Below are 72089 nucleotides of genomic sequence, written 5' to 3'. Positions count from 1 at the left end.
GCGCACCAAGAAGAAGGAACCAATTGTTCAAAACGAAAATAACTCTCTTTCCAAGACTGTGAAGTTCATCCTACCAATAGAGGGACAGAGCAGTACAGAACAGAACAGTGCAGTACAGAGCAATGCAGTGCCACAGAGAGTTACAGAGACAGTCCTAGAAACAGGACTAGAGGCCCAGGAGATAGATGATACTGAAGCACCTCCAGAAACAGAGGAAGTGTCGATGCTGCAATTACTAGAAGAAAAAGGAAAGATGAAAATGGGTGTAGCCCCATTCCCCAGCTGGCTGGAGAAGCCTGTGGATCCTATCAAAGATTATGACTTGGTCAATGACCTAGACACTTTTAAACCAAACCTAACATTCCGACAGTCGTGGATTAAGGATCGCTCCTTTAACAGCGACCAAGACTAATAAGGCCCCGGAACCTGTAAAGGAAGTAGATGTGGCTAATGCCTTCCTAGATCCTGGAACCCCAGAGATTAGTGTATGGATAGAATGATGCTTTATTTCAGATGCATTGATTGATGGAGGCTCATCAGTAAACATAATGACAGATGTGACAATGAAGGACTTAGGGTTGCAAGGAATTCAACCTACATAGTGGCTTATCAGATTGGCAGACCAAAGCAGAATTAAACCGTTGGGCATCCTCCCATACGTCAAAACAACTCTTGTAGGAAGAGATTATTGGCTGACATACCTGGTGGTCAAACCAAATTCTTATGAGACCTCATACCCTTTGTTGTTGGGAAGACCTTGGCTTTTTGAAGCGAGAGCCAAGACAGACTGGTTCAAAGGAACCCTAACCCTAGGCAGAGGACCCAACAAAGTGGTGTTGAAGCTGAATGGATTGCAAAAAGGCAATGGATCCACATCCATCGAAGTCATAACTGACTCATCCAACGAGGTAATAGATGGTACAACAAGAGACGAAGAGGCTGTGAAGCAGATATTTCCTAAGAAAACAGAGGCACGGTCCCTAACAGTGGGCACTGTAAGCCAACTGCCAAGGGAAGCAAAATCCTTGTCCATGGGAGAATATCTCCTACCTCAGCTAGAATTAACTTCTAAAATCACCTCTGATCGTGAAATAGAAGCATGGATGTACTGTTCTCCCTGTTACATGACAGTCGCAGAGACAGAACAGATACAGAGTAGTAACAAATATAGAGACAGAGCAAAGGCAGAATGAGACAGAGCGGATACAGAGACAGTAATAGACATAGAGCCAGAGACAAAGGCAAAAGCAAAGTCAGAAGCTGTGACAGAAGCAGAAGTAGATACAGAGGAAGAAGATCTATTCTTCTCGTATAGAGCCTCTACAGAAGTAGAGATAGAGCCTCCAGAGGAAGAGGATGAAAATGATGAGGAAGAAAATGAAGCAGGTTATGCAAGTACAGATGAAAAGTTTCCTCTGATAGTGGATAATCTTGTTGATGTCCCTACAGACACCTCAGAGGCCGAAGATCTCAGGATGCTGGATGGAATGACCATAGTTCCATTTGGATTGATCAATGGATCACAAAGTATGCAGAATCTGTATAAGCAATGGATTAGAAGCATAACAATTAAGTTCACTAGTGGCTCCAGTCGCCCTGACCGTTCAGCCCAGAGAAAAGATGATGATGATGCCCCCTGCCAACAGAAGCTAGAGCCATCAAAGCCTCGGCTTCTAGAAGGTCCGTGCTATGTGACATTCCTAGAGCATCCTCTGAAGATGAATCCCTAAGTCCAAAATAATTTACCACTCACACAGAAGCAAACAAAGCTCTGATACCCTTCCAGCAACCTCAACAGACAAATGAGTCATCTGTTTAGAAGGAGGACACTGGTTCTAGTGGAACATCAGACGAGGATACTACTCTCTTGAAAGAGTCGCGGACTTTTATCCAGAAGCCATCTGTGGGACATTTATCTGCGAAGTGAAAGGTGAAAGGCAAGTAACGTTCCTGGATACTGAAGGTACTAAACATCACCTAAAAGTGGGTCTCAATCTTCCAGAAGAAGAACTAGTGGCTTGCGAGATCTACTAAAGGAGAACTTAGATGTGTTTGCTTGGTCATATAAAAACCTAAAGGGGATTGATCCCACAGTATGCCAACATCACATTGACCTAGAGCCGGATGCTAAACCTGTAAGATAAAGACAAAGGCGAATGAATCCTAATTACTCTACTCTGGTAAAGGCTGAGAAACTTCTTGAAGCGGAGTTCATTTATCCCGTGGCTAATAGTGAATGGGTTTCGCCCATTGTGGTAGTACCCAAGAAGAATGGGAAACTTCGAATATGTGTCGACTTTCGAAAGCTCAATTCGAAGACAAAGAAGGATCATTTCCCTATCCCCTTTACAGACCGACTGTTGGACACAGTGGTGGCAGGCCATGAGCTATATTCCCTCTTGGATGGATTTAGCGGATGTAACCAAGTCCAAATCGCAGAAGAGGACCAATCTAAAATAACCTTCACCACCAAATGGGGGACCTATGCCTATAGAGTGATGCCATTCGGGCTCTGTAATGCTCTTGCCACCTTCCAACGAGTAATGATGGCTGCGTTCCTGAATAATCTTCATGATTTCATCGAGGTGTATCTTGATGACTTCTGTATCTATAGTTTGATCCGAGAGCACTAGGGACACCTAGAGCAATGTTTTGACAGATGCCGAGAGTATGGAATTTCTCTCAACCCCGACAAATGCGTCTTTGGCATCTCATCAGGAGTTCTTTTAGGCCATATTGTCTCCACACAAGGGATTGCAACAGACCTGGCGAAGATTGAAAAGATTGCCGCCTTGATAGCACCAACAAACCTCAAGAAATTGAGAGGATTTCTTGGCCATGTGGGCTACTATAGAAGATTTATTGCACATTTTACAACCAAGGCAGCCCCTCTACACAAGCTGCTAAGGAAAGATGCAGATTTCCTTTGGACTGATGATTGTGAAGAAGCCTTTAATACCCTAAAACAGTGCCTTATCCAAGCATCTATCTTACAGCCTCTTGACTGGACGAAGGAGTTCCATGTGCACACAGATGCATTAGTTGAAGGGCTAGGTGCTGTCCTATGTCAAAAGGGCCCCTCTAAATTAGATCAACCAATATATTATGCAAGCCGAAAGGTCACTGATAGGGAACAGGACTACACAGTGACAGAGCTTGAATGCTTGGCAATGGTGTTTGCAATGGAGAAGTTTCGACACTATTTATTGTCAATGCATTTCAAGTTCTATGTGGATCATGAAGCCCTGTCCTTCCTGATGAACAAAGCAGATGTTAAAGGACGACTGATGAGATGGTTGCTCCTCTTCCAAGAGTTCGATTTTGAAGTGGTCACTAAGCCTAGCCATTCCCATGTCCTAGCTGATCATCTGTCACGGATCCCTCAAACAGAAGAAGAGGAACAAGATGATCCTGACCTTCCTGATGCTTCCTTGTTTCTAGTTGAAACAATCACTCCTTGGTATGCAGACATAGTCAACCTCCTGGCAACTCAACAGTATCCTCCTGACATCTCAAGCCATGAGAAGAAGAAGCTTCTGTTAGAATCAGCCCCCTACACCTTGCTAGGCGGTGCATTGTACAAGAGAGGCAAAGATGAAGTATTACGAAGATGTGTTGCAAGGGATGAAATCGGCATAGTATTGAAAGCATGCCATGACAAACCATATGGTGGAAACTTCGCATGAGAAGCGACAACTAGGAAGGCTTTGTTAGCAGGATGCTGGTGGTGGCCAACCCTCCACAAGGATGCATATAATTACTGCAAGAGATGTGATGCTTGTCAGCGAATGGGGAAACCCACCAAAACAAGTGTCATGCCACTGCAACCCATTCTTCCCCTAAAGCCATTCGAGAAGTGGGGGATTGATTTTGTGGGTCCCATTGATCCACCCACCAGACGGAAGCAAAACAAATACATCTTAGTATGTACGGATTATGTCACAAAGTGGTGTGAAGCTAAAGCCCTGAAGCGAGATGATGGTAACAGCATAGCCCTATTCATGTATGAGAATATTATCACCCGTTTTGGTAGTCCTCTCGAGCTTGTAAGTGATAGAGGTACTCATTTCCTTAACAAAATCATGGAGGAGCTAACGGAACTGTATAAGATCCGCCATCGCAAGTCCACTCCTTACTACCCCAAAGGCAATGGCCAAGTTGAAGTTACCAATCGCATCCTCTGCTCGATTCTGACACGAACGATTGCCACACATCGTCGCGATTGGGACGATCGACATGCAGAGGCCCTTTGGGCATACAGAACCTCTCATAAGGCAGCTACAAGACAGACCCCTTTCCAGCTAGTGTATGGTACAGAAGCCATCTTCCCTGTTGAACTGGAATTTTCCTCTTTGCGAGTGGTAGTTAAAGAATGCTTGGGAGATGATGAGTCACTGCAACGTCGTCTCCTGCACTTGGAATGCTTGGATGAGATACAGCGGATGGCCCTATAGTGCATGGAAACTACTCAAGCACGACACAAGGCCTATCATGACAGTTTCATCAAGCACAAGGAGTTCAAAGAAGGTGATCTTGTCCTAGCCTATGATTCGAGATTTGGCAAGTTTCCTGGAAAGCTTCAACAATGGTGGATGGGCCCATATAAGGTACTTGCTATCAATCCTAACAGCTCTGTTCAGGTGCAGACCGTTGATACCTCTGATGATCCCTTCTTAATCAATGGCTATCGCCTAAAGAAGTACTTCCCTCCCTGGGAATCTTGACAATCATAGTCGACCTACCCTTCCCCTTTTGGATGTCGCACTGTCCTTCTCGTTGTGATTCTGATAGCCCTTATGATTCTCCTCATGAGGCAGTCTCGTTCTACTAATCCCTTGAAATATCTCAACCCGACATTGTTCTCTTCTCGTCTAATCCAACAACGGTGGCAAGGTTAGTCCTGACACATGGTATTTCTACCATTTTCTTTATTACGAAAAAAAAAAGAAACAAAACTGTTATGGGAGAAAATGAAGAAATTTCCTGTCATAACAAGCCTTGTTCCAAGAAAAGGTGGCAACACCCTTGGGCGAGAAGCTGATTGTGGAAAAGGTGGTAACACCCCGCAGTTCAGGATAGCTGACTCACAGCAGAACCTTTTCAAAAGGTAATTTGAAGCCACCTCCCTTGGTGCACTGCCTCTGTAATATCAGTCCGGCTGCCCTTCTTAACAGATGACTTTTCTTACAAATCATTGAAGTATGAGATTTGTAGGCTGCCTCCCTGGGTACGCCTCCTCCTCAAGATCCTGATGACAACAATAGCCGACATGATCTTCCTCACTAACCCCTTGAGTGATGCAAGCTTTCATCCTAATAGGATAGGGATGTGCGTATGGGCTGCCCTCTGTATCTATCAGAGCGTGAGACAGAGGGTGGGATGAGTGACTAGTTTTTCCCTTTAAATCAAATGAGAGGTGAGATGTGTGAACGGAGTGTTGCACGCACGGGATGGGCCTCTCAATGCACAATGCATGATCAGTTTCTGTGCACTGTACCATAAGGCTCCCTAGCCTTCCTTCTTGCACTGTATGCCGGCACATGGTGGGATGCACAGTTGCACCATCAATTGTGCACAAGGCATACAACCTCTACACAAGTGACAGTGAGGATTACATCAATGGGTTTCAGGAATGGGCTGCCCTCTGTATCTTTCAACAGAGCGTGAGACAGAGGGTGGGCTGAGTGTGACAGGCATTTCTTTAATCAATTATCGAGAGGTGAGGATTGAGGGACATTGCAACCATTGGAGTTAGGTACGTTTCTGTTCCCCTATTATGCACCCACGGGCTGGGTCTCTGCCATAAGCATATGACACGTCATTTTGTTCTGTATACTGCACTATAAGGCTCCCTGGCCTTTCTCCTTGCACTTATGCCAGATGGGGTTGGACGCACTGATGCACCATCAATCGTGCACCCTGGCATACTCTTTCTGCACCATTCCCTTGTCGATTCTAAACCGGGTGTGAGCTCTGGGTTTTCATCATTATTTCCTCGAATGATATTAGTAATGGGATGAGTGACTGCTCTTTCATTCCATTTGAGTGCACGTGAGTTGAGTGCAATATCCCTCGTCATCGATGAATTTCCTGCGATTCCTTCCACCAGCTACCTCCTTGGGTGCTGCCGTGTGGTCCCTGCCACGAAGGACGTTGTAGGAGTGATGTGTAGACATTTTGTTACTTTCTGCAGCAACAGAGCTGACAACGATACAAGGCGCAATCCTGATAGTCGGCATTCCTCCTCGAAAATATGGGCCAAGTGGTACTCGGTCCTTGATGTTAGGTTTACCCTTCCTGCTAAGGTTCTAATTGTGGGGACGCGTCCCTGCATGTCTATGATGCATATCCCTATGCATATACCCTGTTATGCTCATACATCTATGTCATGACTTCATTTTAACCTGTTGGGATCTCTTCCCCACTCTTTTGTTCTATTTCAACCTGTCCCCGAGGTTGTTCCTTGACCGTTTTTCTTTATCCTTTGTTTTGTGATTGTTTCATGTGAACGCACCCTACATTCACCAGAATCCCAATCCAACCTTACAACCATGTTCGTCCCTTCGAACTACCTATTTTTCCTTTTTACCAACCCATGTTCCGATAGACAGTTCTAAAGTTATTAGTTTTTGCAGCAATTCTCGTAAATTGGATGGTTTTCCATGTGAATGCATCTTTATTGCTTTGGAACCCTGCTCTACTGTGTCATCCCTGTCCTACCCCTTCCCCCTGACATTTTTCCTTTTTACTCCGCGTCATTTTGATGCACGGTTCATCCGTTATTAATTTTTGCGGGTTTTCGGACCCTTTTCGTGCCTATTTTTCACATTTTTCCATGTGAACCTGCTCTTTTTTCACCAGAATTCCAGTTTAATTTGATAGCCGTGTCCTGCCAGCCTTTCCCCCACTTTTTCCTTTTTCCTCCACTCTCTTCCGACTGTCAGATTTTCAGTTATTAATTTTTCCCAATGTTTTTTGGTGTATTTTTTGTGTTTTTCCCATGTGAACCCCTCCTAAATTTCCCCAAACTGAGTTTTGATGCACCAACCCTGTGAACCCCTTTCCCTCGGACATTTTTCCTTTTTACTGTCCTCTATTTCGGTGCACGGTTCTTCCCGTATTAATTTTCGAGTCTATTTTAGGGCCCGTTTTTGGGATTTTCCCATGTGAATGCATCCTATCTCGATCGGAACTGTGTTTTGCCATGATAAGGTTGTTGGACACATTGTTCTGCACAATTTTTCTTCTTTTCGCATTTCGTTCCGATACGCGGATTTTCCGATATTAATACACGTAAGTATTTTTGGGCTTGTTTTTTGTGATTTTTCCATGTGAACACCCTGATTTTCCCCCGGAACCTGTGTTGCATGTTTCCATCTTGTTCTCCTCGTCTCCGCACATTTTTCCTTTTTACGATTTTTTGATCCGATGAACAGTTTGGATTTTATTAATTTTTCTTCCTTTTTGCCATGTGACCGTGTTTCTCGTGTCGTGCGTGAACGCGCCTATTTCTGATTTTACGCGCCTCGGGATGCCCTCGTGATGTTTGTGGTTTGTGCATTGCCGTCCCTACCCCGTTTGATTCCGTCACTGCAAATTTTTTTACTCCCGCCCCGCGCATGCGCGTGGGACAAGGGGTGCGTTCTTTTCCACACCCATATTCAATTTCTTTTTATTAAAAAAAACACAAACAAACACACAAACAATAAAATCAAAAACACAACAAATCAAATATATACGATAAAAATAAATAAATAATAATAATAATAAATAATACTCATAACAAAAGAAAAAATAACACATATTATATATATATATATATATATATATATATATATATATATATATATATATATATATAACATTTAAAACATTTAAAACACCAAAACACACAACATATGAACAACAACACAAAAGAAAAAAAAGAAAAAAAAAGAGAAAACATAAAAAAGAGAGAGAGAAAAAAAGAAAAACGTACCTGCTTGTCATTTGGCGTCTCCAACTTCCCTCTCTCCTCCTCCAATCACAGGGCTTCCTTCCCTTGCCTCCCCACGATCAGACTCTCCGAAAACCTCCTCCCCCGCCTTCTTCACCAACACCTCCTCCCCCGCATTCTTCTCCATCAACACATCCTCCCCTCTCCTCCCTTCGGTCTCTCCCCCCGCGCCTGCCGCCCACCACCGTCCCCCTCGCCGTCACCGCGCCTGCCGCCCGCCACCGTCCCCCTCGCCCTGGTCGTGCCGCCGCCGCCGATCTCGCTGCCGTTGCCCCCCGACGCTGGCCCCGCCTCCTCGCCCTCTTCTCCAACTCGTCCGCCACCCTCCTCCGCCTCCTTCTTCTTCTTCTTCTTCTTCTTCTTCTCTGTGCGATGGCCAACCCCCCTCTCTCCACCCTAACCACCCTGGTTAGTTACACTAACCTTAGTTACCCTCACTAACCATAGTTACACTAACTAACCATGGTTCCATTAACTAACCCCTAGTTAATTTAACTAACCCCTAATTAAATTAACTAACCCTAGTTAGACTTAACTAACCTTACTTAAACTGACTAACCATAGCTTAGCTAACTAACATTACTTAAATAGATTAAACTAACTAACATTACTTAACCTGATTAACATTACTTACAGTACTTAACCAGACTGACCTAACTAACCTAACTTAACAAACTAAACTCACCTAACTAACCTAATTGATTTAACACACTAACCTAGCTTAATTGACTTTCTCAGACTCAGCTAACCTAATTAACTTCACCTACTCAATCACCTAATTCACTTAGGTTACCCCCTTACAGCCCCCGTTTCTGTCCTTTCTCCTCCGTTGTCTTCCTGCTGTGTGCAGGTGTGCTAGCAGGCGTTCACGTGCGAGGACGCGCTTCCGACTTGTCCGTGTGGTGGAGTGTTGCAATCAGTTGTTCACATGCAATCATCCTCCGCTGTTCACACGCAGCTCAAGTACCGCCTTTTATTTTTCAACCCGCAAAATACATAAAAACACATAAAAAATAAACATAAAACACCTAAAAATTTCAAAAATTTATTTAAAATTCAAAAAATTGCAAAAAAAATCCTAAAAATTTTCCAATATTACTGAAATAATTTGTAATATTTTTTAAGTAAAAATTAAAGAAAATAAATTGCCCAAAATTCAAAATCTGAAAATTACTTCAAAAATACATGTAAAATGAGTAAAATTCATTAAAAGTTGGTAAAAATTCAGAAATAAATCCACAAAAATTCTAGAAAATTTCACAAATCCCCTTGCTCCTTTTGCCACTAATTTCTCAATAGAAAATGTAAGAACCAAAATATTATTTGAAGTCAAAACCCTAATTTTGATACTTCTTCTCATAAAAATTCATTTTAAATTCCAAAAATTAGATGTAAATTTATGGATAAACTACAACACATTGTTGACACTTGTTGGATTGCTGAAATCCCACTCTTATACTTCACAATATATTCATGTGTCATATATCTCGATTTAATTAATTTAAAAAAAAGAAAAAATAACAAACAAAACAAAACCAAACCAAACCATACATACAATACAAGCACACCTAAAATACAATTAAATAAAAATCCCATAAACAAACAAAATAAATAAAAAATAAAAAAATCTAAATCAAACAAAAACACTAAGATGCTTTATTTTTTCCAGTTAGTGGTGTTTGTTTTTTTGACTGGATTCCTTGCCTTTGGGACTACTCAGTGCGCCTTCAGTCCATTACATACACAGCCCTACCAAGTATTTATTTTTGAGTTTCATTTATTTTCATTATTCCTTAACCACAATTAATTGCTAAAATGAACTATATTCACTCACTTTTCCACGCGCATTCGCGCTAAACACACAATTTCTAATAATTTAAAAATCAACCAATCGTTCACTTTGCACACACAAAAAAAGCACGCGCTGGCAAAAAAACGCTCCACATCACCATTAATTTTTAATTAATGAATTTGTATTTAGAGACCCTAGTCTGGGAATCATAGTCTGGGTTTCAATAAAGCACCGCTTCACCCTAATAAATTGTAATTAAAATTTTAAGAAGGAACCGTCATTTTCTTATTAAGGTTTATAACCTAATAAAATATCACCCATTGTTAATAATTTCTTAAAATGAACCCTTCATTAAAATAATTTTCCCTCACCACATTTTTTTCCCTCTTTTTAATAAACACGCTTCGTGGGATGGGCGCGTAAAGTCCTTTTAGTTGAAGTTGTTGGTCAAGGTTATGGTTAGGTCCTAATGTAGATTTTTATGGTATTATGGTTTGCTTCTGTGCTACGATTACGGGTACGGTTTGTAGTTTTTCTTTCTTTCTTGCCTGATACGGGGTTTTGGGTGCCTGCTTGTTGCATCACATAAAGTTTTCGGTCGCATATGTGTAGAGGTCATGCCGAATGTTTTCTAGGATGTGGGTTGTTTGGGGTGGTAAATGGGTTAGTTACGTCTATGTGTGTGTCATTCTTTTGATTGACTTCTTTTTTATACCTATTTTGGTTGTTTTGCTGGCATTTTTTGTGATTGTCTGTGTTTGTGGTGTGTGTGTTTTCCATCTAAATGGCACCTTACGCTCCTCCTCCTATCCAGTATGTCCCGTTGATCAGTAGGGATTATTCTTCCCTATTGGCTTTTGAGCCTATAGTGAAAGCAGGACTTGCGACTTTCGTGGTTGCTTCATTCCCATTGATTCCAGATGATCCATCCATGTGTGATAAGTTCCTTGCATCATACAGCAAGAAGTCGAACCTGGTTCATGGTGCTTCCATGGTATTGACACCCCAAGGGTTAGGGAAGGCTTTGTCTCTTCCCTACAAAGGAGAGCCCTTTGTTATAGCTAGACAATTATTCTCCAACGATGAGATTTTCAAGCTGTTACAGAAGCAGACCAAAGAGATTCTGGATGTCAAGAAAGTGAGAAACACTTCAGGAGTATCTTTTTCCATGATCACTGATCCTCTTTGGAAGTTAGTCTACCAGTTTCTCCAAGACAGGTTTATGCCTTCCAAAACACCGTCCCATTATTTGTCCAAAGAACTCTTCACAGCTTCCAAGATGGTGTTAAAAGGGGTGGCTATTGATTGGAGTACTTACCTGCTTACAAAGATGGACCAACATTTTGTCAAAGTAACCAGAGGTAATATCACAAATGTCACCTATGGTTCCTACTTGTATGCTTTCTTGATATACTCAGGTCTAAAGCAAATGGAGCAGCAAACCCAAATGATTGAGACTCAGAGAGAAGAAATATCTTCTTTGAAGATTCAGTTAAGAGAAGCTCAGTCAGAGGTCACTAAAGTCTCAGAGGAGAAAGAGAGGATATCCAAAGAAGCTCAAGAGTTTCAGACTCTTTTAGATGCAAAGCTGTCAGCTTTACAGACTGCTCAGAATACAATGGAATCACAAGCTTCCCAGATCAAGCAGTTGCAAGACCAACTGGCACAGTCACGGTCCGTTCCTCCAAGCTCCAATGTTCCTATTATTCCTTCTATCTCTAAGCAAGACTTGGCAGTTCTCTAGCGACAGGCCACATTGTGTTCCTTGTTTCAAGATAAAGTGGAAAGATTGCAGTCCAGGATGGATTTGTTATGGTCTACATTTGAGCACTTTCAGGAGTATGTTCCTCCGGACCATTCTTTTTTTGTCCACTATCAGTTGCAGAAGTTGGCCTTCTATATGAAGCTTTCAACGATAGATCTCCCTCTTCCAGAGGATGGTTGGAGTGGAGCTTGGTCTTCTGAGTTACTGACAGAAGTAGTCCGTATGGTGTTTGAAGATTCTGTGACGACGGATACCATGTTGTTCTCTTACATGTATCTACCAGGTGATCTGTTGATTTCAGATGATGTAGATATGGCCTGGTATGTGGGGGATGTGGTTTTGCAAGCTGTTTTGTATGTCAACAACTATTTGGAGATGCGGATAGATAACATGTTCTAGTGTTATTCCTTAAAAGTGGCTACTTGCCCTGACAATTCATGGCATTCAATGATTGATTTTGTGGTCCTGAATCAACGACAAAATACAGCTTCTACTTATGTGCAGAGCACTAACCAACTGAGGGTGGATCTCCTAGCTTATCTTTCCAAGAACCATCCATTTGATTCATCCTTTTTTGATGCCTATCAAAGAAGATCTGTTTTAGGTCCCTCTGTTCCTAGCCTATTATACTACCAACAAATGGCTTATCGCTATGATATATATCTTTCCCTTTATCAAACCAACTCAGCAGCAATCTTACCTCTTCTTTTTCAACCTTAGGGTTTTCCTCAAATTTCTATATTTACCTATTGTTCTTTTATCGAAGATCGAGTTTTTTCCCCTTCTCCACCATGTCCTTCTTCATCTATCCATATACCTTCTACTTTCCGTGTTTATCAATTGACACCTTTCCTAACTGATTCACTTAAATTTTCAGCTACTCCTACTTTATCTTATTCCTCCTTTTATGATTTTGCCTACCTATCTCTTCATCCTCTTTTACTTATTCCACTTCCATCTCCTACCATTTCAATTTCTCAACCCCCTCACTTGGTTAGTGAGTATGATGGATTTGATCAGCAGATTCCAAGAAGAAGAGGATGAAGCTCGACTGATTCTCTTACAGGACCCCAAATAAACTGGCCAATAATTCCAGGGGACTACTGCTAGTCAAGCATACCAGAATTACCTTCATTTTGCTCACCAATATTCACAATCTCTAGATCCTTCAGTGAGATTGACACCTCATTTTGCTTGGTATCTAGCATACATGCATAGGCATTCCCATAATGATCAAAAGGCCATTTCAAAGCTTTGTATGAATGTTAATGTGAACATTTATTCCCAATAGTTGGATGTCCTCTATTTTCATGCCCTATGTCTCCCTAGCAGATACCTTGTTTTACTAGAAATGATGTGCTGCCTGCAGTTCTTTCAAAATCCTCCAAAGACATTTGTGGATGAGTCCTTCTCCATGGATCGTTTTCGAAACCACCAAGCCTTCAAAAGGGATCACCTTCATTGATACCTTTGCAATGTATTTTGGATAATTCTCAATGATATATATCTCTTTTTGGAGGTGTCATTCAGATGGTTGTGTTAGTGTTAGTGTTTGTGTGTGTGTTGTAATAATTATATGTGATGAGTTCGTGCTGATTGAGAATAATTTGTTCGAGAGCTCTTTTCAAAATATTGATGGTGGATGGAAAGCCTATGGTGCAAAGCTGAAGAAAAACCTCTTATATCCTTTATAAATTTGTTATGATTTTTTAAATGATTATCAGATGAGTTAATGAATAACGGAAGTTTTTCTTTAGTATTTTTCTAGAAATACAGGTAATAAGTTGGGGTTGTGGTTTGGCAAGATTATTGAAGATGCTGAAGAAGATAAAATTGAGCTCTTTAATGAACTTATATTCTTATTTTCCTTAGGTCGCGAGGACGCTTCCTTTCTAAGTGTGGGGATATGTTGAGAGTGGAAAAAGACTGAAATTTGGACTGATTTTTGTTATTTTTGAGGTTTGAATGATTGATTTTTTATGGATTTAGAGTGATGTATGGTTGATAATGGAAGTGTTTGAGAGTATTTTGGATGATATTGATTATGTTTTGGAAGTTCATGATGATTCTTAGTAGAGATATGAAGCTCTGTGATGATTTGATAGGTTATGTTCAGGTTCTGATTGGTTCTGTATAGCTTCTGTTTTGTTCTGATTTTCTTCTGTATGAAGCATGGATTGATGATTGATGAAGATTGAGATCTTTTGGAAGCCTATTGAATAGTTTTTGATAGTTTGGAATGGTTTGAGTATGAGTTATGAGATTCTGATGACCTTCTGTAACCCTCTGTAAACCTTCTGTAGAGCCTCTATCTCTGCTCTATCTCTGCTTTGACTGTTCTGTAGCTTCTCTGGTACTGTACTGTACTGTTCTGTAGACCTTCTATAAGTGTTATGTAGAATGTATGTGTGACTTTGGAAAAATTTTCTAACTTTTGGAAAGGATGAATCTAAGTTCAAAAGAGCTAAAAAAAATGGAAGAAGCAGCTGCTGAACACTGAAGAGAAGACTAAGTGACAATGATAGTAGTGAGCTGTGAAGAGACACTCTAGTGGCTCTGGTGCCTCTTCATATCACACATACCTCTTGGGAGGTGTATCCATGACCTAAGAAGGATTATTGAGAGTTATTAAGAGAGTATTGTAATAAGGATATGATGTACTCTTGATAGAGAGAGAGAGAGAGACAGAGATAGAGACAGAGATAGTCAATTCTATCAAAACAGTGTAATTGTATATGAGAGATTGAGAGAGAAAACTATGAAGACATTGAAGATGAATACTATGTGATTGATTTCCATTCAAAAATGGTATATTCTTCTATGTTCTTTGTTCTATTGATGGATTTTATGAAGATGTTGAAGATTATGGTTGATTCTATCAAATCCGTGGGAGATAACTACTATGATGCTACGTGAAGAATTGTTGTTTTCTTTGTTTTGATGATCAAAAGAATGAAATGAAAGCTTGTTGATGTTACAAGATAGATTTTCTTGCAGTAGAATCCCCTTTTTCTTGGTGTTCCTCTTGGGGCTCCAAAGCTTGTGAAGACATCTTACCAAAGATCATATGAGAGAGATCTCCGTAGGTGTACTCCACAACAAGGCTTCCTTGTAAACTCTTGTGCTTGTGGCTCATGGCTCCTCACTAGATGTTACTATGATACCATGAAAAGATAGGGGGTAAGAGTGGGAGCTTAAGTTTGTTGGTCTTAGATGCCTGATTATGTTGAAGTGATGTCTACATGTATGGGAATGCTATGCCCATGTTATGGGTTGGATTTGCAGCTGATTTTGGTATTGAAATAGCTTGGTTTGACACTGTATTCACTACTGTATATAGCAGGGTTGAACCTCTTTTAATAGGGATTTTATGTGCCTATTGCTTCTAGCTATGATTCGGGTGTTCTATATGCACTCTTGATGTGTACTATTGATGCTAGTACATTGGTATATCATATGCCCATGATTTGAGATGGCTTTGAGTATCATTTGAGAACTGATTTACTCACTTTTGATAGTAAATTTATTGCCATAATAACCAGGGAGAAAGCCCATTTGGTCAATGTATGCTCTACATATTGGTCATGGGTGCTTCCTGGGTGACTCATATGACTATATGGATGTATATAGAGGTTGGGAAATGTCTTGGATGGTTCCAAAATGTATTTTGAGCCTTGTTTGAACTTCATATTGGTTGGCACTTACTTGACATTGGACTACACTGGCATGCTTTGTGACAGAGGTTATATCTATGGTCTATGCATGACCCCTTGGTACATGCTTTGAAGCATACATCAGTGATGCATGCTACCTATATTGTTTGAGCTTCTTTGCCACTTGGAGCTTTAGTTGGGCTTGTACTTGGATACTTTGGAACCTCTTTTGGATGTTTATTGGCTTGTCAGAGATTGACTTGGATTCATACATGATGTACTTGGTTGCTATCAGATCCTTGACCGCTTACATGCTCTTGGTACTCTCATAATGTACGGTATTGGCTATGAGATGTCTTATGCATTTGCATGCTATCTCTAAGCTTGGTTGCTCATTTTCCATCGAATTTTGTGCCAGTGGGAGCTTTATGCTTATGGTCTTGGATTTATCCAGAGCTTGCAGGTTATGCATTTGAGCTATTACTTGAGATTTGAGACTGGGATCTCTTACACGTCCTTGACTATGATATTTGCTTGGTAGATGCTTCCATGTCTGGTCTTGGATGCTTATGAACTGATTTGATCCATCTTCATTGAGCATACACTGACCTTTTTCACATCTTGTGGTGTGAACATCTCGCTTATTACTTAGGGGATGTATTAGTTGTACTGACGGACTCTCTTGACACATTTGGGTGTTTAGCTCATGTTCATTGGTTGTCATAGTGCCTCTGTTATGCCCGCTTAATGCAAGGTTAGACTTGGCAGTCACTGTTGTCATTGGATCTCTATTAGCTCAATGTTTGCTCTCATTTACTCATGATGTCATTTATTACAACAAGATGTTTTATGCGGAATGTGATGTATTTACTGAGCTTAATCATGTCCTTTTAATGTATTTTTGGTATTATTTGGTGGATAGCTAGTCATTCTAGTAGTTTCTCTTACTTTTAGCTTGTTTTAGCAGTGGTTTTGACCTGTTTACTGCTAATTACAATAGGCTATTTTCTGCAGGAATCTCAAATATTGAAGGTTTTGGTACAGAAATTGTAAATTAAGCCACCAAGAAACAAAGGTATTAAACCCGAGAATATGGATGATAATGATTGGGCTGATTTAGATGCACTATGAAACTCCACTATCATTTTATCACTCTCTGAAGAGATCCATAATAATGTTGTTGAAGATGAAGATCAGAGTGCATGTAATCTATGGGAAAAGATTCATGAACTTTATGCAATGCAGAGCCTTGCTTCACATATGTATTGGCTTAAACAAGGCTTAAATAGTTGATGGATCTCCGCATGAAGGAGGGGACCCCATTGTCTGCTCACGTTAGCGAGTTTCATTCTATCATGAAGAATCTACTTCAACAGGGTATTGATTTTCAAGATAATCTACATCCTTTGTTTCTACTTGGCACTTTACCTTAGTCTTGGGATGTATTTGGCACCGTGATCTGTACCAACAAACTCGATGGGCTGAAATTGCAAGAGGTAGAGAGTGCTCTTTTGATTGAAGAAATTAACAGGAATAACAATGATGGTTCCCCCAATTCACATGCTTTATCCATTAGAGGTGGTAGAAGTGGCAAGAAAGATAATGATCGTCATGGGAAGGACTCTCAGAAGTCTTGGTCTAAGTCACGTGGACGCAGCAGGTCTCGTGGACGTAAGTCTGATCTTACATGCCATTATCATGGGAAAGTAGGACACATACAGCCGCAGTGCCATAAGATGTGCGATGACAAGCGCAAAGAAAAGGGGAAAGGAAAAGTGCATGATAAATCCAATGATCACAGCATTATACCTACAAAGTCCAGTGTAAAGATTGAGGAGATAAATATCATGCAGCTTGAGGATTCCGATGGTGGCTACATCTTAGCAGCCTCTTCATGTGATGCCTCTCAGCTGACCGAGGCTCAGTCTATGCATGCACAATGTTGGCTCTTGGATTCAGGTGCGTCTTTTCATGTGACCCCCTACCATGAGTGGTTTCATACCTTTCGTAGTGTATTTAGTATTGTGTGCTTATGTGATGATCAATCTCTTGCTATTGTTGACATTGGTGATGTCACTCTACAATTTCCCTCTGGTAGCACTTTTATTCTGCATAATGTACGTCATGTACTTGCACTGACTAACGGCCTTATGTCTACTGGGCAGCTTGATGATGCAGGTTATCATATATGCTTTGGTGATTCTGTATGGAAGATAACTTGTGGCATGCTTGTTTTTGCAAGAAGTGCCAAGTCTGGCAACCTCTACCCCTTGGTTGTATTTGGTTCTACTCTTGATCATGTTTTGGCAGTGGGTTCGATCCCACATGTATCTCTTTGGCAACCTCGTTTGGGGCATATGTCTCTTAAAGGAATGAAAATGCTTTGTGCTTTGCAGTATATCCCGCATTTTGACTCTTCTGACTTTGCGTCGTGTGATCATTGTTTATATAGCAGATAGACTAGGAACTCACATAAGAAGTCTGGTATGTCACGCATAGGTGAGCTATTGCCTCTTGTAAATTATGCCGTTTGTGGACCCATGCCCTGTTAGTCACTAGGAGGTGCAACGTACTTCATCACATTTATTGATGACTTTTCATGTAAGGTTTGGGCTTATCTCCCATAAATCAGAAGTCTGTTGTCTTGACAGTATTTAAGCGTTGGCTTGCTTTAACCAAGAACCAGTCTGGGCATGGGCTCAAATGCCTAAGGACAGATAATGGGGGTGAGTATGTCTCACTTGCTTTTGAGCAGTTTTGTGATGACCAGGGTATTAAGCATCAATTGACCGCCCCTTATACCCCTTCGCAGAATGGTATGGCTGAGCATATGAATAGGACTATCCAAGAGAGGGTCTGTAGTATGCTTAGCCAAGTAGGCTTATCATAGCATTTTTGGGCTGAGGCAGTCTCTTACTCCCGTGCATCTCATTAATAGGTCACATTGTAGTGGTATTGACTTCCATGTTGCAGAGGAGGTATGGACATGAAAGCCTCCCTCATATGCTCATTTGCGTGTCTTTGGATGTGAGGCCTTTTACCGTGTGCTCAAGCATAAACGCAATAAGCTAAATCCTAAAAGTGTGAAATGCATTTTCCTTGGCTATGGAGATGCAAGTGAGATGGGATATCGTATTTGGGATCCACATGCGCAGAAATTCATCTGCAGCCATGATGTTGTGTTCCATGAGGATAAAATGCATATGTAGCTTGAGAAAGTTGTTGAGATACACAAGGTTATCTTTCAAGAGGAGTCCCCCTACTCTCGCGCAGCTAGCTAAACAACCTGCATAAGCACAGCTAATCCTCATGGCTAGGATGTTAGACATGATGTTAGACAGGATATTGGACATGCATCACAGTTTGCATTGAGGCATTCTACTAGAGATAGACAACCTCCTGACCGCTATGAGCCCTCCATAAATTATGTCTTGGTTACAGATGCAGGAGAGCATCTTACCTATGATGAGGCTATGCACAGAGGTGACAGTCACTCCTGGGAGAGGAGTATGCAGTCCAAAATTGACTCGTTGCATAAGAATCATACATGGGATTTGGTTTCCTTGCCTAGTGTGGCAAGAGGGATTTGCCTTGCAAGTGGGTGTACAAGTTGAAAAGTACCCTTGGACACCCCAAGCTGGCATACAATACTAGATTGGTAGCAAAGGGTCTTAAGCAAAAGCATGGTGTTGACTTTGATGAGGTCTTCTCTCCTCTGGTTAAGATAACCACCCTACGCTTAATCTTGGCTTTGACTGCACACCTTGACTTGGATATGTATTAGTTGGATGTCAAGACAACTTTCTTACATGGGTACTTGCATGATGAGATTTACATGGAGCAGCCTAAGGGATTTGCAGAGCCTGGCAGGGAACACCCAGTGTGTAGATTGAGAAAAAGTCTTTATGAATTGAAGCATGCACCTAGGGAATGGTATCATAAGTTTGATGCATTTATGCAATCACAGGGCTATAGCCATAGTGCTATGGATCCGTGCTTGTACATGAAGAAAGCCCATGATGGATCTTTATTGATTTTGGTACTCTATGTGGATGACATGCTTTTGGCAAGGAAAGCTCATGATGAGCTAGATACTCTTAAATCTTAGCTCAAGAAGAGCTTTGAGATGAAAGATATGGGACAAGCCTCTCATATTCTCGAAATGCACATTACACGTGATAAGCATCAAGGACTACTCTATCTAACACAGAGAGAGTATAATCATAAAGTCCTTGAGCACTTCCATATGTAGGATGTTAAGCCTATTGGCTATCCACTGTCTTCTCATATGAAGGTATCATAGGCCAATCGTCTACATACATATGAGCAGAGGGCAAAGATTCCCTATGCTTTTATAGTTGGTGTTGTGGCATGTTATATGGCTACACCTAGTAAGAGGCATTGGGATAGTGTGAAGGGTATCATGAGGTACCTGAAGGGCACTGCTAATATGTGCAGATGTTATGGCAGCCAAGATACATGAGTTGTGGGATACACTGACTCTGACTACGCAGAACATGCAGATAGTAGGAAGTCCACCTCTCACTATGTGTTCACTTTTGCTGGAGAGGTGTTGTTTCATGGATGTCCAGGGTGCAGAAATGTAGAGGTCGAGTATGTTGCAGCCCCATTGAGGCTTGCAAGGAGGCCATTTGGTTGGGTCTTTTGGTTGCTCGGCTTGCTATTGCATATGCTATCCCTATAGTGCATTCGGATTCTATGCATGCTATCCAGTTAGCCAAGAATCCGGTCTTCCATGCGAAGACAAAACACATTGAGGTGAGGTATCACTTCATTCGTGGGGTCATTGAGGACAAGTTTGTTGACCTTGTCAAGATCTCAACTAACCAGAATCCTATAGACTTACTCACGAAAAGCCTCTCTATAGAGTGCTTTGCCTTCCTTAGGAAGTTGATGGGTGTTGGATGAGATGACGTTTTTTCTCGTCCTCTTGTATCTATGTACATGTTGTACTATCTTTTTTCTTTTTTTCTTCTCACTCCTCATTGAGAAAAATTCTCCTTTAAATAAGTGGGAGGTTGTTGGGAGTAAAGGTGCCTCAGTCTAGCCGCCTGTGTATTACTACACTGACAGTACCTACACCTGCACACTACAGGAAGTGGCGCCCATCACTGTCACTTCATTCTTTATTCTTTCAGTGACATTTGAATAAAGGGAAGGCCAGTCACACATTGTGAGTGTTGGAGTTCCCACATTGTGTGTGTCTCTCTCTCTTGCTCTTGCTCCTTCCACCATAGCTCTTGCTCCCGCTCATGCTTCCACTTCAAGGCTCACCTCCCTTCAAAGTTCTTGCAAAGACACATAAGACACAGAGAATGTACACAAGGTAGGAAGCTGAAAACCCTAATCTTTCTTCTTTCTCTTCTTCTCCACTATGATAGTCTACTCAAATTAAAGACATAGTATAATATACATCTTTTGAGGGCACCATGGTACTTGTTATATCACTTCTACTCTCTCTACAAGGTGTGTCTACCTTGCTTGTATAGTGGTTTGTGTGCATGTGTGTGCAATAGAGTAGTTGGTGTAAAGTTGGGGTGGTGTGATATTCTCAGGGTAACAGGTCATTTGAGCTACTCGAGATGTCTTGCTCTTCATGTGCCCTTAGGTTGTGATGTAAAGTTTGCCATTATTTCAATACGGCGTACTACTAGCTTTTTGGCTATGGCTCTCCATGAGTTGATGCCGACTATGTTGATTCTATGGCTCATTTTGCCTTGAGTGGCCTCCACAATGGTAGATGTCACCATTACTTTGAGATCTCTTATGCACAATTAGCTTATGTACTTGGTTACCCCACACTTGGGATACATCTATATCTGACACTTTTGGATTCTTTGACAGTATTTGATACTTGAAGTTGCATGCTCTTTCTTGGACACTACTAATTGCATTATAAGTCCAATTGCCATTTGAATTTCCTTGACAGTGGGAGCATCTTATCTTGGACATTTGCTTACAATTGACTTATCATTTACTACCATTTTACAGATAACATTGCTAAAATTCAATTTTGAGCCATTCTATTGAGAGCAGACACTTGTTTCAAGTAGTCTAGCTTCTATTTTGTGAACAATAATACATTGAGTTTTTCTCTTCTTGTTCACAAAATAGAAGCTAGAGTACTTGAAATAAATAGAAACTATTTTAATGTTGTTCACAAAATAGAAGCTATTATTCTATTGGAGCAAACACTTTTTTTGGGGCTATTTTACTATTGTTATACTAGCCCACTCTCTCTTTATTTTGCAATCATAATGGTAGGTGCTTCTAGGAATAGTGGCATCTTTAACTTTCATAAGTTGGATAGCAATAACTTTATCTACTAGAAGACCTAGATATGGCAAGTTTTGGTACAAAAGAAACAAGTCAAGCCATTGAAATGTAAAGGCATAAAGCTAGAAGATATGGATGCTCATTTTATCTTTGTTTAATTAAGTATATTTTAATGTCATTGAGACTAAAGGTGGTGCATAGTAGAGTTATCGGAGAAAATATGTGATCTTTATGATAATAAGGAAAGCCTAGCTTCACAACTATATTGGATCAAGAAGTTTGTGGAACTTCCTATGAAGGAAGGCTCATTTGAATGAGTTTCACTCTATTTATAGCTAGCTTACATTTCACAAGATCATCTTTAATGATAGCATAAAGTCTATGTTTTTGCTTGCCACTCCTTCCAATGGTATTTGAGCAAAATGAGCTCTAATCAATTCGTAGAGCATCCCCAAGCATCAATACAACATCCTAGCATTAGATCTTCATCAACTAAGCATCCAAGAAGCATAAATATTCAAAACTTTGATATCCCAAACTGTGAATGGCAGGTTTTTCCACAACCCTCAATCAATGGCTGACCATCTCTACCCCCAACAGTTCCTAAGACAAAGTCCAATATGCTAGGAATAATACCCAATAGCTGAGCCAAGAGCAAGATAGCGTGGCAGGAGTAAGCAACTAATGCAGTAAATGTAGGGAAAACCCTTAAAATTGCACTACTGTTTTTGGACTGTTATCATGAGGCTTGCCCTGTTGTGGCTAACCTCAATGGTTACTTGGCAATGATTAAAATACCCTCCTAGAGTTGGGGAAGAAGCTAGAGAAGGTGAGGAGCTTCTGTGTACCTTAAATGGATCAAGAAATTACTCCGATGGAATCTTGATTGAAGCTCTCTTTCTTAAGCTAAAATAGAATGATTGAAGCTCCTCAAATGCATGCTCACTCTGATACCAACTGAAAGGGTATGCAGAAGTGAGAGTAAGAAGAGTATAAGCAGAAGCAAGAGCTATGGCTATGGAGGTTTGAGCTCATGAGAGCAAGATCCGTATGTGGAAACTCCAATGGTCACAATGTGTGACTTGCCTTCATTTTATAATTCCATAGTAAAGAGTAAAGAATAAAGATGATAGTGATGGGCGACCACAGCCTCCTATAGAGCACATGTGTACAGACACTGAGCACAATGTAAATATAAGTGGCTATGCATTTGTGGACCTTAACCCCCAACATTTACAAATGATTTATATATGTTATTCATGGAAAAGCTTATTATCTTGTCTTGAAATCTTTTACAATTTCTTTACATAAATATCTATCTTCTCTCTTAGGCACCTGAATACTCATTTCATAATAACAACACTTGTGTCTTAAAATAATCAAGCCCAATTCTAATAAGATAATATAGTGAACGTATAGCCATTTCACTTGAATAGGTAGCTAGTACACATATGCATTTGCTAAGTATATTCATATTTGATGTAAAGAGATGTTTGCTCTTATATTGAGCATCATCTTCTAACCAAACCTCTTGCATTGTCAAAGAATTTTCAATATCATCCTCCAAGTCTTGATCGATTGCCATAATACTTTCATTTACATAACACCATCTCATTTAAGAAACAATTAAAGTAAGATTCTCAAGTGCAAACATACATTTGCATACGGTGGATTTCTATTGTATTTTGGAAGTAATTCTGTGTATTGATATAAGGTAACTTTATCAAATACCTCAAACATAGCCGATGGGAAGCCTTCTTGATACATTTTAACATACAAGATGGTCTATAGAGTGGCATGTCAATTAGCCAATTCTATGAGCATTACACACACACACACACACACACACACACACACACACACACATGTAATACAAGACTTCATTGATTTTTATCCAAGGTGCCAATGAATTATTTCCATATCTTCTCTTCTTTGTGTATAATATAGCTAAACTACTAATAAAGATTGTGGTAGGAATCTACTTGTGGCTATCAAGATCGAAATTATTGTATATTATGATTGCTCTAATAGAGAAGCGAGACCAAGGATGTATAGCCTCCACTAAAATACAAGACAAAGCAAAAGAAGGCATTGAATAAAAAGTAGAAGTAAGAATAGTAAATCGCATGCAAATTGGTTGGAGAGAGAGCATTTTGTTAAAGTATCCAAGAAGATTACCCAAAAAAAAAGGGAGTATAATAAAGGAAAAGCATCCATTGAAGTATTCAAGAATGCCAAAGAAAAGACACAAACTATAGGGTCATGTGAGGCTAATAAAAAAGGTCATTATCCATCATCTTAAATTATTTGTATGTCTCTTGATTTTCATATCTCAAGGAATCTATCCCCATATATATATCTCAAAATGCTTGTGCTAGAAATTTTGTAAAATGAAAAAACCATTTTAAAATGAAATCTCACATTTTTACAAGTATGATAGCTCTCCTATTGGTTGAGAGAGGCTCTGTGTGTGTGTGTGTGTGTGTGTGTGTGTGTGTGTGTGTGTAAAAGACCCAAACATGAAATCGCATTTTAAAAAATGAAAAAAACATCTTAAAATGAAATATCACATTTTCACAATTATGATAGCTCTCATATTGGTTAAGAGGCTCTATGTGTGTGTGTATGTAAAAGACCCAAACATGAATCTTAAGTCTTCCCTAATAAAGAAGGATGATTTGTATCCATGCAATAGTGGCATCATTTCTTAGGCAATCAAAAAAGGTAACATATGAAGGTGCGCATGATGTATATCTAACCACTAGTGCAAGCCTATCTAAGAGGCATCTTTGCTATTGAAAATTACTAGAGTTGTATACACTTTTGCATCCATCTTATGCCTATCTTGGTCTCCCTTTCTCACACCCATACATACTAGCATACCATACACAAAGATCATCAACAACTTGAGATATCATCCTCTAAATCCATACCTCAAGCTCATGATCATTGTTCACTCTCAAAACCAACCGTAATTGGGATACAACCATATTAATCTAATCTACAACCACAAATTCTCCTTAGGCATTCTCATCTTTACAATAACATTACCCCTAGACCTTGGTCAATCCACTCTTGTGTGATGCTAATAAGAGTAAAGCATCTAAGGTCTTTTGAAATAAATCTAAGGGCAATATAATAATTTTTCTCATGTATCGAGTGCCCATAAAGAGTCATTGAGTTATCTTACAAATGGCTTCATCAACAATAAATTTTACACATGGAGCCTTGAATATATCTAGTTTTGCCATGGAAACCTACTATGTGTTTATTCTTATGATGAACAATAATAAGCTCTTTAGCTGCCTCTTGGTAAAACCAAACATAAGCGGCAATAATTTTGGTCGTTTGGATCTAATGCTTGCAAACTAAACATTTAGTAGCCAAGATAAAACCTTGCAAAATATACTTTTAATGCCAAAATAACCATGAATTTCACACCCATTTACAAATTCTATTGATACTTCCTCAAGGTACTCTCAATTCTAAGACCACAATCCATAAGTCTCAAAAAGACTAAATCTAGAAGACAATGGGATTTCCACAAGATAATGGAATTAGTGAAACAACGTTGAAAACTTGAAATTTCACATGATGCAAACACATTTGATTATGCTTTCCATAAAAACAAAGGTTCCATCTATTCCGAAGTAAAATTGTCAATTCAAAAATCAATCAGCAAGATCATTAAAAATGTTCACTTGTATTAGCATACACAAGACACTTCATCATAGTAAAAGCATGCCATTGAAAGGTGAAGAGAGCCTACAAGTATCAAAGTGCAAAGACTTTGCCAAGTCCTTGTTTGTAGATAAGTAATTGCGTTAGGTAGTTGGCACAAGTAACAAAGAAAACCCAAAAGCATTTGAATCTAGAAGATCAAGTTGAAAAGAAAGGATATGAAGATGAGGATTTTTCTAAACAGCATCTACAAAACCTTTAATGAAGCTTTAACTCAAATGACTTAGTTTAACTTTGGTTTGGCTACATGGGACTCAAATAATAATTTCCACAAAACTTACCAAATTAAGGTAAGAAGTACATGCATCTCATTTACTTTAAAATACCTATTTCAAGCCGTTGTACGAAAATGCCTTAAAAAGAGAGATTATTTACTACCAAAATATGAAATCTCTACAACTTTCCTACAAATGATGCAATCATTGCTCTTCCATCATGCAAAAGGTAATTTTGCGTTAAACATACTATTCATATCAAGTCACTTGAAAGAGGAATAGCAAGGCTTCAGTGTCTTGGATTAATCAGCATATGCTTAGTAATCAGAATTATCCAGGAGTATTTGCCCCCATAAAAAAAGGGCCCCCCAAAATACCATTACTATTAGTTGGAAGTGAAAGCTGAGTATGATCAGGAGGGGTAAAAGAGGAGAAATAGACAAATGGAAACAGAACTAGGCGTGTGTCTGGCCGCTCTATGCCAATACTGTTTTTATGTAACTCTGCATAGTTCTAAACTTCTTTCCAATGTAAATGAGGTATTAGAATGTTATTATCACAGAACTTGATATCAATGGCCAAACTATTACAAGGGTAAATGAGACCTAACTACAGAGCCAGTGTGCCAGAGACTACTACTTTGTAAGCAAACATTTGATCAGCCTATATGGTCTCTATACAGTCTCCCCCACCAGAAAGAGGTTACTGTGTAATCCCTCCTTGCTGTGTGTTGTGTGACTGTGTTATCTCCATGGCTATCATCATATGGCAAGCCTTCGAGCTCGGTCTGATATCAGATTATCACATAAAGAAGGAAAGAAGAGTCGAAGCAAGACTCACTCATCAGGAAAAGGCACGTAAAAGAAGCAGTAGAGTTCAAAACTTGAATCAAGTGCATTTCCCTGGATCCTCATTGCTACAACTTTCATATTTCTTAACCAGAGCCTCAACTGCTAAACCTTGAGCATTGTTTCAGATACTTTAATTGCTTCTTCTTTATCACCACATCTCTCATACATCTCGATCAGAGCCTTCATTAAAACTATCTCTGACTCACACCTATTGTCAGTGATAAGAGCATGAATTTGTTTGCCCAGTTCTAAGTCACCATTGCCAGAGCACACCCTCAACAAGGACAGAAAGATTTCATTAGTTGGTTTTATACCCTCCTGAAGCATTTGTTTAACAAATGATAAAGCTTTCTGACCATGTCCATGCTGAGCAAATCCAGAAATTATTGAACCCCACGTCACTACTGTTTTGCTTGGCCATTTGTCAAAAACTCTGAAAGCCTCCTCAAGCTTATGACAGTTACAGTACATTTCAATAAGGGAGCATGCAACTAGCAGATCTGGATCTAAACTAGCTAATGCTCGAGCATGAATGCGCCTAACCTCATCAAAAGCCAAAACTTCCGAGCAAGCTTTCAGAAGGGGCACAAACGCCTCACTAAGATATATGGCTTCATGCTGCATCTGTGCAGAGATTTCAAGAGCCTTGTAACATTCTCCAAGTTGCACATGGCCTGTAATGTATGCTTTCCAGTTTGTCCCATCTCGAAGCCTCAATTTATTGAAGACAGTCCTCATCCCTTCAAGACTTCCACATTTTGCATACATATCTACCAGAGCATTTATAACTGGCACATTGGAGTCAAAATTATTCTGGCTAATCTGAGCATGAATCAGCTTGCCCTGTTCCAGATCCTTGGCATTGCCGCATGCTTCCAAGATTGGCAGAAATGTAGCATCAGTAGGCTTTAGCCTTTCATGCTGGAGCAACTGAACTAGCCGTATAGCCTCTTTGATACAATGGAAATGGGAGAATGACATGATCATTGCATTCCATACAACTAGATCCCGTTTAGATAATCTTTCAAAAACTTTGGATGCCTCCTCCAAGGTTCCACATTTGGTATACATGTCAATAAGAGCACTCCCAATGTTAACATTCGCACCAAGGTTGTTATCAGTGATGTATTTATGGATTTCCTTTCCCTCAATGACAGATGGAATACTGGCACATGCTTGAAGTACAGCTACTAGGACATTCTCTTCAGGTTTATAAGGTGACTCTTGCAACATGCGGCGATACACTATCAACCCATCCTCGCCCTTTCCTAGCTTTGCATGCGCAGCAATCATTGCACTCCATGTATAAACACTAGGATTGGTGACTTTTCCAAAAGCTTCAATTGCCTCTTCCAAACATCCACATGTGGAGTACAAGCGGATAAAAAATGTTCCCAAGAAGGTGTCAGATTCCAGATTGTTATTCCTAGTGAGTCGATGTATTTCTCTTCCTTTTGCTAGGTTTTTCCTGGTGATTGCCTCAGACAGAAGGCACAGAAGCACGTTGCTAGTTACCTCCATACCTTGCTTGTCCATCTTGTCCACTATCTCAATTGCCTCTTCAAACCATCCCTCCTCCCGTAGTTTCGTCATGACCCCAATGTTTCCTGATGAACCACTGCTGTTTCCTCCCCTGGGAACACCAAACTGAACTTTCTGAATATGAAAATTTTTAAACATAGCCCTCAAGCACAGCAAAAATAATAATAATACCAGAGGTGGCTTTAGAGAAGCACAAATAAGCACCTGTAACGGTTTCGACGAGGAGCAACACATTTGACATAAGAATCTTGTAAAGATGGTATCCTCAATCCCTGACAGGTCTCTTCTTTGCCCTCACTTGCCTTGGAGCACTGTTCCTCCATCCAAGAAATGTTGTAGAGATGACTGCTCACAGCAACCACATCCATATTTTTGAAAAAGACTCCTCGGTCCATCTGCAAAAGTAACCAGAACAGAACATAACAAAATAAACTAAAAAGGTAAATTCTTCCATTCTATTGTGTTTACTTCTATTTTCAGAGTTCTCACCGAGCAGCTCACATAAATCATAGTCACATTTCTGCAAGATTATTTAGCCAGCTGACAGACTGACAGTATCCAGTATATAAGCTCTACAATAACACACTTACAGTACCCAGTACACGCGTTTTACATCACAGTGCTTCTTTAGTCCCATTTTAAAATCCATTTTTTAGTTCACTTTCTTGTTCTCTATGGTAGTTTTTTATGGTTCACTTACTAAGCACAATCTTTTAGAATTGCTCATGGGAAAATGAAGCTGAAACAGCCTTGCCTTATGACAAACGAATAAAGGGTAGCTCTAGAAAAGCTAACTTTGTATCTTCAGGCTAAGTATTAGGTTCCTGGATACACTTTCGGAGCTGCATTGCTAATTTACATGGTCCTAGGACGTGGACCTCCCCTAGGAGTGGTGCCTACAATTGAGGAGAAACAGTGGGATTCTTGTAAAGAAATGCTAGGTCAAATAAAGAGAGACCAAAATATATCAACACAAGGAACACTATAGAATGCTCAATGAGAATGAATGAATATGTAAACATTGGGAAAAATGTGAGAATGACAATATTTTGAGCTATCCAACTTGATCAATTATCACCATTAAATTACACACAGAGAAATAGATAGATAGATTTTTTATTTTTTGGGGGGAAACACTCCCCCTCTCCCCTTTACAAGATTTTAAAAACAAATAGATTTATAGCTCTCATCATGCTCTTCATTTCTAGCTATAGAACGCCTGAATCCAATACCATATGCAAAAGTTATGGCCAAAATACAATAGTGCTATCAAGCTACCATAGTTGTCCATGACTTCTACACCATGTTGAGCTAAAATATGCATTACTTGCTGATTAGCCTCTTAAATAGCCCCAAAACACACTAAAAAAATGCTCTTTTAGAATAAAACCCTAAAACAAGGACGGTTCGGGAGAGTTCAATGGAAACCCTAAAACGAGGAGCAGTTTGAGAGAGTTCAGTGGAAACCCTAATTTTTGGGGCGACCTTCCATATCTATAAATAGACAGGCTGCCCCCATTCAGCCTCGTTCCGTCTGTGCAGGTTTCTCACTCCACGTGCAGATTTCAGCCATCAGCCTCCTCCCACATGGCTGTCCAACCCTCGAGACTACTACCACTCCATCCGTGTTTACTCCTGCTGCTGACGACTGTGCGCAGTTTCCAGCCTCCGATCTGCGGTATGCTGCTACGTTTACCAGTTTCCAGCCTCCAGACTGTTGTGTTTTGGTGACCAGCCTACTGCCATTCACTATTCAACACTCCTACACTCCAATTGGTGGTCACAGACTTGGGATCTGTCTCCGGTGGACGCCACACTCCAATATTGCTCTGCCCTTGAGCACACTGTGCACTCTTACATTCATTTACAGCATTCATTCACTTCAGAGTTGTATTCTCTCTCTCTCTTCTTCTATTTGTATTTGAGTTTCTATGTTTGAGTTTTGAGTTTTGCGTTTAGGGTTTGAGTTTTGCGCTCTGTGTCTGTGTCTGTGTCTATCTCTTTGTGTTTCTGTCATGGCCGTACACTCTATGTGTCCTCAATGCAAACCCTAGCAGTTTTCTTCACATGGTATCAGAGCCGGTGCTCTTGTAAAGAGTATCCAGTATCCTGTGGATATTGTGGAGAGCTAGTCTTTGTGCGAGGCACACAATACGACTCGTAACTGAATCACAATGTCCCAAACACCTTCTTCTCCAGTTCCTATGATGTCTTATCAAGCTTCTCCATCATTGGAGGCCCTAAGACGGCATTATGGACTCGGTGAGGAGGATGACACTCCACCTTCACCAGATTTCACTAACATGACAGAGGAGGACTTTAAGGAGTACTATCGCAACAAGTACGGTGATGTTTACACCCTTCCTACCAATTTTGCTACCACATTCAAACCGGTTGGTGAGGCTCGCCACCTCTCCAATCATGGAGGATATACGACATTCGAAATGTCTGGCGATCCATCTTCATCATCTCAACCAAGTCCGATGTCAAGTTTGTACAATTCTTTTGTGTTGCATGAATCAAAACCCTCGCCTATTTCTTCTTTTGAGGTACAAGATCCGGATGGCTTTGCGTATGTGAACTTCAATAGGGGGGGCTCACGAAGCAGACAAAATTCAAATACATCTACAGCTTCTGTTTCATTTGAGCATGTCACACGCACTTCTCAGTTCCCTCCCATCCCACCCTCTTCTATATCACACCTTGATCACCTCTCATCATCTTTCCAAAACCTTGGATTACACTCCATATCTGCATCACACACCCTAGGGATTGGATCTTCCATCTCTGCTCCTAGCACCTTTTCCTTCTCCACCCCATTCTCTACCTCTTTGCACCATGGTACTTCGTTAGGGGGAATGCCACCCTTTAACACAGTGCCTCTCACCTTTCAACAAATGAGCACACCCATAGCTCCTGGGTCGACTATGATAGGCATCCCGATCAGGTTATATTCAGAGCAGAGGGGGTTAGTTGCCTCTTCTTCGGAAGGAAAAACCACCAGTGGCAAGAACTCGCTAAATGCGAAGGCAAGCCAATCAAAAAGTGACTCCTCTTCCTCTGATGGAACCAAAGAATCTAGACCCATCTGGCAACCACTCCCTAAGAAAAACCGGTTTTGCACACACTACCAAAGAGCAGACCATGTGGACAAGGAATGTCGCTCCAAGGCCCAAGGTCTTCCACCTAAAAAGCCTCTGCAAACCACTACGACTGCACAGTCCAGTGGGGCTACACCTTCCGCTCTTGCTTCATCTGCTCCTTCAGCACCCATTGTTGCTACTGGACATGTGGTTTAAGTACAGCCTCAGCAACCCATCTCTTTCACTACCCCTGAGGAACTAGTTGATTGGTCTACAAGTTCCGATCCCGTTGCACTTCATGCATCTATCTCACCTTCCTCCCCACCTCGTCAAGCATTTCCTTAGCAGAGCCCTACTACTAGACGTACGCGATAGTGGCCACCTTCGTAGACTAGCATGTCTCTAGGTCCTTTCAAATATCCTAGGTCAATCTAGCCTTCATTTTTAGCACTCTTAGAGTCAACCCCATAGGATTCATTGTCCTTAGCTTTTCCATTCTTTTGACTTCCGCTGCATTTACTCGCACACATACACATTCATTGCATTTATTTTGAGTTAGATTTCCTTTTTGATATGTTTTGCTTTGGAGTATCTCACCACTAACCTCTATGTTTGCAAATTCTCATCTCTTTTGCAAGGTTTTGTCTTTCAATGTAGGGCTAACTTGCAGATTGCTTTGGTCCTACCTGGGCTAAAGACGTGGAGATGCGCACCGTTCCTTTCATGGTTTTATCATCCTAAGAGTGCTTGCTCTTCTTCCAGCATGGCGGTTTCCCCTCCCGAGGCGGATAGTGCAGCATCTCTCTCGATGCTATCCTCGCGGTGACTTCAACGGGTTCCTACCCTTCTTGGTATTCTACAAGCTTCAGCACTTTGTCTTCGACATCAGTTTTTCTCCCCTATTATACCTTACCCTTTGCATTGCATGATTTCATCATCTTTATACTAGGGTGCTCGAGCAAGTGAACAATTTTCCCATGAGGGACACTGTCCAAGTGGCACCTGCTGCATGAGCATTCTTCAACATACTTTGCATCTCATTCTGCAGAGCACCACTTGAGCGGATCCTAAGTTGTTTCCACTGGCGGCTGTTGTTACCCCACCACCATCCTCCTTCATCACATGGATGCCTCATCACCTATTTTTCCTCGTCATCAACACCCTGAGTGGATGGGTTAGCTTGTACTGTTTTGTGTTGTGTTGGGTGTACCCTCCCTACTCCCGTTTTCTGGTTCACTTTTACTCAATTGGCCACATCCCATAAAATTTACCTCACTTATTCAACAAAAAAAAAGTTCCATATAGTTCCATCTGCCTTTGTAAGGCTTGGTAGGCCACTGGGCAGCCGTTGTGCACCCTTTGTCCGATGCCCTGTCCTCTCTGAGATGACTACTTGGATTCCCTTGGTAAGATGACCATTGCCTCTGTAGTCTTGGTAGGCCACTGGGCAACTGGCGTGCACCCTTTGTCCAATGCCGTAGCTGCTTTGGGGTGTGACGCCTTGGGGTAAGTAAACATCACAATGACTGGCCTAACCTTTCGGCTCAATTTTTGGCTTGAGAGGGATGTTGAGCTAAAACATGCATTACTTGCTGATTAGCCTCTTAAACAGTCCCAAAACACACTAAAAAATGCTATTTTAGAATAAAACCCTAAAACGGGGAGCAGTTCGAGAGAGTTCACTGGAAACCCTAAAACAAGGAGCAGTTCGAGAGAGTTCAGTGGAAACCCTAATTCTTGGGGCGCCCTTCCACATCTATAAATAGACGCGCAGCCCCCATTCAGCCTCATTCCGTCTATGCAAGTTTCTCACTCCATGTGCAGATTTCAGCCATCAACCTCCTCCCACGTGGTTGTCCGACCCTCAAGACTACTGCCACTCCATCCGTGTTTGCTCCTGATGCTGGCGCCTTTATCCATGCTGACGTCAGTTGTGGCGACATCATCAACGGCTACGATCTGATCATCTAATCATCGCCAACCACATCAGACACTGTTTCAGCCTGTTGTTTACAACAGACTGTGCGCAGTTTCTAGCCTCTGATCGGTGATACACTGCTGCGTTTACCAGTTTCCAACCTCCAAACTGCTACGTTTTGGTGACCAGCCTGCTACCATTCACTATTCAGCACTCCTACCCTCTGACTGGTGATCACAGACTTGGGATCCATCTCTGATGGACGTCACACTCCGATATTGCTCTGCCCTTGAGCACACTAACACTCTTACATTCATTTACAGCATTCATTCACTTTAGAGTTGTGTTCTCTCTCTCCCTTCTTGTGTTTGTGTTTGAGTTTTGAGTTTTGCGTTTAGGGTTTGAGTTTTGCCCTTTGTGTCTGTGTCTGTGTCTGTATCTTTGTGTTTCTGTCATGGTCGTACACTGTGTGTCCTCAGTGCAAACCCTAGTAGTTTTCTTCACGCAACATGCTCTATATCCACTCAAAAATGGATAAAATAGCTGCTCCTCAGCTCAATAAGCACTCAACAAGGCTCAGCTAAGCCTTGGGAAACTCCTCAACAAGTGTGGAGCAAGCTGGAACAAGTCAAAAGAAGGAAAGACTCAATGCATACCTCAAGAGAAAAAAGTATACTCCAAGCAACAAGCTGATTTTCTTTTTTTGTTTATTTTATTTGATCAAGTTGAATAAAGAATTCTCCTTGGATGACTAATTCTTTCTTTCATGGTCAGTGCTATCACACCACATTCATCTGCGAATAACTCTTGGGTGCCTTAAAATGGACATGCAATCTTCAATTTTTCTTCCACTCTTGATATCTTCAGCTTTAGCTCCCTCATACTTTTAATTATCTCATCCATGACAACATCCTTGGCAAGAAGAGCCAAAGAAACACGTGGTTTAACCATAGGAACAAGTAAAGGCATAGGAGTAGCTGGTAGAGAAGATACAAGCAAAGGTATAGAAAAAAGAGACTAGAATAATAAAACCAATATACAATCTAGTGTGCCAGATTTGTCTCTTATTCAACATAGAGTAGTTGTTATTGATGTTGTAATTGCTACTATTGTATGTAGTATGTACATATCGAAAGTTTGTAACATCTGTTTTATGTTGTCAGAAGTATCTCCTAAGCCTCTAGGTCTTGCAAATCTTGAAGGTATTGTTGAACCTCCCATCTTGTCGTAGTTTTGATGTGGCTTTTCACGTCGGGTTCACCAAATGTCAAAGGGGGTATATGTCAAGCCACAAATCACAGGGATCCAAGAGAATAGACAAGATGAAAGGAAGAATCAAGAAAACCAAAAGTATTCTATATATTACTTTGCAAAAGTATTCTAATATTACTCTACAAAAGACTTTGTATACTGTAGGCACCCTCTTGGATTACAAACACTCTTTTGATAGCCCAAAGCAACCACCAACAGTAAGCAAGTAGAAGCCTTAAGAAAGAAACCGTATATCCAAACCCTAAGGAGTGCAATCCTATCCTGAACTTGTTAAAGAATAAATTATGGATGCTTGTTGTTGATTCTCCTTTCATAAAGGATCATATTAACAAGTTGGAGGATATGAGGGATGAGCTTACGTCCCTTGGCAGGACGATCTCTTCAAAGGATATGGCTATGATTCTTTTGGCTCAACTGCCATCTCCCCGGTTTAATGTCTTCTACACCAACCTTCTTACATTGAGGACCCGTGAGAAGCTTCTAAGGGAGGAGCTTGACCCGCTTGTTTTGGAGTATGACGAGCATGCCAAAGAGGTTGCCAATGGATCCACCTCCACCAAAGCTTTTGTTGCAGGCTTGGGAGGAGGAAAGAAGAAGAAAGGGAAGTCAAAGGCTGAAAGGCATAAGAATGCTTCAAGCTCAAACTCTGATTCAAACAGGCCTACCTGCCCATATTGTGGAAAGGGAATACATCCATAGGAGAAATGTTGAAAGAAGTACCCTCACCTTTGTCCAAGAGCTAAGGATGGAACTAAAACATCCGAGCCTTCTACCTCTATTGTTCAGTTGGAGAATCCTTCTTTAGTGGTTGCCTCGTCTTTTAAGAGGCATCAGCTGGTTGATAGTGGAGCTTCTAGTCATATGACTCCACAAGGCGATTTATTGCAGGACATACGCCCTTTTGAGGGTTCCATCACTGTTAGTGACATTGTTTGAGTGCCTATTGATAGTATTCGCACTTTGCCTTTGTTTCCTGACCGCGCTTTGAGCTCCCTTTCATAGGTCCTTTATGTTCTGAACTTGAGCTTTCCACTCCTCTCAGTTTATGGCCTTACTAGGCTTAGTACCCGGTTTGTTTTCACCAAGCACGCCATTTGTATTGAGGATTCTTCTACATGGATTGTTCTTGCAACAGGTTGGCGGGAGAGCGAGCTTTACAAGCTTCATTCCCCTTCTCTTATGCAAGGTCCTCCGAGGAAGTTGTCTATTGCTACACCCATTCCTGCTTGTGCGTCATCTATTCCATAGGTTCCTTCCCATCCCCCACCCTCTCCTCTAAAGGTTCCCTCGTACCCCCCATCCCTTTTGGGGAGAACAATCTCAGTGATGCAACTATGGATTTTCTAGCCCCTAGTGTTTCAAAGGGGGTTTCCTAGGATCATGAGAAGCTTCTTCATCGGCAATCTACATCGACAGACTTCGTCAACATTGGCATTCCTCTTGCCACCCTAGGATCTATTTCTTCCTTGGCCTTCTGCCACATCTAGGATCTGAGAGGGGGTGTTAGCAATCATGTTTGTCATGCCTTGTCATCTCCTGCCGGTGAGCCTCAATCTCAGTTAGACGAGGACTTTAGAGCTCTAACCTGTCTGTCACTTGTTTTAACAGAGGAGGTATCTCATTCTAGAGCAGTCAGTTTATTGCCTTTCAATGCATTTTCTCCTCCAATCGGGATTTTGGTGGATTTTCCGAGGGTTTCTACAGACAATAGTTTGCCTCACCTGCCAAATATTGTCCACTCTTTCTGATTTTTTTTTAGTATTTCTGTCATTTTTACCAGCATTCAATGCTGGTCAGACCAGCATTGAATGCTGATTGGTCATATTTTTGGCCCCAATTTACAGTCGGCCAGATTTGGGGTTAGTTGGCTATATATAGCATGCCCCTCCCACACTTTGTTAGAGATGTCATTCCCTGGACAGCTAGAAGTGTTGCAGAGCAACATGTAGTACAGCCAGTCCAGCGCAGGAGCCACGTCAGCAGCCATGTCAACAGTCGGATCAGATGCCATATGGCAGGTGCAGTCAGACTGGCAGCAGCAGTCGGACAGTTTTTTAATGTAGCACCTGCATTAAATGCAGCCAACCTGATGCTGGCTATTTTCATGGTTTTTTTTTCTGCTACTTATAGCAGTCCTGTCCAGCACTTGATCACTTGTATCTGACAGAGACAGCCTGCTGGTGACAGACAACATGCGGGCTGATGGAGATCGAGGTCCTCAAGGCAGGGACATACGCAGATATTCTCTTTGCACCCATGTATTTCTGCATTCCTATACAGCATTCTTCACTGCAGATTTTCTGCATTTCACTTTCTCCTCTCTCTCTCTCTTCTCTCTGTTCACTCTCTCTCAGTCTTGATCCCACGCTTCCACATCGCTACGTTTCCAGCATTCGAGGGGCGACGAGCAAGAGGGCTGCGCACTAGAACAAGGCTGAAACGAGCATGGGCATGCAGTAAAGAAGTCCAGTTGGTGAATTTGCTGCAGGTTGTTGCTGTTTGAAGGGCAGGAAATCTGCGTTTTCGGCCTTCCATTGCAGATTTTACCTTTTCATCACCTCCGGCAACTCAAAAAGGTTTGGGAAGCGGAGGAAAGCTCTCTAGCAGGCTGCGTCTTCACAATCAGAGGGGGCTGCTTTGGCGTTTGTGCAACATTGCAAGTAAAAATGTCTACAAAGACCGACTTGGAGTTCCAAGCGATCATGGACCGAAAGGTGCTTGTCCTCTCGGCTCTTCCATCAGATCAAAAGCTTGATGGTGACAATTACCGCATCTGGCGCGTGATGATATTGGCCATTTTGGAGTCTTATGATTTGGCGGCTTGTGATGGAGATTAAATGGCCCTCGGTGAGAGATGAGTCCAAACTCTCTTCCAATGCTCGTGCGAAGTTGACCAAGGCCCAGTCTCATTGGGACAAACTGAATGCCCGGATTTGTTCTTTTCTTTTTCTGTCTTGTACTACAGTCGCGATAGCTCACATCAAGCACTTGACGGTGGCTCGAGAGATATGGCTAGAGCTCGACCAAATGTATAACCGGATGACCCTGATGAAGAGGATTTCTTTGGAGGTGCAGATGCGGACCTTGTCCATGAATAAGTCTTCTTTACTTCGCGAACACATCAACAATCTTTGGCTACTTTAGATGCAGATTCAAACTACGGGGAAGCCTATTTCCTCCGAAGACATGGCAATCACTTTATTGTCCCAGTTGCCGCCACGATTCTGTCAGAGTGCAGCGATGCGGAAGCGTGGGACCAAGACTGAGAGAGAGAGAGAACGCAGAGAGGAGAGAGAGAAAGAGACAATGGAAGATGAAGATCTGTTGTATAAAGTGTGCTGTATACAAAGATATGCAGATATGTACACGGGTGCAGTGCGCGGGACTGCGCGTCTCCACCTCGACGATGCAACCTGCTGTTCACCTTGAAGTCCGCTGCAGTCTGCACGATCTCCAGCCTGAAATCTGCAAACAAAGACGTAATCTGCACGAATCTCCAGCCTGAAACCTGCGATCAGAAGTGGCTGGAAGATTGCAGAAGATCGGCTATAAATAGCCACAAAATAGACGCCAAAAAAGACAGGTCGGCTGCATTAAGCCAACTGGTGCAGCACAGTCGGACTGCCATGTGGCAGTCCGACTGGTCAATCCGACCAGTCCGACCAGTCTCTGAATCGCTAACAACCCCTCTCAGAGCCTGGACCGGGCAAAAGCCTGAGGGATCTGGCATGTCTCCGAAGTAGAGCCTAGGGAAGTGCCTTCATAAACAAATCTGCAAGATTGTCCTCCGTCCTGCATTACTCCACAGCGATGGTCTCATCCAGAAGCTTCTCTCTGATGAAGTGGTACTGGATTTCTATGTGCTTCGTCCGGGCATGGAAAACAGGATTCCATGCCAAGGCAATGCAACTCTCATTGTCGCATTGCAGCAAAGTAGGACGAGTCTGGGGGTAGCCAAGCTCCTCCAACAGTCTCCGAAGCCACCTCACATGTGGTGGAAGACGCGGCCCGATACTCCGCCTCAATAGACGAAAGGGCTACCGTGGGCTGCTTCTTGCTACTCCGTGAGATAACACATGCACCCAAGGTAAAACAATAACCTGTTGTAGACCGCCTGTGGTCCACATCACCAGCCCAATCCGAGTTGCTCCAACCTGCAAGTACAAGATCTGAACCACCTGTGCCTGCTGGATAATGAATCCCTAAGTCAGATGTCCCCCTCAAATACCGAAGTATCCGCTGGGCAGCCTGCCAATGCACCATCTGAGGTTCACTCATGAACCCCACCAAGAGACCAACAGCAAAACAAAGATCAACACGAGTGTTGAGGAGCCAAATCAATGATCCAATCAACTGACGGTAGCGGGAAGCATCCGCCAAGGGAGAAGCTGAATGTGAAGTGGCCTTCCAGTTCGGATCCATAGGAGTAGAACTCGTCCGACAATCCTCCATCGCAAAAGAAACCAAGAGCTCCTGTACATATCTCTGCTGAGAGATGAAAATCCCCCTCTAATACTAATAAATCTCATGGCCCAAGAAGAAATGGAGTAGACCCAAATCCGTCATCTCGAACGTCTGATGTAAAGTTGCCTTCGTCTCTTTGACCTTCTGTGCATGATCACCTGTGACAATCAAATCATCAACATACAACACAAAAAGCACACAACCAGCCTCGGAAGTGTGTACATAAAGCTGCGGATCGGCCTTGGAACGCCGATATCCCAACTGTGACTGAAGGAACGAGTCAATCTTCTCGTTCCATGCACGCGAAGCCTGCTTGAGGCCATACAAGGCCTTCTTCAACCTGTAGACTTTCCCATCTGAAGATCCAAAGCCAGGAGGCTGCTCAACATAGATCTCCTCCTTCAAATCACCATTGAGGAAGGCCGACTTCACATGCAACTGGTAGACAGGCCATCTCCTATGCCCAGCCAAGGCAAGAACAGCTCGAATAGTCGCCATACGAGCAGTGGGGGCAAAAGTGTCATGACAATCAATCCCTGGGCGCTGTGCAAAACCTTTAGCAACAAGGCGAGCCTTGTGCTTGTCCAAAGAACCATCGCTAAGGTACTTGGTCTTGAAGACCCATTTGACGCCAATCACCTTCTTATTCGGGGGGCGAGGCACGAGATACCAAGTGCCATTCCTCTCAATAGCCTCCAACTCGGCTTCCATAGCTTTCTTCCATGGTGTGGACTGTAAAGCATCCTTCACGGAGGTGGGCTCTCGATCCTGCATAACACGGGTCATCCAACAATAGTTAGAGCAAACAAGCTCTGTATAATGTGCCTGGTGCCTCCATGACCGCCGCGGACCATCCTGCGGTCCCCACTCCTCAGGGACCCCCTCGATCCCTGAATCTCGGAGTGTGTCACGGGCCCAGCGAGGAGGAGGCCGGACCTCTCCTCGTCTCTCTCCATCAGCTGAAGACTCTGGGATATCCACCGGTGGTAACTCCTCGGGGGTGACCGGTGGAACAGTAGACTCTGTATCGTAAAAAGAATCGGAATCAAAAGGCACGGGCTCCAAAGAAACTGTCTCGAGAGCCCAACTCTCCCCTGGATCTCCAAGAACGGGATGCTTCTCACCCGCTACTATGGCTGGAACCCCACGAACCGCACATCTCGACTGGTGTACACATCCCACTTCACGGGATCATACAAACAATAGCCTTGGGACTGAGAGCTGTAGCCAACAAACATCTGTCTTCGGGAAGCTGCTTCAAATTTATCACGATGAGCCTTGGGAATGTGAACATAGGCATCACACCCAAAAACCCTAAAATAAGAAACATCGGGCTTAGTCCCAAAGTAAGCCTCAAAAGGTGTCATCCCATCAACGGCCGAAATGGGGGATCGGTTAAGGATGTGGACTGCAATAGCCACAGCCTCGGCCCACAGAAACTGAGGTATCTGTTGGTGCTCCATCATGGTGCGCACCATCTCGATCACACTTCGGTTCTTCCGTTCAAGAATGCCATTTTCTTGAGGAGTATTGGTGTTAGCAAACTCTTGGTGAATGCCGTTATCTGCACAAAAACGAGCAAACTCATTAGAAATAAATTCACCACCCTTGTCGGATCGCAAGGTCTTCAATCGCCGGCCTGATCAATTCTCCTCAAAGAGAAGCCAATCCTTGAAGTGGGAGAAAGCCTCCGACTTCAACGCCAAGAAATAGGCCTAAGTCATCCTGCTGTAGTCATCTACGATCAACATAAAGTACGAGCTTCCTCTCAAGGACTCGTTCCTCATAGGGCCACAAAGATCCGTAGATACAAGCTCCATCGGTGAAGAAGACCGCCACGAAGCTTTGTTGGGAATCGCATCCCTATGTTGTTTCCCACGAATGCAGGAGACGCATGCCTGCGGGCTCACCACTATGTCCGGCAACCCTCGAACAAGCTATCCACGTGACGCCCTCCAAAGATAATCATAGTTGAGGTGACCAAACCGAGCATGCCATAGTTCTGCCTGTGTCTGAGAGGTAGTAAGAAGAGTAGGGAGGGCGGTAGAAGACGTCAATTTGTAGATGCCGTTCTCCTCATATCCTGATGAGAGAACCTTCCTTGACCCACGATCAAGGACTCGCACCGAATCACTGTCAAACTCCACCAAAAGTCCAAGTGAACAAATCTTATGAACCGAAAGTAGATGATACCCTAAACCTGGCACATGCAAGACCTCTGAGGTATGGGTATCACCACGTCCATCTGGAATAAGCTGCATCTCAACCCGTCCTGCAATAGACACCGAAGAGCTATCTCCAATGAGAATCTGCCCATGCGAAGATCGCAACTGGGCAACACCAACTGATGAAGGAGTCATGTGCCTAGAGGCACCACTGTCAACGATCCACTCTTGAGCCTGGGGAGCTATCATCGCAGCATCAGAAGCATTCGGTGTAGAGTCCTCAATGACAGCTAGATGAAGAAACGCAACTGATGAGGGTGCAACCACCGCTCCAGAATCCTTCGTGTCCTTCTTGTTGGTGTCCTTCTTGTCTTTGTCAGGGCAATCCTTCTTCCAATGGCCAGTCTTTCCACAAATATGGCATGTGGATTCTTTGTCCTTGTCTTTCTTTGACTTGTTGTCCTCCTTCTTCTTTTGGTTCTTCCCCTTCTTCTGAGAGGCTTGACCTGTCAAGGCTTCCGACTTGGAAGCATGCTGTCCCTTCAGTTGTTCCTCTTGGTCCAAGACCATAGGAACCAACTCTTCCCACCGAAGGGTAGACTCACGCCATAAGGGTGGAGTAGAAAGCACCGAATCGTGGCGGCAACTGGGACAAGAGTGTGATCGCCATGTCTTCGGAGGAAATTGGCTTCCTCGCATTCTGAACCTACATCTGAAGCTGTCTAAGCTTATTGATGTGCTTCCGCAACGAAGAAGACTTGTTCACAGACAAGGTCCGCATCTGCACCTCCAAAGAAACCCGCTTCATAAGGATCATCCAGTTATACATCTGATCAAGCTCCAGCCATATCTCCTGAGCCACCGTCAAGTGCTCGATGTGGGCTATCACGGCTGTAGTACAAGACAGAAAAAGAAAAGAACGAATCCGAGCATTTAGTTTGTCCCAATGAGACTGTGCCTTGGCCAACTCCACACGAGCATCGGAAGAGAGTTTGGACTCATCTCTCACCGAGGGCCGGTCGATCTCCTCCTGTACAAGCTCCGCCAAATCGTAAGACTCAAGGATGGCCAACATCATCACGCGCCAAATGCGGTAATTGTCGCCATCGAGCTTTTGATCTGCGGGAAGAGCCGATAAGACAGGCACCTTCCGGTCCATGATCGTCTGGAACTCCAAGTCAATCTCTGTAGACATCTTCACCTGTAATGCCTTCACAAACGCAAAAGCAGCCCCCTCTGACTGTGAAAACGCAGCCTACTAAGGCTCTTTCTTCCGCGTCCCGTACCTTCTTCACCCGCTGGAGGCGATGAAAAAGCAAAACCTGCACTTGAAAGCTGAAAACTCAGCCTTCCTTCTCTTCAAACAGCAGCAAATCCACCGACTGGACTTCTTTCCCGCGCGCCCACTCTCGCTTCAGCCTTGTTCCGATGCGCAACCCTCCCGCTCGCCCTCGAACGCTGGAAACGCAGCCTTGTGTCGCGATGGAATCTCCTCTTCAGGTTGGTTCTTCACTCAATCAGCCCTTCTTCACTGCTCTGATACCATGTCAGAGTGCAGCGATGCGGAAGCGTGGGACCAAGACTGAGAGAGAGAGAACGCAAAGAGGAGAGAGAGAGAGAGAGAGAGAGAGAGAGACAGTGGAAGATGAAGATCTGCTGTATAAAGTGTGCTGTATACAAAGATATGCAGATATGTACACGGGCGCAGTGCTTGGGACTGCATGTCTCCACCTCGACGATGCAACCTGCTGTTCACCTCGAAGTCCGCTGCAGTCTACACGATCTCCAACCTGAAATCTGCAAACAGAGACGTAATCTGCACGAATCTCCAGCCTGAAACCTGCGATCAAAAGTGGCTGGAAGACTGCAGAAGATCGGCTATAAATAGCCAGAAAATAGACGCCAGAAAAGACAAGTCGGCTGGTGCAGTATAGTCGGACTGCCACGTGGCAATCCGACTGGTCAGTCCGACCAGTCCGACCAGTCTCTGAATCGCTAACAGATTCGGTACTTTTTATTCTGCTCTTATTGCATCAGGGTAGGAGTCGACTCTTCGATGGGAAGAGCTGGTTCCTATGGTTTTGGACCAAGAGGAACAGTTGAAGGAACAGAATGCTTCCAAATCGGAGGCATTGGTTGGTCAAGCCTCTCAGAAGAAGGGGAAGGACCAAAAGAAGAAGAAGGAGGACAACAAATCCAAGAAGGACAAGGAGAAGGAATCGACATGCCATATTTGTGATAAGACCGGTCATTGGAAGAAGGATTGCCCCGACAAGGACAAGAAGGACACCAAGGACCCGACGGGTGGAGCGGTGGTTGCATCCTCATCAGCTGCTTTTCTACACTTAGTGGTCATTGAGGACCCTACACTGAAGACTTCTGATGTTGCGATGATAGCTCCCCAAGCTCGAGAGTGGATCGTGGACAGTGGTGCCTCACGGCACATGACTCCTTCTCCCATTGGTGTTGCCCATTTGCGACCTTCGCGTGGGCAGATTCTCATTGGAGACAGCTCTTCTGTGTCTATTGCTGCACAGGGTGAGATGCAACTAATTCCAAATGGACGTGGTGGTACCCACACTTCCGAGGTATTGCATGTACCAAGTTTAGGGTATCATTTACTTTCGTTTCATAAGATTTGTTCTATTGGCCTCTTAGTGAAGTTTGACAATGATGTTCGAGTTCTTGATCGTGGATCGAGGAAGGTTCTCTCTTTAGGGTATGAGGAGAACGGCATTTACAAATTGAAGTCTTCTACAGCTCTTACCTCTCTTCTTCTTACCTCTCATACATCGTCCGAGCTATGGCATGCTCGGTTTGGCCACCTGAACTGTGAGTACCTTCGGAAGGCATCGCGAGGATCGTTTGTTCGAGGTTTTTCGAACACACTGGTGAGCCAACAACCATGTGTCTCCTGCATTCATGGAAAACTACATCGGGATGCGATTCCCAACAACGCTTTGAGGCGTTCTACTTCACCTATGGAGCTTGTATCTACGGATCTTGTGGCCTGATGAGGACCGAGTCCTTGAAGGGGAGCTTGTACTTCATGTTGATCATAGATGACTACAGCAGGATGACATGGGCCTATTTCTTGAAGTTGAAGTCAGAGGCTTTCTTCCACTTTAAGGATTGGCTTCTCTTCGAGGAGAACCGATCTGGCTGAAGACTGAAGACCTTGCAATCAGACAAGGGTGGTGAATTTGTATCTAATGATTTTGCTCGTTTTTGTGCAGATAGGGGCATTCACCACGAGTTTGCTAACATCAACACTCCTCAAGAGAATGGCATTTTGGAGTGAAAGAACCAAAGTGTGATCGAGATGGCACGCACCATGATGGAGCACCGACAGACACCTCAATTTCTGTGGGCCGAGGCAATGGCTACAGCAGTTCACATTCTCAATCAATCTTCCACTTCGGCCATTGCCAGGATGACACCTTTTGAGACTTACTTTGTGTTACATTAATAAGGTAAATTATGGGAAACAGGCACGAAGGACGACCGTCCGGGGGCCTTGAGCACCCGAACGGGGTTTAGGGGAGCGTAGAATGAAAGAGAGTCCAAGAATAGTAGGACTCACCAAAGGTTGACGGCTAGCAATCGGATCACGATGAGAGTTGCCAGCAACTATCTAGGCGAGGTTGGGAGGAGAAACGAGTCTCGTGCCACTATATCTTAGGATCGTCAGACGTTTTTCTGAGGCCTTGACTATTCATTAGTCTAGTTTCACTTATCACTTACTTATCACTTTGGGACTAAGCCTGATGTCTCTTATTTCAAGATCTTTGGGTGTGACGCCTATGTGCACATCCCGAAGGCACAGTGTGACAAGTTTGAGGCGGCTTCCCAACGACAGGTTTTTGTTGGTTACAACTCCCAATCCCAAGGTTATCGGTTGTTTAATCCCGTCAAGCAGGATGTCTACACGAGCTGAGATGTGCGGTTCGTGGAAGTTCCGGCCACAAAGGCGGGTGAGGAGCACCCCGTCCTTGGAGATCCAAGGGAGACTTGGGCTCCCAAGACAGTTCCTTTGGAGCCCGAGCCTCTTGATGGAGATTCTTCTTCTGATTCAGCGTCTTCCCTTTCATCGGCCACCCCAGTGGAGCTTCCACCGGTGGATGTACCCGAGTCTTCAGCAAATGGAAAGCGACGAGGAGAGATTCGGTCTCCTCGTTGGGCCCGTGACACGCTCCAAGATTCAGGGATCGAGGGGATTCCTTAGGAGTGGGAACCACAGAATGGACCACGGAGGTCACAGAGGAACCAGGCACATTCTACGGAGCTTGTTTGCTCTAACTATTGTTTGATGACCCATGTTATGCAGGATCGAGAGCCCACTTCCGTGAAGGAGGCTTTGCAGTCTGACCATTGGCAGAAAGCTATGGAAGCCAAGTTGGAGGCTATTGAGATGAATGGCACTTGGTACCTTTTGCCTTCTGCCTTGTCCCTCTCACAAGAAGGTGATTGGCGTCGAGTGGGTCTTCAAGACCAAGTACCTCAACGATGATTCTTTGGACAAGCGCAAGGCTCGCCTTCTTGCTAAAGATTTTGTTCGACGCCCAGGCATTGACTTTCATGATACTTTTTCTCCCACTGCTCGTATGGCAACTATTCGAGCTATTCTTGCCTTGGTTGGCCATAGGAGATGGCCCCCATCTATCAGTTGGATGTGAAGTCGACCTTCCTCAATGGTAACTTGAAGAAGGAAATCTATGTAGAACAACCTCCTGGCTTTGGATCCTCAGATGGGAAAGTATACAGGTTGAAGAGGGCCTTGTATGGCCTCAAGCAGGCTTCGCGTGCATGGAACGAGAAGATTAACTCGTTCCTTCAGTCAAAGTTGGAATATCGGCACTCCAAGGCCGATCCACAGCTTTATGTGCACACTTCCGAGGCTGGTCGTGTGTTGTATGTTGATGATTTGATTCTTACAGGTAACCATGCACAAAAAGTCCAAGAGACAAAGACAGCTTTACATCACACGTTCGAGATGATGGACTTCTGGCTTCTTCATTTCTTCTTGGGTCACGAGATTTATTACGTCTCAAAGGGGGATTTTCATCTCTCAACAAATATACATTAAGCCTTAAGGAGATCTTGGTGACTTTTGAGATGGAGACTTCTATGGATCCGAACTAGAAAGCCACTTCACACTCAGCTTCTCCCTTGACGGATGCTTCTTGCTACCGTCAACTGATTGGCTCCTTGATTTGGCTACTCAACACTCCTGTTGGTCTTTGTTTTGCTGTGGGTCTTTTGGCAAGGCTCATGAGTGAACCCAAACAGGTGCATTGGCAAGCTACCCTAAGGATTCTTCGATATTTACAAGGGACCTCTGACATAGGAATTTCTTATCCCGCAGGTACAGATGTTTTAGATCTTGTTTTTGCAGGTTGGAGTGACTCGGATTGGGCTGGCGATGTGGACCACCGGCGGTCTACTACAAGCTATTGTTTTACCTTGGGTTCAGGTGTTATTTCATGGAGTAGCAAGAAGCAGCCCACGGTAGCCCTTTTTTCTACTGAGGCGGAGTATCAAGCCGCGTCTTCCACCACATGTGAGGTTGTATGGCTTCGGAGATTGTTGGAGGAGCTTGGTTTCCCCCAGACTCGTCCTACTCTTTTGCAATGTGACAATGAGAGTTGCATTGACTTGGTACGGAATCATGTATTCCATGCCCGAACGAAGCACGTTGAGATCCAATACCACTTCATTCGGGAGAAGCTTATGGATGGGACCATTGATGTGGAGTACTATAAGACGGAGGATAATCTTGCAAATTTGTTCACAAAGGCACTTCTCTAGGCTCTTCTTCGGAGACATGCCAGATCCCTCAGTCTTTTGACCTGTCCAGGATCTGAGAGGGGGTGTTAGAGATGTCATTCCCTGGACAGCCAAGAGTGTTGCAGAGTAGCAGGCAGTACAGCTAGTCCAGCACAGGAGCCACGTCAATAGGCGGATTAGATGCCATGTGGCAGGTGCAGTCAGACTGGCAGCAGCAGTTGGACAGTTTTTTTATGCAGTCGGCCGATCTGATGCTGGCTATTTTTGTGGTATTTTTTCTGCTATTTATAGCAATCCTGTCCAGCACTTGATCAGTTGTATCTGACAGAGACAGCCTGCTGGTGACAGACAGCATGCAGGCTAACGGAGATCGAGGTCCTCAAGGCAGAGACATACGCAAATATTCTCTCTACACCCGTGTATTTCTGCATTTCTATACAGCATTCTTCACTGCAGATTTTCTGTGTTTCATTGTCTCCTCTCTCTCTCTCTCCTCTCTGCATTTACTCTCTCAGTCTTGGTCCCACGCTTCCGCATCATTGCACTCTGACACACTTGGCATTCATCTTCCTCATTCCTTGGCAAGTGCACACTCTGACTCCGTATCTTCCTCCATCTTTGGTGTTGCCATCATCATCAATCTGATATGGTACCCTCACTGATGCGGTGGGTTGCGGATAGGGACTGTGATCAGTCTTCCTATATTCAGCATTCTTTCCTTGTTCAGTGCAGATTTCTTTTTTCTTTTCTTGCAATCTCTCCTGTTCCTTTGTCTTTGTGTTCGTGTTCTTTCTTCCATTGCGCACTCTCACAGAAACCAACCTTCCTCCTCGAAGAGGGTGGTAATAAAATGATTTAACAATAATTACAGCAAGTAAATAAATCACATAAACTAAAATGCACACTTTACCACTTTAATCTTGGACAATGGACAACGCATTGGCCGCAAAACCAACACCTTGTACTATTTCTTTATCTTCAATTACAAATAAATGGAATACAATTGAGATTCACTAATTTCCTCTGCTAATCCAAGTGCCTCTTGCTGTCATAAATGACCAGCAAGTCTTCAAACCAATTTGCCCCTTGGTTTGCTCGGGAATTGGCCTTCACCGTGCTCCTTGCAAGACAAATTTAGTCCAAATTTGATATTGGCCAGCTAGCTTCTTGAATTCTTCAATTTCAGCTGCTAGAATTTAGATCCTAGGACTAAATTTTGGGAAATGCAAACGGAGGCAGCTATCAAACCCTAATTTCTATTGTAAATTAGGGTTTACAAAAAACATTAACCTAAATCTCCACCTCTAATGACTCAAATAGCTGGATTTTGCTGAGGTAACTTGAGAGAGGACTAGAGGATGAAAGAGAATGTTGAAGAGAGAGAAAATTTAGACTTCCATTGTGAGAAAAGGAAAGAAATCAACTACTACCCTATCTAGACGACCATGAAAGCTGTCTCCACCATTGATGGAACTATCAAGAGTGTAGCAAATGCGGAAGCGTATGGACAAGACTGAAAGACAATGAACACGAGAGAAGAGGGGGAGAGAAAAGAGAGAGAAAAACGCAAAAATTCGGAATCAATGAATGCTGAAATAAAGAGGGCTCATATACAAGACGCTGTCGAAGTGTCTCCTCGAACCGGTCTCTCTCTCCAACACCTCAAAAGACAAGTGATGGAGGTAGGCTGCCTAGTGGCCATATATAGCATAAAACAAAGTAATATAATAAATAGGACGGCTAGCAAACTAACCCGACCAGCTGGCAACCAGCCATAAATGCAACTAAGTGCTGCACAAATGCCAAGATGATCAGCGATCTCACTCCTGGCTGCCACGTGGCACTTTACCTACCCGCAATAAGGTGCCAGTACACGATGACTACTAAAAATGCTCAATAACTGACAAGAAAATGTGTAACTCCACCCAAGAGAACTATTGCACCAACTATAGCTTGAGAATGCTACTCCAAGGGATGACTAATTTCTAACACCCCCACTCAAATCCTAAACATGGCATAAGGCTCAAGGATCTTTAGTGTTGTCGGAGAACAACCTGAGGAAGCACCTTCAAAAACAAATTAGCCATATTATCCTTTACCTTGCAATAAACCACATCAATAGTCTCATCAAAGATCTTCTCTAAAAGGAAATGGTATTGTATCTCAATGTGCTTCAACCTAGCGTGAAACACAAGATCCCATGCCAAAGCAATGCAACTCTCATTGTCGCAATGAAAGGTCATAGGACTTGTTTGAGGGCAATCAAGCCCTCCTACTAACCTCCCGAAGCCACACCGACTCACATGTGATAGAAGATGCTACTCTATACTCCGCCTTTATGAAAGAAAGGGCAATTGTGGGCACCCAAAGTAAAGAAATATCCCGTCCTTGACCTCCATTGGTCAATGTCTCCAACCCAATCTGGATCTGTCTAGCCTATAAGAACAAAAACCGAATCTCCAATACCTACTGGATGATGAATACCAAGATCGGGATTCCCCCTCAAGAACCACAAAATCCTCATAGCAACCTTCTAATGAACCACCTTGGATTCACTCATGAACTCAGTCAACAAACCTACAAGAAAGTACAAATCAACCCAAGTGTTAAAAAGCCAAATCAAGGACCCAATCAACTGCCTATAGCGCGAAGCATCCATCACTAGGGAATCTACATGGGCTGTTGTTGAGAAACCGCTTCTCTAGTTTCCACACTTCAGTTAGGATTTCGCACTAGCAACCCCAAAAAGGGCCTGTGTCCACACTTTGATCATTTTCATCACAAGGTGCCCACTTAGTGGTGCACCACCTTAGACAACTTATGCTTATAAATAGGCCGTCACTTCATTTATTCTTCACCGCTTCAATCATTCACCCCTCGCGAGGCTGGGCGGCAAATGAAAGGATCTCTCATATCTTGTGCTTCCGCTATGCTATATGATGACAACTCTCCCTCAAAAGAAGTTGCAAAGGCAAATGTTGCATCCAGTGTGGTCATTGAAGAGCTCTCTGACACTAGAGAGATACTTGTTGCAGCCTCATGCAATGTAGACATTATGGCAGCAACAGGTGATATGCACATCACCAAAAAGGAAGTAATTGATGCCTTACTTTCAGTCATGATGGGCTGTGCCAATCGTAGATAGTGGACAGCGATGCCTCTTTTCATGTTACTCCCTCTTTGGAGTCATTTTCTGAATACACTGCAGGTTGCCTAGACAAGGTTTTCTTGGGCAACAACTATGCATGCGAGATACATGGTGTAGGTACCATTCATTTGGTTCTTCAAAACAGCCAAGAGCTGATTTCACAGGATGTCAGATATGTACCTGGCATTAAAAAAAGTCTATTGTCACTTAGGTACCCTGATACAAGAGGGTATTTTACTAGCTTTGGTGGTGGATCTTGGAAGATTCACAAGGGCTCTATGCTGATTATTAAAGGCAACAAAAAGGGGACTTTGTATTATTTGCATTGTAAAGCATTACCTGGCAAGTTCTTGGCTATGGCTGAAGTTCATTCATAGATGGAACTTTGGCACAAAAGACTTGGCCATATGAGCCAAAAGGACCTTCAGATTATCTCCTCTTTAGGGAGATTTAATGTAAAAGGCTCTGGTATCAATTTTTGTAATGATTACATATATGAAAAACATGTGAAGTCTCCTTATTACTCTAGTGTCATTAAGAAGTCCAATGCTCTTGATTTAGTAGACTCAGATGTGTGCACTATGCATGTTATTTCATATGGGGGTGCATGATACTTTGTCACTTTTATTGATGATTTCAGTAGAAAGTCATGGGTGTATGTGTTATTTCATATGGGGATGTACGGTACTTTGTCACTTTTATTGATGATTTCAATAGAAAGTCACGAGTGTATGTGTTAAAGAACAAAAAGAAGTGTTGGATGCTTTTAAAAGGTTTCATGCTTTTGTTACCACACAGAAAGGACTTAAGTTAAAAGCTATAAGAACGGATAATGGGGGGGTGAGTATGTTTCTAATGAATTCAAATAGTTTTGTGAGATGCATGGCATTAAGAGGGAGTTGACAACCCCTTATAATCCTGCATAAAATGGCGTGGCTGAAAGATATAATTGCAGACTTTGAGAGCCATGCAAATCTGCCCTAGTAAACACAACCTAAAAAGGGACTCAAACAAGCTGCCCTACCTTGTTTGACTCCAAGCACAACGTCTACACCACATGGGGATGACCATTGGCAAGTTTTGTTGCGGATAGCATGCTCCCCTTCAAGATCTCCAACTCCCATGCGTGGCTCTGATACTGTGTAAGACTGCACAACGGAAAGAGGAAAATGAATACGAAGAGAAGGAGACGAAGAGAACACAAGAGAGAGAAGGAACAATGTGATTGCAATGGCTAAAGGTACAAGGCTGCAATAGTCAACCCAAACACACAATTATACACATCAGTGTGGGCGTCAGACAATAGCAAGGGGATGAGAGAATGAGAAGGGCTGGTTGATCGTGAAGGATCGAATATGAATAATGAATGACGAAAGTGGGAGGGCAGGCTGCCTATATATACGTGAAAAAGAAGGAAAATCCTAAATGTCGTCAAACCCCTAAAAATGGCCAAAAACTATACAAAAAGTAATGCACTAATATGCCCTCCATCTAAAGCGTCTAAAACACATGAATTGACAAACAAAGACAATGTCAGAGCTCCTAATGTCTTCATCTAACTTAGACTGAGGCTCACATGCAGGAGATGAATACACAAGACACACATGACTACTAACAATATATGAGTCTATCCCCAAGCACCTGTTGTGCCACCTCTTCCTTCTAGGCCACAAAGTTTATTTTGCATCGGCTTTCAAATTTTTAGACTCAAGGCCATAAGACGCATCCGATAAGCACTAAGTCCTCTCAAGCACAAGGAGGATCGTCAGGCGCCACAACCTCCTTGCGACCGCCGCCGCAATGCGCTACAAAGGTTACTTTTACTTCTTCTAGGGTTTTTGGAATGCCACCTCGACAACCCACGGTTCGGCAATCGACTCCCCCAAGAGACAGTGGTTGTTGGATACCGTCCATTCACCAGTCCGCTCCTTCATTCGACAGTGATTGTTCACAACCTTCTATTACTTCTTCTCCAAAATCCACTCCATTGAGAGACATCAATTGTTGCCCCTCCTTGGCTGAGCATGAGGCTCACCTTTTCCCACCCTCGACTGCTCAAGTTCGAGAGGCCACCTCTGGGAGTTCTTCAACACCCCACATAACTTCTTCGGCACGACCCGTGGCACCTCCTTCATCATCAAATGATTTAGAGTCGGGGGATTCAAAGAGGGATGTACTCTCTTTGCCCTCAAAGGGGGCTCCTACTTTAGTTTTAGAGGGGGCCCTTGCATCTCCACCCTTAGAGAGGGGGCACCTATCATTATGAAGTTCTTCCCCCATCATTTACTCTTTTGGGATGGTTGTCTTGGCACTATCATTTCTCCTCTTGATACCCAGGGTCTTCAGGTACCACCTAGCTTGGGGCCTTGGAGATTCAGCCACAACTTGGTGATGAGGCCTTCAAATTCCTTCCAGCATGGAGCTACAAAGCTAGTGGCTTCTCTCCTAAGGTGGAGTCAAGTTCTACAATACATCACGTCTATTGTTCCTTACTACATGTTACCTTTCAAGTGGAAATCTTGGACTTCAAGATAATTTGCATCTTCTTAATCTCTTTTTTCGGTTCTCTTTCTTCATCCCTTTTTGGGCTTGAAAGGGGGTGTTGAGAAACCACTTCTTCAATTTCCACACTTTAATTAGGATCTCACACTGGCAACCCCAAAAAGGGCTAGCATCCATATTTTAGTCATTTTCATCCATCTTCTTAGCATCCGAGGATTGCACTTTACTCCCTCAACGACTGCTGATTATCTTCCTCATCTTCGACAACATCTGAGGACTACAATTTACTCCCTCAATAGTTGTCCTTCACCTTCTTAATGATTACTTCGATAGCCCACTACCCAAAGGAATGTGTTTCACTCCCTTCATTGTGCAAATTCTCCATAGGTGCTACAACCTGATTCAAACAAGACAGTGCAGTTATCTTTTGAGCTTTGGCTCTGCTCTACTAGCTTTCTTCACATAGCATGATTCACTGCATCATCATCATATTCTTGTATTTTTGAGTTTTCCTTCTCTCTCGGTGTTTGCCATGAAAAGGGAAGAGCACGCAATGGGAGTGTGAATCAAAAATGAAGCAACAATGTTGAGAGTGAGAGAGAGTGAATGCCAAGATGAGTGTACCAGATTGTGACAGTACACAAAGAACAAAAAATGTATTTATATGTTAGGATACAAATAAGGGTGTATTCACACCTGTATAACTAACACACACACCCATATAACTTTAAATAGAGACAAAGGGACTTCACACCCACTTTACACCCAACAACCTCCCACTTAAAGGCCCAAAGTGGTACATTTAAGCTAACCAACTCCCATAATCGAATGCAATGCTCGGGTTGAGCACTTTACAAGACTCTTAGTGATAACATCTGCAAGGTTATCTTGGGTTTTGATCTTAGTCAGTGTGATAAGGCCATCATCCAAGACCTATCGAATAAAGTGGTACTGAACATCTATGTGTTTGGTACGTGCACGGAACATGGCATTCTTAGCCAGACATACAACACTCTGGCTATCACATCCAAGCACTAGAGTACGTGAAGCAAAACCAAAATCCTTGACCACACGACCAAGCCAAATACTTCCTCAGAAGCTTATGTGGCTGAAATATATTCAACCTCTCTAGTACTCAGTGCCATAATTTTCTGCAACCTTGAACACATGTGGCTGAAATATACTCAACCTCTGTAGTACTCAGTGCCACAATTTTTTGCAGCCTTAAACACCAAGCGATAGCCCCACCAGCAAAAGTAAAGACATACCCACTGGTAGATTTCCCAGTGTCAAGATCTCGTGCCATGTGCGAATCACAAAATCCCTATAACTCTAGTGTACCCTTTCCATAGCATATACACTTCAGTTGTGAACCTTTTAAGTATCTGAAGATACACCTTCCCAATGTGGTTTGCCAAGGTTAGACATGAATCTACTAACAACTCCCACTACATTAGCAATGTCAGGGCGAGTTGCAACTATGACATACATCAAAGAACCACAAGCTGATGCATAATGTATGCCCTTCATAGCACTAGAGTTGCATCATCCTTTGGGCAATCAGCTTTGTATATGGCGGTAAAGACACACCAAGGAGAGTAGCATCAACCATATTAAACGTGTCAAGATCTTTTCTAATCTACTTGTGAGAGAAACAACAAGTGTTGCCCTCTATCTCTTTTAATGCGCATACCCAAAATGTGTTCAGTTGCCCCCAAATCTTTCCTAGAGAAGGCTAAACTCAGATGCCTTTTAAGAGCATTCAAAGTACTCTTATGCTTTCCTGCAATCAGCATGTCATCCACATATAAAACCAGCACAATAAGACTTCCATCATTAGCCTTTTTAATGTATAAGCAGTGATCTGCATGACTGCGTTTAAATCCATGGCTGAGCATGAAGGTATCAAGCTTTTTGTACCATTGTCTAGGGGCTTGTTTCAGCCCATATAAGTTGCATTTCAACTTATAAACCAAATGCTCTTTCCCATGGCAAAACCTTCTAGTTGTTTCATGTACAGCTCTTCATCAAGGTCACCATGAAGAAAAGCAATCTTCACATCCATCTGATCCAACTCTAAATCCAAGGATGCAGTGAGAGTAAACAAAACACGGAGTATAGTCATCTTCACCACTGGTGAAAAAACCTCTTGGAAGTCTATTCATTCCTTTTGTGTATAGCCCTTAGCAACCAACCGTGCCTTGTACTTGAGTTTCTGATCAATATATTTCACTTTGTAAACCCATTTATTAGAGATAGCTTTCCTATCCTTGGGCAAAGGTACAAGCTCCCAAGTGTTATTTGCATACAAAGACTTCATCTTTTCTTGCATAGCAAGCTCCCACTTTCTCTTGTTTTCACATGACTATGCCTCTCCAAATGTTAGAGGCTCACCCTCATCAGTCAACAAAATGTAATCCAAAGATGGCTGAAACCTCTATGGCTGCCTTCTAACACGTGTAGACCTTCTTACTCAATGATCTGTATTGTCGAGCAATGGGCCTACATCCTCAAGTGCGTGCACATCATCACCAAGTTGTTGATATTTAGCATTTTCGTGCTGCTGTAACCTGTTTTCAGCATGATCTTCTTGCTGTCCTATTCCGTTCTGTGCATCTATTTGTTGTCCATTATCTTTTAGCTGTAGCACAATGGGTTGTTGCTCATTTTCAGCATCAAAAGGAACAGAATCTTCAGCTAACAGCTGCTGAATGGCTAGTTGTTCATGCTGAAATTTGACCTTCTTTTTGTCAAGGTCACCTTGTGTAGCATGTTTCAGCAACTTTACCTCATTAAATACTACGTCTCAGCTGTGTACTATCTTCTTGCCTTGAGGAAGCCAAACTCTATAACCCATCTCTCCCTCATCTCCGTATCCCATGAAGATGCCCTTGATGGATTTCCTGTCTAGTTTAGTCCTTTAATCTACAGGTACATGCACAAAGGCATCACAACCAAAGACACGCAAATGGTCATATGAAGCAGGTTTACCAGACCAAACCTCTTCAAGAACGTCATTTTCCAATGCACAATTTGGAGAGCGATTACATACATGAACTGTAGTTTTAAGAGCCTCTCCCCAAAACTGTTGCAAGTGTTGGGATGAGTGCACAATGGAAATGCGAGACAAAAGAGAAGCTGTGTTCAGTATGAGAGTGAGAGAATCTCAAGATGAGTATACCAGCCGGTACAGTACACAAAGAATAAAATGTATTTATATGTTAGGGTACAAATGAGAATATGTTCACACTTGTATAAGTTTACACACATGGAGATTAAGAGACTTTACATCCGAATGGACTTTACACCCAACAATCTCCCACTTAAAAGCCCGAAGTGGTACCTTTAAGCTAGCCAACTCCCACTAATCGGATGCAATATTCATCTTGGGTTTTGACCTTGGTCAATGTGACAACACCATCATCCAAGACATGTTGAATGAAGCGGTACCGAACATCTATGTGTTTGGTATGTGCATGAAACATGGCATTCTTAGCCAGACATACTACCCTCTGGCCATCACAACCAAGCACTAGAGTACATGAAGAGAGACCAAAATCCTTGACCAAATGGCCAAGCTAAATAGCTTTCTTAGAAGCTTCTATGGCTGAAATATATTCAGCCTCTTGTAGTACTCAGTGCCACGATTTTCTGCAATCTTGAACACCAAGAGATAGTCCCCCCATCCAAAGTAAAGACATATCCACTGGTAGATTTCGTAGTGTCAAGATCTCCTGCCATGTCCGAATCACAGAATCCCCAAAACTCTAGTGTACCCTTTTCATAGCATATACACTTCTCTTGTGTACCTTTTAAGTATCTGAAGATGCATCTTCCCAATGTGATTTGCGAAGGTTAGACATGAATCTACTAACAACTCCCACTGCATGAACAATGTCAAGGCAAGTTGCAACCATGGCATACATCAAAGAACCACAAGTTGATGCATAAGGTATGCCCTTGATAGCACTAATAGCCACATCATCCTTTGGGCAATCAGCTTTGCTAAGCTTTGTATGTGGTCAACCATATCAACCAAGGAGCTTAGCATCAACCATATCAAACAAGTTAAGATCTTTGCTAATGTACTTATCTTGAAAGAGAAACAATAAGTGCTGCCCTCTTTCTCTTTTAATGCGCATACCCAAAATGTGTTCAGCTGCCCCAAATCTTTCATAGAGAAGGCTGAACTTAGCCGCCTTTTAAGAGCATTCAAAGTACTCTTATGCTTTCCTGCAATCAGCATGTCATCCACATATAAGACCAGCACAATAAGACTTTCATCATCAGCCTTTTTAGTGTATAAGCAATGATACAATTTTAATCCATGGCTGAGCATGAAGGATTTAACAAAATTTCACAAAATTTTGCGAAAGCCCCAACTTTTTTAGGTCCAAATGTGTACAAATGTCAATAAATTCAGCTCAGCTAAGTAAAATTTCACTGATACATGAAAAGCCCCAAATTTTTCAGAGCCAATGTGCACTATGTTTGCAATTTCCAGGTCAAATATCATTGTTATGCGTGAACTGCATCAAATCTAGGAAAAGCCCCAAATTTTTGGCACAAATCTGTGAACTGCGCCTATGTACGAGAACCCCCATCAATGAGCAAGGGGGCTAGTTGCAAAGGATATTGAAAAAAAAATAACAAACTATTTTAAAAAAAGGACAAACTGTCCTAGGAATCTGACGCGCACCCCCGTTGACCTATCATTGTAGTTGTCTGCCGAATTCTGCCTGTAATTGACGACCATAAGCTGTCCATGCGTACGTCTGACGTATCACTCAGCCCTGCAACAGTTGCCGGACCCATTGCTTGCTGGAAAAGGGTCGCCTGACCCAATCACTACCTACCCTTGACCTATCGACTGCACTCACGCTGGTTTGATCTAGCGCTTCTTCGCGAGGACTAGCTGAAGCTAACATGCACAAACTTTGAGAAGTGCACATACCTTAGCTGCAACTCTGATACCAGTTTGAAGAGAAGAGCGCCCAATGGGAGTGCAAGTCAGCAGTGGAGCAGCAATGTTGAGAGTGAGAGAGACTAAATGCCAAGATGAGTGTACCAAATTGTGACGATACACAAAGAATAAAGAATGTATTTATATGTTAGGATACAAATAAGGGTGTGTTCACACCCGTATAATTTTAACACACACCCGTATAACTTTACACGGAGACGAAGGGACTTTACACCCAACATGCCGTACACACATTGTGTTTCTCCTTGCAAAACCTATTGTCTCTCTACACCATTGCATATCTTGACATGTTATCGGAGCATACCTATTATCTTGACATGGTATCAAAGCATACTTGTTATCTTGACAACCCTAGCATTCTAGTTTGGATCCATAGGAATAGAAATGGTCTTACATCCCTCCATCTCAAGTGTGGCCAAAAGCTCTTGAACATACTACTATTGGGAGATGAAAATCCCCCTCAGAGTCTAGTAAATCTCATGTCCTAAAAAGAAATGGAGAAGCCCCATATTTGTCATCTCAAACACCTTGTGTAGGGCCTCCTTTGTCTACTTGACCTTCGGGGCATAGTCACCTATCAAGATAAGATCATCCACATAAAGCACGAACAACGCATGCCCTCCAACTGAGGTGTGGACATACAACTGAGGATTGGAAGAAAAACGCCGACACCCTAAACTTCCCTTAGAGAAACAAGTCTATCTTCTCATTCCAAGCATGTGGAGCCTATTTGAAGCCATATACGGCCTTCTTCAACCTATGCACCTATCCATCTGATGTGGAAAAGCCAAGAGGCTTCTCAATATAGATCTTCTCCCTCGAATCACCATTATAACTTCACATCAAGCTGATAAACCAGCCATTTTTTATGACTTGCTAAGGCAAGAACAGCCCTAATGGTAGCCATCCGAGCTGTAGGTACAAAGGAGTCATGGAAATCCACCCCTGGCCGCTATGTGAAACCCTTTGCAATGAGTCACGCCTTGTGCTTATCCAGAGTGCCATCATTGTGGTACTTGGTCTTAAAGACCCATTTGACTCCAACCACCTTCCTATGAACAATATGATGTTGCCTAGCTAAAACATCCCGCAAACCATTGTCACCACTACTGTAGTCTCTTCTGGGCATGTCACCAGCTTCTAGAGGGTCTCTTGCTAACTGGAAATGGCCTATCAACTATTGCAATAACAATGGCATCTCTCTCTCTCTCTCTCTCTCTCTCTCTCTCTCTCTCTCTCTCAACCTCAACCTCAAAAACGTTTTTTCCGCTTGCATGGCCATGTTTTGCCAAGTAGCAATCTTCTATTCCATTTTCCAACATTATCCAACTTATTAAACTACTTTTCAAAATATTAATTCTAAAATTTGATGTAATAATTATTTTATTGTCCAAAAAAATAATTTCACCAACCAATAATTAAATTGGCTAGACCAATTTGTCTCCTAAGTATCTCTGAGCAATTATTGACTCTTAGACCGGCATTAATTAATTAATTAATGCCTAGTCTCTAATGTCACCACCATTGGCATTACTGAGGATTCTTCCAACAGATTCTATTCTTTGAACAAGTACTAAGAAGGGAGGTATTATGTCCCTAGACATCCAAATGAGTGCTAGTAGCATTGGTCACAATAGTCATAAAGTGACTTAGCACAAATGCACTAAGGGCACTTCAAGGTTAGAATAGCAATGTCCTATTTATAGGACTCAAGGCCCTATTGTGCACATTAATTGTGTGATCACTACTCATGGACTCTTGGCCCGTTGACCACACATCCGTACATTGAGATAGTGTGGACTAGTGGTATGGGATGCCAACCCTTGGGATGTGGTCATAACCCAAAGTGCTATTAGCTCCCAAGCTCAAGGATAAGCCCGTTTGACTCTATGGCTAGAAGGTGAGTCCGATATCCAGTCCCTTTCATTGTGAGTATGGCTTCTGTCGTGTCTCATATGCAAGTTGGATCCTAGAGGGACATATCATTGGTATCAAACCCAGAGTGCTATTAGCTCCCAAGCTCAAGGGTAAGCCCGTTTGACTCTATGGCTAGAAGGTGAGTCTAATGTCGAGTCCCTTTCATTGTGAGTATGGCTTCTGTCGTGTCTCATATGCAAGTTGGATCCTAGAGGGACATATCAACCTACAACAATTGGACACAAGATGGTTCACGCCTGAGAGGTATGCCTTTATCTCATTAAGAATGATATGGAACACCTCGATCAACAATCTTTGACTTCTTAGTCACCAACTTTCTATTGATTTATATTAGTCTAAGGTGCTTTTATTAAGCTGCCCCCCTCTCTCTCAACCAACCAACCCAAAAATATATATATATACATACATACATACACATCGAGTTTTTATTCTATATTAAATGTAGACTAATTTTCAATCCTACAAATTGTCTTTGTTACAATCTGGTCTCCTTTCTCGCACTCCTTAATCTTCAAATTATCATCTCTCTCCAAAACTTCTTTTCTTCTCTCTATTCCTTTCTCTTATCGATACCATGCCTTCTCACGAGGTATCTCCTTTTGACGCGCCCATTCCTACTAAACCTCAACACATGGACAATGTCCGTTTGGCTTCTCTCGAACCCCAACACATGCACAGGCAGCATCTCAAAGCCTCTTCTTCTTTCAAATCCGATGGAGATTCATGCCTTGTGGCGATTCTCCACGCTCCAGTCAAAGAAATGCAACGACAATTGACCAAGCTACACAGTTCCCATTTTCCATTTGTACCCACAGCCATAAGGATATTGCCTCTTCAATTCCAACCCAATCCCTTTAAAGGGGAAAAGAAGGAATGTAATGAGACGAACATCGATTCATGGCTGACCAAATGGACAGTGTATTTTGATTTGTATCAATTCAATGATGCTCAAAGTATCAAGCAAATACAAATCAAGTTACAGGGAAAGGTGTATGCTTGTTGGGCAAAGCTATGCCCCAAGCCGATGACATGGGCTGATTTTCAATCTAATTTTTGGAAACGTATGTAACCAATAACCAAATTGAAAATTTTCGAAAATTATTCAAGCTCGATATGGGGAAGAAGAGCTTAGATGCATATTCATAAGAGTTAAAAGATCTAGTGTACAAAACAAATGCCTTACATGATTCTCAAGTGCTACTCTACATGCAATACGTTTTTGGATTGCCATTGAACTACCAGAACAAGGTGCTCGGCAATCCACTTCATTGGCTCAAGGATGTCTACAAGTATGCAAAGAATTTTGATAATACTTTGGATGTGAGTAGGGGCAGCCAGTCGACAAGGGTTCCCATTAAGCTACCTCTATCTTTTAAGTCAAAGAAGTCAACTACCCCGACAATAACTCATTAGTTATCTTTAGAGTTGCATTAAAAAAGGATGGTAAGAGCAAGGTTACTCACAACAAGGATCACTTGAAGGGCCATTGCTTAACTTGCCAACCATCAGAAGGATAACGTTCATGGTGATCAAGAGTGACTCCAAAACAAGAAGGCAAAGTCTACTTCAATAAATACTCTTGAAGCTCTTGTATCTTCCAAAATTTTATTCAAAGATTGTTTTGTTAATGCTAGCAATAGCAATAGTAGTTCCATTAATAAAACTATTTTTGGCCCACATAACCTTTTAAAGATCATTGGGCATATAATGTGAGAGTGTGCAATAGAAAAAGAAACACGAACATAGAGACAAAGGAACAAGGAGTGACTGTAAGAAAAGAATAAAGAAATCGGCACTGAACAAGGAAAGAATGCTGAATACAAAAGGAGGACGATCAGTCCTTGCATACAGCCCACAATGCCAGTGAGGCTACAAGATCATGTTAGTAGTCATGTTTGTCATACCTTGTCATCTCCTGCCTGTGAGCCTCAGTCTGAGTCAGACGAGGACATTAGGAGCTCTGACATGTCTATCACTTGTTTTGACGGAGGAGGTAGCTCATTCTAGAGCACTCAGATGTGCATTTCCCGGGGCAGTTTCTGCATTCTTCAGCCTGCCTCACCTGCCGGACATTGTCCACCCTTTCCGGGATTTTTCTGAGCATTCCTGGCATTTTTACCAGCATTAAATGCTGGTCAGATCAGCATTAAATGCTGGTCGGACATATTTATGGCCTCAAATTTCAGGTCGGCCAGTTTTTGGGTTTTTTGGCTATTTATAGCCATTTCCCACTTGGCAATCAGTTGTATTATCAACTTCCCTCCTTTGGCAGGTGCACACACCGACTCCGGCATCTTCCTCCATCTTCGGTGCTACCGTCATCATCAGCCTGATCTGGTGCCCTCACTGATGCTTCGGGCTGCGTGCAGGGACTGATCAGTCCATTTCAGTGTATTCAGCATTCATTTCAGTCAGTGCAGATTTTCTTCCTTCATTCTCTGCTTTCTCTCTCCTCTCCTCCGTGTTCGTGTTCTTCTTCCGTTGCACACTCTCACATGGTATCATCGCCAAACTGAGAGCACGGAGGTCTTCATCGACTGGAGAGACACCACACCTATCATCTGTTGCTGCCCCCCTTTTCTCCAACAGCCAGGCGGCCCCTCCAGGTGGTCTATACATTTGCGTTTGCTGCATCAGCCCCTTCCACAGGCTGCCACGTCATCAACCAGCCCCTGTTTCCTTGCGTTTTCAGCTGGGCGGCCTTCTTTTCAGCTGGGCGCCTCCACTACAGGCTGCGTTTTGCATCCAAGGTGGTCGTTTTCCCTCCTGGCGGCTCCTCTCCAGCTGGCGCTTCTTTTCTGGGCTGCGTTTTGGTGCCTGGCAACTTTCCCTCCGGACTTTGTGCCCTACACAGCTGCGTTTTCACCTTCTGGTGATAGGCGACCTGATTTCCTGGAGTTTGGTGGTTCTTCTGGTGGTTGGTGACCCTTCTGGTGGTCATTCTTCGGCATCGGCACAGTTTTCTTTGGTGTTTGGTGTTTTGCAGATTTAGAAGATGTCTTATCATCAGTCTACAGGTTTTGATGATTCAGATGACGAGCTTTTGTCTCGACACTCATCTGAACGGAGGCGTGGTTTCTATCACGAGGACCGTCGTCCGGAGTCTATTCCTCTTTCCCGTCCCCCTTCTATTCATGTATCTCGGCAATCCCCTTCCAGTGGGCCGAAGATGCAGCCTTTGGTACCCCCTATACAAGTACCCGTGCTTCCTCAGCTGCCCAAAGAGGACCGGTTGGATGGCTCCAACTTTTCTCTATGGTCCTGCAAGGTGGAGTGTATCTTGGACTCCTTCGATCTTTGGGAGCTTGTTTTTGTTCCTATTCCCCGGCCTAAGGTGGGTCCCGCAGATGGGACATCTATGGATCGTGCAGCCTTATGGGATCGGCTCAATTCTAGAGCCAGATCTTTCCTCTTTCTGAGTTTGCAGGATTCTGTCCTTGTTCATGTTCACAGGTTGAAGACTGCAGCGGACGTGTGGAGAAAGCTCGCGTCTCTCTATCAACAGAAGACGTTTGCCCACCGGATATCTCTTGAAAAGAAGTTGCGGATGCTCGCTATTGATGATAGTCCTTCCATGAAGGACCACATCAACAGATTACAGGATATGAGGGATGAACTTGCATCCCTCGGTCGGACGATATCTTCTGAAGACATGGCTATGATTCTTTTGACTCAGCTGCCATCGCCTCAGTTTGATGTCTTCTACACCAGCCTTCTTACATCGAGGACCCGTGAGAAGCTTCTATGGGAGGAGCTATCCCCGCTTGTTTTGGAGCATGACGAGCGACTCAGAGAGGTCAGTGCTAGTGGATCCGACTCCACTAGAGCCTTTGTTGCAGGTTCGGGAGGACAGAAGAAGAAGAAGACGAAGTCAAAGGCTAAGAAGAAGGACAGTTCTTCAGGCTCTGACTCAGATTCAAAGAGACTGAAGTGCCCACACTGTGGGAAAGGGACACATCCCGAGGAGAAATGCTGGAAGAAGTACCCTCACCTTCGTCCGGGAGCGAAGGGTGGATCTACATCGGAACCTTCTTCTACCTCTACACCAACTGTTACCCATGAGTCAGTGTTCCTTCATATCCATGCTTTGGAGGAGGATCCTTCTGCAGTGTCTTCTGCGCAGCCTTGGTTAGTGGACAGTGGTGCTTCGAGTCATATGACTCCCCAAGGTGATTTTTTACAGGATCTCCGTCCATCAAAGGGTTCAGTCATTGTTGGTGACATTTTATCGGTGCCTATTAGTGGTGTTGGCACATTGCCTTTGTTTACCGACCGACCTTCGAGCTCCTTTTCACAAGCCCTACATGTTCCGGATTTGGGCCTTCCCCTCCTCTCAGTTTATGGCCTTACAAGGCTTGGCACACGAGTGATCTTCATCGAGCATGCCGTTGTTATTGAGGATTCTCTTACAGGAGCTGTCTTATCTACAGGTTGGCAGGAGAGCGGGCTTTACAGGCTCCATTCCCCTTCTTTAGTGCAGGGTCCTCCGAGGCAGTCTATTGCTACACCCGTTCCCGCTTATGCACCTTCTATTCCACAAGTTCCTTCCCATCCCCCACCTTCTCCTTCGGTGGTTCCCTCGTACCCCCCATCCCTTTCAGAGGGGGACGATCTCGGTGATGCGGCTGTGGATTCCCTGGCCCCTAGTGTTTTAGAGGGGGATTCCCAGGATCGTGAGGAGCTCCTTCAGCAGCAGTCTACTTCGACGGACTTCATCGACCTTGGCATTCCTCTTGCCACCCCAGGATCCGTTTCTCCCTTGGCCTTCAGCCACATCCAGGATCTGAGAGGGGGTGTTAGCAGTCATGTTTGTCATGCCTTGTCATCTCTTGCCTGTGAGCCTCAGTCTGAGTCAGACGAGGACATTAGGAGCTCTGACATGTCTATCACTTGTTTTGACGGAGGAGGTAGCTCATTCTAGAGCACTCAGATGTGCATTTCCCGGGGCAGTTTCTGCATTCTTCAGCCTGCCTCACCTGCCGGACATTGTCCACCCTTTCCGGGATTTTTCTGAGCATTCCTGGCATTTTTACCAGCATTAAATGCTGGTCAGATCAGATTAAATGCTGGTCGGACATATTTATGGCCTCAAATTTCAGGTCGGCTAGTTTTTGGGTTTTTTGGCTATTTATAGCCATTTCCCACTTAGCAGTCAGTTGTATTATCAACTTCCCTCCTTCTTTGGCAGGTGCACACTCCGACTCCGTCATCTTCCTCCGTCTTCGGTGCTGCCGTCATCATCAGCCTGATCTGGTGCCCTCACCGATGCTTCGGGCTGCGTGCAGGGACTGATCAGTCCATTTCAGTGTATTCAGCATTCATTTCAGTCAGTGCAGATTTTCTTCCTTCATTCTCTGCTTTCTCTCTCCTCTCCTCCGTGTTCGTGTTCTTCTTCCGTTGCGCACTCTCACAAATCAAGGGAGCAATGGATACAAGGGCCTCCCTTCCAAGTTGCTAGTATATATGATGCGGTCATCCCTCACAACTCTCCAATGCCAAAGAGAGTGTGAGAGGAAGGTGAGATGGGGTTGATACACCTCATCCATACAGGTATACAAGCGCATAGGCTCCCGTGAGGGCTTTTCCTAACGCATTGTTCGAAGTTTGGCAAGTTCAAATCCTAAAGCTGGGATTGACATCTCTTTGCTTTTGAGTCTTTGTGCAATGTTATTTTCTTTTGTAGAGTTTCTCTTCTCTCTTGTGTTCACCAATCTATTACAATAGTTTTCTACGCTTCCATCACTAGATCCACTTCTGATAGCATTATGTAAGCTTGTTTTACTTTTACCTCATCAAAGAAATGGTCAACTCAGATCAATCATATTTGCAACATCTCCCATTGTAGCCATCTACTATGGTAGACATTTATGGCAGCTATTACCTCAACTATGCCTCATCACTGTAGCCTTGCCTTATACACATTCTGTTTATGGAGGATGTTTAAATTACCCTCACTATCATTTTCAAACAATTTTTTAAATAAAAGCAAGACCCGTTTGATAGGGCTATTTGAAAGAAGATATCCATAGCCGTGTAGTCTTGGTAGGTTCTTGGACAACCAATAAGCACCCATTGACTGACGTCTTAGCTACTTTGGGATGGTAAGGATGCCTCAATGTCGTGCAACTTTAAATCATCCATGTTAGATAATGTTTCAACTAAATTCTGATGGCCATACACATTACAACTTGCTAATAAATAACCTTTGGCCTCATCTTCATCAAGTGTTCTTTTTAGAACAGCCAATTGTTGTTTAATACCCTTGTACTTGTTCAAGTGACTTGTGAGATCTTTTCAGTTGAACTTCAAAACATAAAGTTGTGTTAGAAGTTTCACCTTAGAGTGCTTGGATTCAGTGCCAAAAACTTTGTTGAGCTCCTCCCATGCTAAGTTTGCACTTGGAATGGCAGCAATCAACCAAATTTGGCTGGCCAACCCGCCATATTTTGTGTTCTCTTGTGCTATTTATAGCACCACTTCAGCCTACCCTCCTCACTTTTGTTTTCAAGTTTTTGTGAGAGAGATCTAGCCGGAGTAGATATAACGACAGCCCTTGAACATCTGCCCTCTTCCTTTCAGCATTCGTTGACTGCTCTTTTCTCTCCCTTTCTGTCATGTTCATTGTCTTTTAGTCTTATCCATACACTTCTACATTCGTTGCACTCTAACATAGCATAGAAGGGTTGATTGTTTGTGGGCAAACCTAATCAAGAGGAGTCTTTGCGACAAAAGTTTGTGTTTAGAGCCTACAGAGGCTTTAAGTGAAAAGGTTTAATGTAGAAAAGAAGCGAGCACTATGCATGGAATCAGAAGGGGATGCCCTTGTTTTCGTATAGGTCATTCCATTTACAATGTCAACCAAAATTGATGCAAAGTTTCAAGCTATTATGGACAGTAAGGTCCCCGTGTTGCCAACTCTTCCTTCAAATCAAAAGCTTGATGGGGAGAATTATCACATTTGGCGCATGATGATGCTTGCCCTCTTGGAGTCTAATGATTTAGTGGAGCTCCTGACCGAGACTATAGACCATCCTACAACCTGTGATACCTCCAAGCTTTTTGCAGATGGCAAAGCTAAGTTGATGAAGATACATGCGCATTGGGAAAAATTGAATGCCCACATCCATTCTTTACTCTCTCTCTCTCTCTCTCTCTCTCTCTCTCTCTCGCACTCCAACTATTATCGCTCACATGAAGCACTTAACCATGGCATGGGAGATATGGCTAGAGCTTGAGCAAATGTACAATTGGACGACCGTGATGAAACGAGTGTCTCTGGAGGTTCAAATGAAGACTTTGAGTCCTAATAAGTCTTCTTCTATGTAGAAGCATGTCAATAAGCTTCGACAATTGCAGATGCAGGTCCAAAATGCAAAGAAGGCAATCACCTCAAAGGACATGGCGATAACTCTTCTTCTCAATTACTGCCCCAATTCAGTGCGTTTTGCTCCCCCATGATTGCTTCAGGGTAGATAGAGACCCTTAAGCAGGAGGAGTTGGTTCCAATGGTCTTGGACCAAAAGGAACAGCTCAAAAGGTCAGAACACTGACATCTTGGATGCAGAAGAATTGCAGTGTGATCGAGATGGGACAGACTGTGATGGAGCATCGACAAACACCTCACTACCTTTGGGCCAGGGCAATGGCCATAGCTGTCCACATCTGTAGTCGATCCCCTATCTATAAAGCTTCTCAACTTAGAAAGCAACACCATACCCCATTCCCTCAACAGTTCGCACATAGAGCTTAGACACCTCTTCAATTGATTCATGTTGATCTTTGTGGGCCAACAACCACTACCGCCTTGAATGGCACATTGTACTCCTTTTTGATAGTGGATTATCATTCTAAATACATGTGGGTATCCTTTCTCATGCATAAGTCCGATCCATTTACATATTTCTTTGCTTGGGCACTTCCAATTCACATAAAAAATAGATGGAAATGTGACTTGCACACCATCTCAAGAATATGCTTTTTGGGCATGAGAGGAGTGTTGAGCTACTAATATTAAGGTTTGCACTCAAACATAATATCGGTACATTAACTAATAACCACTAATTTAGTCTCCCTAATAGCTCCTAAAAGTAATTAATGCTAAATTACCAAAAATAAATGGCTTTAATTTTCACATTTTTATATACCCCCAAACCTCTATAAATAGGAGTCTTCTTTGTGCATCCTTATTTCCTTATTCCAGCCAGCTACAATCAGCTCTCTCACTCTACTACTACTACCCACACCCCTTCCAAAGTACAATGTCAATGCAAGGAGTCTGCTTGGAGTATTGCCCTGCTGTCTAGTACTGATGTCCACTAAGGCAACCTGTTTTGGAGACTCTACAGCTGCATTTGCTGGTTCTACTAGCTGCCCTATTGCATACAAGTTCCCTCTCCAGTTGCAGCCTATTTGCTGATCAGTCCAACTACCATGTCATCAGATTTACCTGCCCTTGATTGCTATCTAGGCCGCCCAGCATCTGCCACACCTCCTCCTGCTGCCAACTTCATCAGAGGATCTGCATTTAGCCACTAGTGGTCACCTCGGAGCTGCAACAGCTACATTTTCTGCTTGACCAGACCATCTTGCTGGTTGCTGCTTATTGGAGCTGCAAGTATATACAGGTGCTAACATCATCATTCCAATCTGTGTTTTGATGTTGATCGGTCTTCTACACTACTACCACATCATTTGGAGGTCACTCAACCCTGTTGCTGCTGCATTTTTGGGATCTGTTTGAATACATTACACTTAAACACACACTCCAGACACCTCTTCCCCGGCCCTACAGGCATAGAGGTTCGAGGCCCACTAATCATATCATCTTCATATCATTGTTCGTTCATTAGCATTCAGCATTCTACAGATTGTGGTCTCTGTGTTGTCAAACACTTTTGAGTTTCTATGCTTGCCATACCAATTCATTACAGGTTGAAGGTGTGACTACAGTTTCCCTGGGCTTGTCAAGCAATGTAATGCTGGACAATGCTGAACATACAAGTACTACCTTTATTCAGTCCACACACTTAATATGTCTATTGCAGGTTGGCTCGCAAACAACAGAGCTTCAAGTCAATCGGAGTTGTGGCCTAGACATGGCTTGCTTCAAATGTGAATCAAAGGGTATCAAGGCCTAACCATTGCTTGTAAAAATGTCTTCTAGGGGGAACATGGCTGCATTTTGAGCTAGCATATAGCCAGGGCTAGCTTGGTTACTCAAGAATGCAAACATAGTCAATCTCCCACATTTGCACAACCATATATATTTCTATATTTCATTACGCTAACCTGACCCCTTTCACGCTTCCCCTTAGTCATTTAACAGCTACCTTTTCAAGGTATGATGTGGTTAGAATCCAAGATAAGCTAGGAAAACCTTGTGTGCCACAATGTTGGGAGTCATCAGGGAACACTCCATAATACAATTAGCTATGAAACGAAAGCTAGTGAATCGGCCCTAACATGCCCATTTCACTATTCATGGCCTCACGTATTATTGCCCAGGGTTTTTGAAATATAAGGTTTTGGGGTTTCATAAAAGTTTCATAAAACGTTGGAAATGGGTTTCATTTGAGATGGAATAGGCTATGGAACTTACACAGATATAGTATGTGACTCATGTAACATAGCTAGCTCAGATTGATCATGATTCGTGATTCAACATGATGTCGATATTCATATGCATGATCAATGATTATGAATGTAGAAGAAGTATAGATGGACATTCACTCAAATGAAATCATTGCAATCAAAGCCGATGATTAATCCAGTTTGGCCTCTAGAATGAATCCATGACAAATGTTCATTGCAAAAGTTCTAAAACATTTTTCATGATAGAGCTTTTTTTGGAAGGTTTTAAATATGTGTTTGGTACATTTTATAAAACACCTGAAACAAGTTTCCTAACCTTATGAAAGGGGTTTCTTGCCAACTATGGCTCATATGGCATGATTCAATCAAGACTCAAGAGTCATGGAGGGCCAGTACCTTGTCTGGAGAGCTGTGCCACCACAGTAAAGGGTTTGTGATCAGCTTTACCCATGCATCCAGCTGCCCTCCTGCCTTTACGTAGCAAGTCAAAACAACTTCATCATTCCATATGGGAGGTCAGGAGAAATCAGAAAAAAAGATGAAGAAACAGAAGGCGTGCTAGCATGAAAGCAAAAGGACCATACGAGATACAGAAGAGAAGCAAGCTTTCTCATACCTTGTGGATTGAGCCCGGCGCCATTGAGGGACTCTAGGCATTGTCTGACGCTCCCCCTAAAATTCACAAATGTCTGTGGAGACGCAGCCCTCTTGATGGCTGCGCACAGCTTCTCCATCTTCCCCACCTCTTAAGCACAGCTTGTCGTCATATAACACAGCTCTGTCGAGCCATGCTTCTCACAATGATAGGTTTTTACCATCACATTTAACGTCTTAATTTGATTTTTGTTTAATACAGGGATCATCAATTATCACTTTATTATTAATTAATCACTTTATTATTAATTTTATTATCACTTTTTTAAAATATAGGGATAAGGAATTATCACTTTCACAACTACTTCTAGTATGCTGTTTTTGTTCATGCAATTATTATGCATTGCGGCCCTGTCTATTGATGGTGATGGGGTTGGGAGTGTTGATGAGTTGTGGGAGATCAAAGGTTCAAAACCCGCACTTGGGCGGCATTGAGATGCCTCGACTTTGGTGAAAGATGGGTGTTATGGTATATTGTTAGCCTTGCACTAAGGTGATGCTTAGGGAATGGTGAGGGTGGGAATCGCATGCTGCATGGCTTTGAAACATTAGTGCAATCAAGAATAATATGTGGTAACTTTTTTTCTTTTTTCTCCCTTTTGCAAATGCCTTTTTCTTCTTTTTTTCATTATGTATGCAAATAATATATTAAATAAAATAAAATAACAATAGTATTTATAGTGTTACTTAAGCATGTCTCAAGTGACACCTTCATGCTTTAGATAGACTTCTATGGAAGGCTTTGTACGCCCTATCACTCCCCCCCTTTCAAAGCAGTTAGAACTTCCCCTAACATTGTGCCAGGAATTACTCGATCATGGAGGCACTTTTTCTTTCCCGAAGAGCCTATCATTCCAAAGTTTCCAAGTCCAAGAGATTATCACAACTCTAACAACATTCCATAGCTTCATAGTTTCTTTATCCTTAGCCCTCTCTCCCCAAAAGCACCAACTTACTCTCTGACTTTCTTGAAAACCCCCCTTGCCTAATCTACCCCGGTAGTTATGTCCACATCTTTTTACCTCCTTGCAATCCCAAAATAGATGCATGACACTTTCTTCTTTCCTTCTACAAAATATACACAACATTGACACTTCCATAGTCTTCCCAATCCTTCTCTTTAGTCAACAACTTGTTCATCACCACTTTCCATAGCATGAAGTTCAACTTCTTTAATGGCATGGCCCTTCATGCTCCTCTAATCCTCCTCAACCATGTCCTCTTGTTGGATCTAGGATACCACTTCCTCTAATAGGATATTGTCTTTCCTATGTGGCTTGAATCTTTCCTACATAATCCTTCCTTCTTTTGTACCTCCACAAAACCTTTCTCATAGTTGATTTCGTACTCTTTCTTATATTGCCATCATACACAACTTTGGCCATTGCCCAATCCTATTCAATATTGCTCATCACCAATTGTAGATGAATGTTCTAACCATCGATGATTTGGTATTGAGTCTTGATTTCCTCCAAATTGACAAAATCCAGAGAGTTAGGATTCCACAAATCCCCCATATCAAAAGCCCTTCAGTTGCAATATTCTTTATCAACTATGGATTGTCAACAATAGGCCTTAAAGGTGGGCTAAAAGCAAACTTGCAACCCTAGATAACCTATAGCAATAAAGAATCACCCCTACAATCTTGTGCCTTGACCCAATGCCTTCTAGCATTCCTTGATGCAAGCCTCTATGCTACCTATGATTCTTGAATCTTTTTTTTCCTACCTCAAGGGTAATACATGAACCCAATTAAGGCCCTCCATTTTGGCCTTCTTCATCTTGAACTTTGCAAGCCAAGCTTTAATCAGCATTGCCCTTGTATGTGAGCAGTCAATTCTTCTAAAAAGTGCAAACAACAACATTTGCGACTTTTGCATGAGCTTGGGTACCGTAAGCCCTCCTCCCTTATGTGCCATGATCACACTCCATGCTATTAATCTCTTGCCTCTTCTTCATGCTTGTTGATTCCATAGGACGGCTAAAAATTCCCTCTCAATCCTTGTTCAAATGCTTCCATTGAAACTCGGTATCATAGCTAAAAAGACTATCACAAAGGCAAGCATACTCTTAAGCATAACTAGTCACCCTTGGAAATTGAGAGCCTAACTTCTTTAATAAGTCTTTAACCTTCTTCTCCATCCATTCATATATTTACTTCATGGTGATGGCTATGCCTAGTAGGCATCCCAAATACCAAAAAACTTGCCCCAGTTATACCATTTTAAAGCCCAATTGCCTTAGTCATCATGTTGGCTTTTCTAAACCCACAAAAAACAAACAAACTATGTCTTGCTCGCACTAATCCCAAAACTTGAAAAGCCCTGAAAATTGGTTGTTTATCACCATCAATGCATCAAATTTTGCATTTCCACTTGCACTACATTAAAGTTATCATTGGCAATTAATTGGGTGATGAAGTGTTGTCCTTACAACTACTACTATCCTTTCAATATTGTTTGCTACATTTTTTAATCCAAGTTCCTAAGTAGAGGGTCAATAATAAGAGCAAACAATAGCATGGCATTAGGAAATTCTTGCCTAACCAACTTCTTTAGCTCAAAAGGCACAAAGCACAAACCATTAACATAGACAATTGCTAAGGTATTAGGAAATAGAGCCTTTATCATTTTTAGAAATCAATCAAGAGAGACCACATTTTGTAGCTCTTCAATCAAGAGAAACCTTTTTAATAACAATGCCTCTTGATTATGATTTTTCTATTCTTGAT

The 72089-nt window shown here is 42.7% G+C and overlaps 1 protein-coding gene across 2 annotated transcripts; it reads right to left on the bottom strand.

The window, feature by feature from the left end:
- Positions 1 to 26228: 26228 nt before the first annotated feature.
- On the bottom strand, positions 26229 to 69512 carry LOC148019086 (pentatricopeptide repeat-containing protein At1g11290, chloroplastic-like). Of its 2 annotated transcripts, none has more exons than XM_087701668.1 (4): positions 69321 to 69512; positions 69101 to 69171; positions 28057 to 28247; positions 26229 to 27943 (listed from the first exon to the last, which is right to left on the bottom strand). In XM_087701668.1, the coding sequence occupies exons 1-4, from the start codon at positions 69436 to 69438 to the stop codon at positions 26413 to 26415; spliced, it is 1911 nt and encodes a 636-aa protein (XP_087557794.1). In that variant the 5' UTR covers positions 69439 to 69512; the 3' UTR covers positions 26229 to 26412. The 2 variants fall into 2 exon arrangements, with proteins under 2 accessions (XP_087557794.1, XP_087557795.1); XM_087701669.1 differs by having other exon boundaries at positions 69101 to 69175; positions 69321 to 69489.
- Positions 69513 to 72089: the final 2577 nt, after the last annotated feature.

This window comes from Lygodium microphyllum, chromosome 20 (assembly GCF_053477565.2).
Source record: "Lygodium microphyllum isolate KBCC chromosome 20, Lygodium_microphyllum_v1.1.10, whole genome shotgun sequence".
Classification (NCBI taxonomy): Eukaryota; Viridiplantae; Streptophyta; class Polypodiopsida; order Schizaeales; family Lygodiaceae; genus Lygodium; species Lygodium microphyllum.
Note: the sequence above shows the minus strand (reverse complement) of the source record. Positions and strands in the feature narration are given on the sequence as shown.

What these genes read in the sequence shown, in the direction of transcription:
- LOC148019086 (XM_087701668.1), bottom strand. Translation starts at nt 69,438, where the DNA reads ATGGAGAAGCTGTGCGCAGCCATCAAGAGGGCTGCGTCTCCACAGACA. An exon ending in CGCCGGGCTCAATCCACAAG is followed by an intron (nt 69,172 to 69,320) that starts GTATGAGAAAGC and finishes ACGTAAAGGCAG; the next exon opens with GAGGGCAGCTGGATGCATGG. An exon ending in GGCACAGCTCTCCAGACAAG is followed by an intron (nt 28,248 to 69,100) that starts GTACTGGCCCTC and finishes TTACTTTTGCAG; the next exon opens with ATGGACCGAGGAGTCTTTTT.